At 35.3% G+C, this 72,089-nt stretch overlaps 3 protein-coding genes across 6 annotated transcripts; 2 read left to right on the top strand and 1 right to left on the bottom strand.

Annotated features, from left to right (window-relative positions):
• The first annotated feature begins 13,229 nt into the window (after positions 1-13,229).
• LOC140759984 (serine/threonine-protein kinase PBL35-like) lies at positions 13,230-19,821 on the top strand. Of its 2 annotated transcripts, none has more exons than XM_073096733.1 (8): positions 13,230-13,598; positions 15,248-15,431; positions 15,552-15,871; positions 15,941-16,076; positions 17,461-17,594; positions 17,678-17,801; positions 19,067-19,417; positions 19,496-19,821. In XM_073096733.1, exons 2-8 carry the CDS (start codon positions 15,293-15,295, stop codon positions 19,510-19,512), a joined length of 1,221 nt encoding a protein of 406 aa, XP_072952834.1. In that variant the 5' UTR covers positions 13,230-13,598; positions 15,248-15,292; the 3' UTR covers positions 19,513-19,821. The 2 variants fall into 2 exon arrangements, with proteins under 2 accessions (XP_072952834.1, XP_072952835.1); XM_073096734.1 differs by lacking the exon at positions 15,248-15,431 and having other exon boundaries at positions 13,234-13,385; positions 13,475-13,598.
• Positions 19,822-22,854: 3,033 nt separating this feature from the next.
• LOC140759985 (uncharacterized) lies at positions 22,855-23,877 on the top strand. The gene has a single exon (XM_073096736.1). It carries the CDS (start codon positions 22,885-22,887, stop codon positions 23,635-23,637), a length of 753 nt encoding a protein of 250 aa, XP_072952837.1. The 5' UTR covers positions 22,855-22,884; the 3' UTR covers positions 23,638-23,877.
• A 4,902-nt stretch (positions 23,878-28,779) lies between these two features.
• On the bottom strand, positions 28,780-54,112 carry LOC140759862 (uncharacterized). Of its 3 annotated transcripts, XM_073096531.1 has the most exons (19): positions 53,825-54,096; positions 53,588-53,738; positions 53,414-53,485; positions 53,215-53,286; positions 53,054-53,125; positions 52,886-52,957; positions 52,613-52,684; positions 52,473-52,544; positions 52,312-52,383; positions 48,588-48,659; positions 48,427-48,498; positions 46,331-46,402; positions 40,585-40,653; positions 37,359-37,424; positions 37,192-37,236; positions 36,759-36,823; positions 29,975-30,351; positions 29,703-29,898; positions 28,780-29,610 (listed from the first exon to the last, which is right to left on the bottom strand). In XM_073096531.1, exons 1-19 carry the CDS (start codon positions 53,901-53,903, stop codon positions 29,423-29,425), a joined length of 1,956 nt encoding a protein of 651 aa, XP_072952632.1. In that variant the 5' UTR covers positions 53,904-54,096; the 3' UTR covers positions 28,780-29,422. The 3 variants fall into 3 exon arrangements, with proteins under 3 accessions (XP_072952632.1, XP_072952633.1, XP_072952634.1); XM_073096532.1 differs by lacking the exon at positions 53,825-54,096 and having other exon boundaries at positions 53,414-53,496; positions 53,588-53,686; XM_073096533.1 differs by lacking the exons at positions 28,780-29,610; positions 29,703-29,898 and adding an exon at positions 31,623-31,832 and having other exon boundaries at positions 30,214-30,351; positions 53,825-54,112.
• Between the last annotated feature and the right edge of the window lie 17,977 nt (positions 54,113-72,089).

The raw sequence follows: 72,089 nt of genomic DNA, 5'->3' as shown, positions 1-72,089 counted from the left end.
CCAATTAATCTTTCATTTCAACCATGCCTAAGATATAAGCCTTAAAACCTTATTTATAGAGATTAAATCAAAAGGTCAAATAAATTTAATTAAACCAGTCTTCCTTATCTTCTTGGATTAACCTTTCGTTTTGCCGCAGATAGATTATGAATCTAGAGAAGTCGTGAATACTAAAATTATAGTTTGGAGGTTGGGGATCTTATCTAACTAGTTTGAATATCTTGCAAATATTTTCCTGAAACTAGTCAGAGCTGAATTTAGCTAATTAAATAAAATCTACTCAGAGTTTAATATTTTTCTAAACCGGAGATCATCGAGCTTCCTTTCTTTTATCTCTTTTGCTCTGTATCCTTCTCTACCTCTTCCATCCTAATAGAATACTAATTGGAGATATAGAAGACCTTGTTGGAGAAGGAAAACACCACCTATAAAAGTGATAAACATTAGCTTTCTTTTCTCTTTTTCTCTCTCGTGCCCTTCTTCTATTCTAGAATACTTTAGTTATTTCTTGAAGTCGAGGGTTAGTATTTTAATCAATCGTTCAACATGGTTGCGTGAATTTCTTCTTGCTTTGGATATTTCTTTTAGACAAAAGAGTGATGTTGCTAGCGAAGGCGATGGCATTGCAGAAGAGGAGAAGGAGAGGGCAAGGGAGTGCGTCGGAGGGGATGACGGGGAGATGGCCGGTGCTACTTGTTGAGATCTGTAGTGGGGGAGAAGGGTAGGTTGTGTAATTGTAGGGCTTGTTGAGGGTGATCAAACATAGGTTGTAATTTTTGATATCTTCTCTTTTCCTTTGCTTTCCCTTTTCCTTTTCTCTTTTATTTTTTCACTTGCAAAGTATAAAAAAGTGTGATAGTGTTTGTGTCACTGTTTTGCAGTTTATAATGGAATTTGTATTTCCTATCTACTTTATATATTCAGTTTAATGGGGAAATTATGCATAAGTTATATGTCTCGGAATAGCTTACTTTCCATATGGTTGCTTAGAATAATCATGCTAATCTAGATTTAAGGTCCTCTATTTTTTGCTTCATAGTGGAGGATAGCTAGTGAAGATATATGGATCTTAGTTATACAAAGCTATTGCGGTAAAAATGCCAGAATTGATTTACAATATCTTTTGCTCTATTACTGTTGTAAATAGTTGTATTATTCAATTTTGTAGTTTTTTTTGGTATTAGTGTTTTGTTACGAATCGGCTTGATCCGATTTATAGCGGTTGAGATTCAAGTTTGCACGGAACTTGGGATCCATGAGTGGAGGCATGGATTCTTAGGTATGGATGGAGGTGATGATAGAGTGAAGGCCAACTGGCCAAGTAGTTGATAGAGGTGGCTTAGGAATAGATGATGGTGGTGGTGGCTTGCGGATGCGAATGCGATAGATAGTTGAAGGCTATGATTAGCTTACAACTGTGGTAGCGATAAAGATGAAAACTGTATGGAAGGAAGAGACAGTTAAGATAAAGAGACAAATGGGGAGAAGTAGGCCTAGGGGATCGGTGGAAGAAAGAGATTAGAAGCTAGACGAGACATTGCCAACGGAAAAGGTGGCACTGGTTGGTGAAGAATAAAGGAGATGTAGAGGCCGATGAACTAGTTGAGAGAGATGCCAGGGCAAAAGCCAATTAATTTTTCATTCTAAGCCTGCCTAAGATACAAGCCATAAAACCTCATTTATAGAGATTAAATCAAAAGGTCTAAAATAAATTTAATTAAACCAATCTTTCTTATCTTCTTGGATTAACCATTCGTTTTGCCACAAATAGATTCTAAATCTGGAGAAGTCGTGAATACTAAAGTTATAGTTTAGAGGTTGGCAATCTTATCTAACTAGTTTGATATTATTGAGACGTCTATAGAATATCTTGTGAATATTTTTTCGAAACTGGGCAGAGGTGAATTTAGCTAATTAAATAAAATTCTACTAATGCTCTAACTAAACTAAATAAGAAATTAAGATAACTAGACTCAATCCATTGAGCCCAATATCTTTTCAGGTGATCCGATTTGGTCTGAGTTGCATCATGCTTATATGAGGCCAAATCAAACAATATCAATCTTTGCCGTGTACTAAAACTTGAAATATATTGGAAGTAGAGATGAAAATTTTCTTTGTGATGCTATGCAATTCACATTAAGTTCAATAATTAGTTTATCGATTGATGATATAGGTGAAGAATCAAAGAATAACAAAAGGAGAGCAAAGAGCAAAATGGAACGATATCCAAAAGACACAACTGGTAAAATTACTAACAGATTACATTATACCAAAATATCGAGTATAAAATAGATGAACTAGTGAAGCATGGGTAAAATGTTGAATGAGTTGAATGGTAAATTTCCTGATACAAATCTGGCTATGAGTCAAATCAAAGATTGTGAGCAACAACTGAAAACAAATTTTAGAATCCTTAAATAATTATTTGAACTTAGTGGATTTGGATGAAACTACACCAACCACATGATGACTAACCATGATGAAGTTTGGAGGCCGCTACCGGAGAAAAGTCAAGACGTAAGAAAATTGCATAAGAAAAGTTTTCATTTTTTGTAGCATGTCATGACGATATGTATTTTCTTAATACTGGACTTTATGCATATTATGTATATCTATTGACTAAAAACATGCTATACAATAAATATTTGTAAGGAGATACACTGAAAGTAAATGATCTTGAGAACCTGAGGACTATGAAGTTAGAACTAATATGCAATCCCAAGAAGAAATAACATATCATCTAATTACTTCTATGTGCCATTTATCACTTGACCCTACTATTGCTACTCCTAGAGTATCACCTCGTCACTTTGATTGGGAAGAGGAATGCGAAGAAGCTGATGCTACAACTATGGACCCGCCATCCACTTAAATACTTTATATTGAAATTCCTTCTAAAATACAACCACTAAATGATAGAAGAGATGCAAGGGCTAATGTCAATGGTTTTGGATCAGTAAAGAGATCTAAAACTATTAACACTTCTAAGTTTGATTTTATTTAAGATTATATAGCTATGAAAAAAAGAGACAACTCGTTATATTGAAGCTCAGGATTCACGGAGACCTACTAAAGAAAATTGAATTATACCGCCCCTATACGGTGAGCAGGTGCATGTTGACGAGCCCACATTATGACGCACATGATAGGACAGACAAGGTCGTCACACACAGATAAACTTGTGCTCACATAATTCAACTCTAAGATAAATTATACTATCATCTGAATAAAGATTATAACATATTAATATCAAATCCATAATAATCATACTAGACTACTACAAAATCTGGCATGATTTACATAGGCCACGATAAACTATCAAAATACAACAAAAATGACTAATACATGAGAAAAATATAATCCAATAGGTTTTATACAAATTATCATCTTATACAATAAAGTATAAATATATCAAATATTAGTACAACTCTACATAAGTTATTTTTTACATTATCTCATCTCATCTTTGTCCTAAAATGTCACTTAGTGATATCTCAAGTTGCTATCAGGAACCTCCTACTAAAAAAAATAAATAGAGTTATGATCTAAAAGCTTAGTGAATAAATCTTACCTCAAATTAGTAAAGCCAAAAGGAGAGTAAATCATGTACTGAATAATATGAACTAGAAAATAGCATCACGTTATGAATGAGCATATAAATATTTCCTCAATAATATATAAACATATAGTATATCATATTATGACTGATTAAGTATATAATTATCGGCAATGTATAAATAAATCTCCTATCATACCATCATTATAACTCTCTCAAATATATAACATATGATACATACCGACCACAATCATGCTATAATATCAAATGTAATCGCATATGATGCATCATAACTACTCAATAATCATATATAAAATAAAAATAAAATTATATGTATTTTTCAATATCTCAATCATCAATGTTATCTCGGTATAACATAATTATACTAGACCACCGTGTACGATTAACACTCGATACCCGATCTCATCATCATGCCCATAGACTCAAAGCATACCTTGTCATTCGCTAAAGGTATCTCAATCATAATCATATCCTACCATACACTAAAAATATATCAACATTCATTCAGATTGGGTATGCCACCAACTAATAGAAATCACATGAGGGTAACTCGCAATATTCATGCCCTAGTAAATGGTAAGTGCCTAATTATCTATGTACATTAGACTCAACTGATCTCAAATATGAGCCATGAGATATCTCATATCAGCCACCATAATCATCACATTAGGCACCCCTAACCCTAGCGCCTACTCAGATAACACTCATGCTTTTACTATCAACTTTTCTATTAATGAAATTTATGTATTTTTTTCTATATGATAGATCACATATATCTACCCAGTCTGATAATAGATTGTATATAGAGATTTAGGTGGCAAGAAAATTAAACAAAATATGATGCAATGTAATCTCTAATCATATATCTAATATATGCATATTCATGCTAGAGATCATTTCAACATAAATACAATAATATTCATCTCTAATCATCTCTATATATTACCAGCAATGCATAGTTTTCTAACTATATTTATTTATTAAAGATTCTAGTTTTCTAATTATATATTAGGCATATAATAATTAATTTATTTTGATATAAAAGATAAAAGTACCAAATAATTCAATTATTTTATGATACTACTCTTATTAACTAATCACGAATTATACATAAAATAATTATACAAAAAAGTATATAATAATAAAATGCTAATATATATATATAATAATATAAATATAAATATAAAATAATATACCAATATATATTTGTCTAATAATAATGTATAAGCTATAGATATATTTAAATACAGATATTGATAATTATGATTAATCAATTATTATACTAATTATATTTAGCTAATAATTATATTAACAAGTATAATTTTTATTTAATAATAATCAATTGTCTAATTAATCTAATTTCTATTAATAAAATAAATAATTTAGGAAAAAGAGAGAAAACTATCTGTTACAATGTTGGGTTGAGCCCAGCACTATAGTTAGCAAAGAGAGAAATAAATCGAGAAGAAAAGAAAAAGAACAAGAACAAGAAGAACGGAAGGAGAAAGAGAAGAGAAGAGGATGGAAGAGAGGGGAAGGGGATCTAAATGTAACACCCACCACCAAATGTATGTCTCTCACGTGGGTAGAACCCCTATGATTACCACGTGACCTACTGGTTAATATTTCAACACAATATACATATGAAAAAGTTCATATTTCTATAAATAAAATAGACAAAAAAGTCCCACAACACCATAGGTCATAACAAGCCCTAAAATACATATCCATAGACAGATAAAATTTCCCACGCAGAGCTACAAGCCATTTAGTTTAATTTACAAGAACAAATAAATAAGAGAAATTAATGCTATTTCTTTGCCAACTTGCCACGAACTCCGGTTTATCTACTAATCTGAAAATATTTTCACTAAAAAACAGTGAGCATATAGCTAGTAAGTTTCTACTTCTATAGTCTAAAAGTAATACAATGAATGATGCAACAATAAATAAATATGAATATGCACACTAGGATCAAATGGAATACACCAATATCACATATCCGTCATACTCATCCAATGTGCATATGCATTAGCAATCAATAATCTACCACACATCATCCGGGCTATCAAGTCTTCAAACTCGAGCTCACACTGAGCTCCGTCTAGAGGTCATATCAATGTTACACCATATAACATGCATCCTCTCAGACTACTAAGATTGTAACTTGGCTCTCGTAGAGCTATCCTTATAGGCCACATCATCATCTCACACTCTACTACACGCATACCTCTAAGGGAAGGTAGATCCTAGCGGTAGAATCGCTAGTCTATCACCTAGCGAACAGTATGATCAATTATTTACCACCATAGACTAATAATCTTAGTCAGACTGGGTCCGGCCTAGCCCATGTTCTAAGTGTGGTTGGGTTGCATTTGTGGTGGGTAGGGCTATAGGCAGCCCCCTATATTGGGGTATGGGTTGGGCTATATTCCAACCCATGTGTTTTTTTAGTTAAAGTGGTTTTTGGGCCAACTTTTGGTGGGTTTATTTTTGGCTTTGTGTACATTAATACTACCATCTGAGCCCTCGGCTCCACATCATCGCACCACTGTGCGAAAATCATAAGCTATCGTTTACAGACGCCCTCACCCTACATCATCGAGTACCGCTAAGTCTACGTCATCCTACCATTTTCTCTCTATCTTAAACACTTTAAAGGGTATGACTCTTGTCGATCGACGATTAATCGCTTATCGCCCAACGAAACGGCTATCTGATTGTCTGTGATCAACAGATTGAGATCTTAGGCATAGGCCCTAATATAGATAAGAATAATAGTATCCCACACTCCTAATCCTAGTCGGGGAGGTGTCGGATACTATCGAGATGTAGCAATCACCCTCTTTGTGGTCATGCACGTGTGCGAGTGATATGATATTATACAATAGAGCAAACATAATCTAACACTTACCATTATTATGTTTTGTGTGCTAAATACATGATCATGCCCAATAAATATGCGTAGACATCATGATATGTGAAATTTTACCGAACCGCAAAATATAATTACCATGTATGACGTGAAATAATAACGGTAAGAAAAATGTATGCTCATGCATAATATGAAAGTGATGATTTTATAAGGTACAATATTTCATTCTCTATAGTACTCCTAGATTATAGAAGTTTTACTTGCCTGAATCGTCTTCCTAATACTAGCTGTAACTATACCACGAGATCATCCTCATAAAGTGTAGAGTCCACCTCGATAAGAAAAGTAACTAAAAAGCATGAGCATAATATTCCTATCACTAATTAATTAAATAATCTTATTGATGTTCACTACAGGCTTGGGTAGATCCATCTCGTAATTTCTACCTTTATTAATTAGGAGTCGGCACAACTATACCAAGGTTTAATGCGTTATTAAACATTATAAAAATATTTTCCTCAAATTATCGCCCAAATCACTATTATCAAATTTATGGAGATCACATAGACAATATTTAATTAATAAGCTTCGTCAAAAAATGCAACTTGCTTAATATCATTCTTCTACATTTATCTATATTAATTCTCTGATATGAGCAATTAATTTAGATACACCCGTACCACCGACTCCTTTGGTAAAATTGAATTAGCCCAAAATTATAATCAGAAAAAGTTAATATTCAATTAGAGCTAGTTCCTAATATTTGTTATTTGTAACATCATTCTCAAGCCACAGTCTAATCCATGAAAATTTATTTATAAAATAATTAATGTAGCAAACACTACTATCTACTAATAGAATGAGTAATGTTTAGGGTTTAGGTTGACATGGATAACTAAGTGAAAAGATTAGAGTAACTTAAAATTAAATAAAATAAAAAGTTTTAAAACCATTTGGGCCAGCCTAAGGCCCAAGGCAATGGGCTAAGCTGCAACTATCCAAAAATCACTAGTTAACCCACCAAGCTTGGTCCCGAAGCCCTCCATTGAGCCGCAACCAACCCAAAGACCACCAACTTGACCTACTAAGATATGGACCCGAAGCTCACACTAACCACTAAAGCCACATGAGTCAAGCTACACCCACAATTTAGGGCTAGACTGTTGTAGCCCCAACCTCACAACTCACCTAGGCTGGGTTGCAGGCAACCCAACCAACCCCAAGCTCGGGTTGGGCTGCACCTAGCCCAGCGCGACCCGGCACTCGAGCTGGCCGCACTTAGCCCCCACTCTGACCACCCCCCTCCTCGACTTAGATTAGCTGAGGAAGAGAATGAAAAGGGCTGCCGATGAGCACCGCCGCCAGCAGCTAAGCTAGTACGCCGACTAACTCCTTGCTAGCTGAGGAAGAAACAACGGTGCCATCTGGCCGACGGAGGAGGCGATGGCTGCCAACAAGGCAATAAAACCCCAACAATGGGGAGGGAAAGCTATCGACAGTCTCGGCCACTAGCAGCCTCGCCCGACCCTACCAGCACCCTCCCCTCGGCTGCAAAAGCTAGCTGAGGGGGAGCCTAGCCGCTAGAGGCGATCGATGGTGAGAATCGCCCTCGCTAAGGCCGTCAGCCAAAGCAAGGTGTCGTTTGGCATTTCTGACTGCGAGGGCTCCAAAGGATGCCACCAGGAGCATCCTCGCGAAGAGGGGAAGCTCATCGGACTGGCGTGGCAAGGCACGAAGCCGTCGGCCAACCGGATCACGACGAGATCGAGAGGGGAAAGTTTCAAAAAAGAAAAACTCAAATGCTAATGCATTTTTAAATTAAATTTACCTAACGAGAGAGGCAGCTCTAGCACTTCAATCCACAGGGTCGACGGTTCCGCCGACACTTCGACGCGGCAGGGAGAAGAAAGAGTGAGAGTGAGTTGGCAGGGAGAAGAAGGAAGAAAGAAAAAGAAAAGAAGGAAGAAAGAAGAAGGAGAAGAAGAAAAGAGAGAGCCTTAAGTCAGTGAACATGCCGGGCACGTGCGCACCAAAATATTATATATATATATATATATTAATGGTTGTTACACCAAGTTAGTAGGGAGAGGCTTAGCTACTACTGACCAACTAGCAATTGGCCTTTCGTCAGCGGCTTGGTTCTGTCGAACCCGAGCTGAACAGGAATAAGAGAGTGAGAGAGAAAAAGATGGAGGAGGGAGGAGGCTCACCGGTGTTTGGGGAAAGGAAGAGAGAGATCGAGAGGGGATGGGGGGGGGGGGGAGAGAGAGAGAGAGAGAGAGAGAGAGAGAGAGAGAGAGAGAGAAAGGTGATGGGTGGCGTTTCTATGATGGTGGCTAGGGCCCCATGGTCGGGCCGATCGCTAGGGGTGCATGGTGCCCTCAACGCACACTTGCTGTTGCTTTTAATACTTGTTTGAAATTGTCAAAGATACTATTTCACCACTATGTTAAAACTTTTCTTATACATCACGTTTACTTGCATTTTGAAAGAACGTATACAAACGCATTACAACTTGCTCTTCAACTGCAACACCTCAAGTATTACAAAGAAGATTTTTTTCTTTTTTAAAAAAATTCGTAAGGGTAAGAAAGATGAGAGCATCTATTAGAAACTGACTTTTACGATGACTTTTATAATCTTGAGAAATTTTCGTAACATATGCTGCACCTGTTAGAATTGATTTATGCAATGCTATCTATTTGATCGATAATCAAACAAATCCAAAAAATAGCAAACATCATATCATCATCATCTTGATTTATTTGTCTCCAATAATTCAAATCTATGAATATGTAGAGTAGGAATTAAAAAAAAATATTAAGAAATAAGTGGATGCTCTTATTTTGAAAAAAAAAGAAAAGAAAGATTGGTCATATTTATAGAGTTTATTGTGATATATATAACAGGGTAAAATTAGAAAGTCTTTTGCATGTCTAGCTTGTAAGATTAGTTCTATCTTCTTTCTAATTTTTTTTTTAATTGTTGGACAAAATTTTATATAATTTTTATAGCTCATCCAAACACTATTAAAACTCCATTATATCTTGACTCCATAGTAATGAAATATATTCATTTTTTTTTACCATAGTACTAAAACTCTATAGAAAAAATTTACATCATATCCAAACGGGCCTAACTACCATTTTAGACTACGGTTTCAGAGTCCACAACTACAAGGTACAATAATATATTTCTTTCTTTCTATAGGGGCTGTTTTGGACAACCATTTTTCTTATAGTGAAAGTCTGGGGATTCTAAGCTTTGCTTCTCAATGAGATCCGAGGGAGGACTTGAAGCAACGAAACCATGGAAGAGAAATAATAAATTGGGAAATTGAGCATGATAAAACTCACCACAAATCTTCAAGGAGTCACTATAAGGAGGGAGTTGTAAGTAAATGTAATCATCGACTAGGCCGGTCCGAGTTTAAGCTGGGTCTTTTAGGTTGACTGGGCTTATGTATTTATTTACAGCCCGACCCACCAATTACTTAGGCCAAGCCGGGCAATATTACTATAACCCATTATCGTCCACTAGCCCATAAGATATGGGGCTTGAGTTGAATATAACAACCTAGTTATGTTTTATAAGAATATACTTATATATATATATAATATTAATATTTAGTTTATTAAATATTTGATATGAGAAAATTATAAGAATTAGCAAGTATAATAAGCCGAGTCATGAGCAAACATAGGGTTGGGCAGGTTGGGCCCAATGATTATCTCTAGTCCTAAGTAGGGGGTAGCAAAGGTGGTCCACTTAATTTTCTTAAAAGTAATCGGTAAATTTTTAGGTATAATTTTTCATATTTTCTCGAGCAAGGGAAGTCACGGACACAACAAATTCTCTATCTCATAGAATCCACTTTGAATTATAAATTTTATTTTATAAGTAAGATTACAGGTTTGATTATATTTGTCATCTCATAAATCTACAATCACCTCTAATCTCTTCTCATTCAATATAAGAATAATATTTATCTCCCAGAAACAAGAATAAAAATAAGAAGGTAGAAGAAGAAGAAAAAAAATTAGACTTTAATCCAGACAACAAGGAAAAGCCTCGACATGATTTCAACAAAACAGGAGTAGCAACGATGATCAAAATACATTACAAGGTACTTCATCTTTTTATATACTTTAAAGCTATTATTTAATTATTATAATTAGTCATAATATTTTATTTTATTCTTTTAATCTTGTGATTACTAAGACCGTAAATTTGAGCTAAGAAAATATGTAAACAATAGTTACGATCTTTAACTTCTATTATTATTATTATTATTATTAGAGTTTTGTTTTAATTATTGAATAGGGGCCCATATATATCGGTGATAAGCTAAATTTAATAATAAAAAATCATGAAGGAGTTGACATTCAAATTATTGGATCTAGGACTAAGAATTATAATATCTGTCACATATAAAATCAACTATAATTTTTTATGATTTTTAAAATGAATAAGTATTATTTAATTATCCTGAATGGATATGAAACTTTGTTGATATTTATTGAATTAATTCATTTAATTATTTTTTTGCATTTTGAATGCTTTAATCATATAAAAACTCATGGAATTTTTCATTGCATAAGATTATCTCCGTATGAAATTTGGTGATTGTACCTATTTTCGCTATTTTCCTCTGTTACTATTAGGGGTGAAAAATGGGTTGGATTAACTCTGATTCAACCTTCAGATTTTTGGAATTTTCAAATTCGAAAATGGATATCAGATATATGTCTACCCACATATTCTTTAAATAATTTATAGTTTTTAGTTTGGTTATTTAAATAGTGAATATTGATATAGTTACTAATGATGTGTTATATATTATTTGTAGAGATTAATTTTTCTAATTTTATATGTATTTGTGTTACGAATTAGCTTAATTCGATTTGTAGCGGTTGAAATTCAGGTCTACATAGGATTTAGGATCCGTGAGTGGAGGCATAGATTCTTAGGTATAGCCTAGTATAGGATGGAGGTGATGATGGAGTGGAGGTTAAGTAGTTGATGGAGGTGGCTTAGCAATAGATGATGGTGGTGGTGGTGGTTTGCGGATGCGATACCGATGCAATAGATGGTTGAATGCTATGATTGGTTTACAATTATGGTAAAAACTGAAAGAAGTGACGTTGGTTGGTAAAGGAGGAGGAGAAAGATGTAAAGGCTGCCGGCCTAGTTGAGAGAGATACCAAGGCAAAAGTCAATTAATCTTTCATTCAAAGCATGCTTAAGATATATACTATAAGGCACTATTTATAGAGATTAAATTAAAAAGTATTAAACAAATTTAAATAAACCAGTCTTCCTTCTCGATTAACCCTTCGTTTTTGTTGCAGATAGATTCTGAAAAGTCATGAATACCAAAGTTGTAGATCCGGAGGGTGATCTTATTCAACTAGTTTGATATTATTCGGATATTTATAGAATATTCTGAAAATATTTTTCCAAAACTGCACAGAGCTGATTTAGCTAATTAAATAAAATTCTAATCTACTAAGGCTCTAACCAAGCAAATAAGATGACTAGATTCAATCCATTGAGTCCAATATCCCCATGATGTAACCCGATCTGACCTAAATCGCATCAATTTGACATACAAAAAATTTATTTTTTATGAAACTCTTAATATTTTTGTATTAATCATATCTAAATAAAATCTCATAATTCATTTAAAATTCAATCAATATCTATATAAGATTCGATTCTCTATCCCAAAATTATCCGTATCTATTTAATTAGGATATAATTTTAAATTTTGCTATTTGTCCAATATCCATATTCGAATCAGTATTCAGACTAAAAATATAGATCCGAGTTGAGCAATATCTAATTCCTAGTTATCATACTTGCTTATACATATATATAATTTTTTTTCCCCTTCTCTAACAACCAAATAGGCTATCTTGTTCCTTGCTTATCTCTCATTATGCTTGCTTATGTCATTGCAACGGTGGATGTTAATAGTTGTGTGCTTCACATGTGATGTACCAAAGTTTTTGATAAAAATAATAATTCCTAATAGCGGTATTGGATTTTGCAGCATGTGCAGGTTGCCAAGTACCCGACGACAGAAGATTCCTACTACCTGAGTTGTAGAGGACCACTCCCCTCCCAAAGTGGTGCATACACAGAAAGAGAGTTTTTGACTATTTTAAGTCTCCATAATTCTTTCTATCACTTATTTAATTCATCTTGAAAAAAAAATCTGGGATATAACAATTATTTTATATAAAAATTTAAAATTATTTACCAAAATTTCAAAGTATAAAGAAATTTTTTTAATATAATTGCTAAAAATAATTTCTTTTAGAAGTTTTTAAAATTCCACGAACTTATATTTAAAAATTACTATTCTAAAATCTTAAAGTATAAAAAAAATATTTGGGAGGGTTAGTATTGAGTTTTTGTCCGAATTATGTATTAAATGAGGTCTAATTCTAGTTCTAATAAAAATACTAAACTAATAAGTGTTTTTAAAAATATTAATTAATTTAGTATTTTTATTAGGACTATAATAAATTAGACTATATTTAATAATAAATTTAGGTGCAGTCTATTTTGATAAAAATAAATTGAAAACTCTACCTACCTAAAGAGAGATGCCACAACGGCGTCAAATGGGAAGCAAAGAGAGATAAGAGCGTTTGGAGGGCCCCGACCGTAAGTGCCGACCCCCCCTCCCTAGACTTTCCCCAACCCCACCCGCCAATAGAAATCCAACAGTGGAAGATGGTTGGCCGAACACCATGACCACTCAAAAGACACGAAAAAAAGGAGGGGAAGTAAAGCATAACCTCTTTTTCGCATATACCTCGATGATGGTGGTGACGACTCACACCACCCCCACTCTCGCAGTCACACCTTTACCTTCCTTTCCTCTACTTCTCCTCCTCCTTTTGCTCGAGACATTGGAAGGCATGCAGTCGGATCTCTTCTTGTTCCTCAGTATCTACTCTTTTGCTCTCGAATAGATTCTTGGTTGATGGTGTTGGTGGTGGGTTCAGATGGAGGACAGATGTGGGTGCTGGTCGGCGGTGAGAAATGGCATTCGAGGAGCATGTAGGTCCTCGGACGCGTCGACGAATTCACCCAACACACTTCCCAAGGCCAGTCTGGTTTATGATGCTGGTATTCATGATTGCCATCTTTTCCCTTACTTTTGCTCTTTGAGCCACGTACTTTGCTTTTCTGATCAATTTTCAGTTGAGATGAAGTCTTGCTGCAATTGGGTTGTCCAATGTCTGTTTAAAAGTTTACCTTTTTATAGACACCAAACATCAGATCGGGTCGGGATTGCTCAAGAAAAGTAACGTATCAGCAGAAAATGATATCCAATTCGTACTTTGAACCAAGTTTATGATTATGCTTTTCTACAATTTGTTTGCTAGGAATTCAGTAAGGGGTCTTTGTATTGTATTTTGAGATGCACAAATAATAGGAGATGCATGCCCATATATATGCTGAATATAGAGGTCCATACTTAATGTTTGGTTGGTTGTATATTGTAATGGTTGAACAGAGAGGAGAGAGATACAGAGTTTGAGTTGACATTTCTCAGGTTTTCGGTCGAACTTTTCTTTTGACACAAATCTTTCATGGGTGAAAAGTGAGTTACCTGGGTCGTGGAGGATTGACCGGGCAAACTGCCAGATTTAGAATACGTGATATTCATCCTAGCTGCTATGGACATATTTGTCCAATTGATATGTCTAAATGAATGAATGATGGACTTATTGGATTCTTACCTATTCATGTGGGATTGGATGAGGTAAATAATTCCTTCCTTGAACTGTTGCAAGCTGACATATATGAAAGTTATATTAATAAGCTAGCCCTCATGCTGCTTTCACTTACCAATTAGTAAAATTACAACTTTTTAATCCTTACAGGAGCTCATCTAGAATTTTTCTTGCATAGTATTTATTTCTTTTTCATCTTTTGGATGGAAGTTGATGAAAAACTTTTCAAGAACTATACATTGCTAAAATGGTAAAATAAGTTTGTTAGTTCTTGCTTCGTATTGGAAGTGGTTGCTTGTCTTATGATTTAATGTGCACCTTCTGCTTAGTTTGTGAGCGTATGCAATAGATGGGTATAGATGCCCTTTTTCTAATATTAGTGACTTATAAGGAAGTAAACACCTTTTGCATCAGAACTTTGTTCATTGTGGTAGCATAGGGTCTTTACTTGGCATTAATGAGAACAGATAAATGTAGGCATTGTCTCAAGTTTTTTTCACTTTTAAGAAAATCTTGTAGCTTAGAGAAATTCAGTTACAGGAAAAAAGAAAGAAAGGAACCTTCTGCTATAATGGTATAAATCTAGGTGTTTTATCCCTGGATTAATCTGTCTCTTTACTCATTAAGGTCTTTGCTGTGGTGTAACTCTTTATATTGTCTGATAAAACTAGTTTTGCTACATCAATTAAGAAATTTGCTTCATTGTGCTTCATTGAAATTAAGTATTCTGCTAAATGGAGGAATGACCTGAGGAAAAAATAAAAAATGTAGCAATACACATCTTACTTCCTATTTTTATGTGCTGTAATTGAATTGTCTTCCGAAAACTGACCAGAAAACATTACTTAAAGAAAGAAGGCCAAGCTACTGAAAAACATTGCTTAGTGTCGCAAAATTGTTTCCTTTTCTTTATAATCTGTCCAGTCTAACTGATTTTGTCTTTGTACACACAACTTTAACTAAACATTTTTCTTCGCGTTGTTGCATGGGATTATGTATTGTACATTTTCTTACTAGTCAACTTGTTGGGTACTCTAGACAACTGCCTAAGTGGTTTAAAACAAGGATTTCCACACCCATGGCATGGCCCTTGCCGGTAAACAGATGGCAAGGTACTACTTCCACCACATCTGGGAGATGATCAACCACCTGATGGAACTTAAGAGAAGATGGCATTTTACTAGGCCTTCCTCATTCTATGTGGCCAGCCAACAAAATCATGGTTCAGAATACTGTTTGATTTCGCAGTTTTCTTCAACATTTTATGACGAGATGGATAATTTGTTGTAGTTCAGTGTCATTTATCTGAGTTGGATGTTAATGCAATTTTCTCGGAATGCAGCAACAGAGGCCAGATATCTAAATGCTAGTAATCGTGAGCTTGCCGCTCGTCATGAGACCGATTTCTCTGTTGAAAATGTTAATAATCCAACAAATGAAAAGAGAACACCTTGCCAGTTACTTCAATTTACTTTCCAGGAGCTTAAGTCTGCTACTGGTAACTTCAGACCTGATAGTATTCTTGGAGAAGGTGGATTTGGGTATGTGTTCAAGGGATGGATTGAGGAGAACAGCACTGCTCCTGCAAAACCAGGTACTGGTATCACTGTTGCAGTCAAGAGCCTGAAACCTGATGCTCTTCAAGGCCACAGGGAATGGGTTGTAAGTATTACGACTATTGGAATCTTAGACTTTATGGAATGGCCTAGTAACATGTCATTCATGGTGCAGGCAGAAGTTGACTTTCTTGGGCAAGTGCATCATCCTAATCTTGTGAAGCTTATTGGATACTGTATTGAAGATGACCAAAGACTGCTAGTTTATGAATTTATGGCGCGAGGAAGCCTTGAAAACCATATTTTCCGAAGTATGTAACTAATATGAAGCTTCTGAAAGTTTTTATGCAGCACTACTCATGATAATAAATTGTATCAAACATATTTGAGTGGATTCATTAACATTTCTCCACTTATTCCTATCAAGCACTTTGTTGTTCTTCAAATCTTGTTGCTTCAAAATCTTTTACGTCCTTATATCTATTTACATTCATCTTTTCTAGTTATTCCTGGTTTCTTATTCTGCATGGCCTTAGAAGTGTGACTTTCTAGTATCTTTGTCCTTGATGTGCTAACGCACATATCTTTTACTAATGTATTCATTTTTTCAATATATCCATTACTATATTAAAAGAGGGAGTTAGGCTGGTTTGCCACTTTTGATTGATATTTTGTCTCTCTTGTTCAAACTCTTTCGTCATAAAACAACTAAAAAGCCAATTCTCAAATATGGCAATCAACTCTCAGCTCGCACATCTCTCTCTCTCTTGTTGTGATGTTCAATCGAAGTTCCTTCTCTCTAAAGCTCAATTCCCTAAGAGATGGTGGTTGATTTGATATGATGATTCATGAGAGATTAGGGTTGATTTAATATGACATTCATATTTTCATTGTGACACTTATAATCCTTATGTTTGAGTTATCCACAGTATTTGGTTTATGTGCATTTCCATCCTTAAAGTTAGTTTAATTGAGCATCGAACTTAAAATTTTCATTCTTTCAACTTCCATCTGTAACTTTTATTTGGAAGCACTACATTAGAATGTTAAACATTGGCCTTATTACTGTTTAAAATTTCATCTTTTTTCCCTACCACTCTTTGGCTTATTATTGGTTTTGAGATTAAAATAGCTTCTCCATAACTCTCTTTTTGCACACCTTCTGAAACTTTCTTGCTTTACTTTCTAGTTGAGAGTTTTCTACGATTCAGAAGGTACCTGTCTAACCCATTAACCAGCTTCCTACATTCTAGTTGTGAGGTTTCTTCTGTAGTTCAAATTTCTTGCTGGGAAGAGAACTTTTTCATGAAGCCTTCTTGACTTATATGTATTCCTTACTGTCGATCCCTTTTGATTGGACAAAATCTTGGATTATGGGATGATTGAGGTGCTATGACCAAGTCTAAAAAACTATAAGACATGGCGTCACCTTAGGAGACTGGAAGAATCTCTTAGCATCAATATGACTACTATTCATTCTCTATAATAGTACCTACAATAATTTGATCATGGAATTGTTGTTGTGTATTTTGTTTTCATCAATACTTGCATTGCTCGACCACAAGATTGTAATCATAGTATATTGCTTCTATTCTGAAGGCAGCATTTACCTCCTATCTTATTCATCATTTTAAGCCTTCTTACACGCTACCATCTTGCGTCTTGTAATCTTACTGGTTTTCTTGACTCTTGAAGGGTCTCTTCCTCTGCCCTGGTCCAGCAGGATAAAGATTGCACTTGGTGCTGCTAAAGGCCTGGCATTCCTCCATGGAGGTTCTGAACCAGTTATTTATAGGGACTTTAAGACATCAAACATTCTTCTTGACTTGGTAGTTGGTACTTCTATGTCTAACTACTTATCTCAAGTATGCATATGCTTCCATTCATTGAGAATTAATCCGTTCTTTTGCAGGAGTACAATGCAAAACTTTCAGATTTTGGATTAGCAAAAGCTGGTCCACAAGGAGATGATACTCATGTTTCTACTCGAGTTGTTGGCACGTATGGCTATGCTGCACCAGAATATGTGATGACAGGTATGCAGCCATAGTATGGTTAACCAAATAAGAAGAAATTTTTTGTAGAATAAGAGAAGTACTGCTAGGAATCTTGTATTTAATTTGGAGTCTAAGCATCAATTTCTGAAATGTGGCTAGAGTTTCTAATTTTTATACGGTGGTTGTTAGACTCTTCTGTTAACTTCAAAGTAAACAGCGAACAATTATACTCATATCAAAGGGGAAAAAGATCAATTTAAAAGCTTCTCAAATTGTTTCTTGACATCGATTCTCTTTAATATGTTTGCTGCTACTGTTGTGGTTGATGGTCTTGTTAAAGAATAGTAATGTTTATCAGGAAAATGGTAGCAGTTAAGTGATTTGTACAGTGAGGAGACTGAAACATATATTATCTTTATATGTAACTAAATGATGGAAGGAGAAAACGAACATGATAATTAGATCTACTCTGGGATCATGATTCATTTGTTTATTGACTCAACTCTAACTTGGAAACAATGACAAATTCCTAAATCAGAAGTCATCATCTTTGTCCCTTATCTGTATTCTTCCCATATTGCCTAAGCTATAAACAGAGAAGTTAGATAACTGAACCTACAAGCTGGCCTCTTAGCTTTATGGCAAATTCATCATCATCTGATTTTGATTTGCTGGGAATTTGCCACTAACTGATGTCAGTTTGACAGCCCATGTTTAAAGTTTGTTAATTATAATGGAGCCTTCTCATATTTGAGTTGTGGTCTAACTCACATTTGTATTATTGCAAATAATGCTTAATGATGATGATATTATTCAAATTCATGTATCTCAGTTAGTGAAGGATGCATCTTGACGTTTATATACTAGGTAAGCTTCAATTGATGAATAGATTGGAGTGGTTATTTTGGGTTTTTATAACAGGTCGCAATAACTTCCCAGTTAGCTAAAACATATTGTTTTATATGGATAGGGATTTTCTTGGTGAATAAAATAGAAGCTTGTATTGCTGTATTATTTTAAATGTACATGCGTTGTTATATTTTTGAATACATATATATGAATGTAAGTAAATGCAGTGAAGTGGAGTTTAGTCTACTTTGTACAGGATACACATGTAGATAAATGCAGTGCAGTAATTGCGGCATAGTCTGCTTTGCACAGGACATACACATACATAAATGCAGTTTTTTTTTTTTGTTGAAACCCATTCTGTTACTTTATAAATTACTGATTGATTGTTATTTTCTAAAAATTATTTGGGACAATGTTTTAATCAAAAACCTTCATTTGTAAATGTTACTCAGGTCACTTGACATCTAAGAGTGATGTCTACAGTTTTGGTGTTGTGTTACTTGAGATTTTAACTGGCCGGAGATCTGTGGACAAAAAGCGACCTCGTGCGGAGCAAAATTTAGCTGCATGGGCTAGACCATATCTAAGTGATAGAAGAAGGCTCTACCAGCTTGTAGATCCTCGATTGGAGCTCAACTATTCAATTAAAGGAGTACAGAAGGTTGCGCAGATAGCCTATTACTGCCTTAGCCGAGATCCAAAATCTCGCCCTACAATGGATCAGATTGTTAAGTTTCTTACACCACTGCAAGACCTAAATGACCTGGCTGCATTATCCTTTCGCTCTCGTTCATCTCAGCGAGGTCAGTGAATATCATAATAGACTGTCGATATTCCTTTATGTAAATGTGTTGTTCTAACTATTAATTTTTCCCCTATAGGCAAGATGCGCCGGTGATGGTCCAAGTTTCCCTGAATAATGAAGAAATGAGATTCTTGTGATCACTGAACTTTCAACACAGTTTAGTACATAAATTATTAAGCATCAAGGTAATCATCAAAACTTGGATATGTAACCCAATATATCATACTTTTAGGAGATATTGTGAAGTTCCCATACTTCATTTTTTTTTTCCTGTTGAGTAGTATTGCATTCATGTAAGACAGTTCAGCATAAATTTGCTTTCCTGTTCCACTATTGAAGAACATTGTTTTTTAGCTAATAATTTTGTCTTTTATTTGCTTTCCTCAAAATGTTCTCTCTTTCAACTTGGTGCTGTTTTGGTGATTTCTATTATGGTTCTTGTTGCTAGATTCTTTTCTTGTCAAAAGTGGTAAAATCTGAATTCAAGTTTCATTAATAAAATTAAGGCTAATTTTACATTTTCATCCCCTTGAACTATGACCGAGTATCATATAACACCTTTGAAGAATTAAGCTTATAATCTGCCTCTTAAACTATCTGAATGTACCAACTTGCACCTCTTTGTTAGTCTTTGTTGTGAGAGATTTTGAGATAACCTGCTTCTAGGGAGCCCAACAATTTACACTATCACATTACAACATTGGTGCTAATAATTAAGCTTTGGGGATGTTGCATTTTACTCTCATGTGGTTTGCCTTATCCCCCATCAAAATCCAAGAGCTTAAATCTCATAACATTAGAGCATATCTATATGTGCTACCAAAGACAGAGCGCATCAATGTGCTAAGAGTTACCGAACATCGATATAAGTGGCATGCCACATGACTTCGCAAACACATAAAATAGAGTTCTTTTAAGTGCTTCTATAGATTAAACACACCTATTATACGAATCCACTAAGAGTTTAATTCAATCTTACTTATTTATTATAGGAATATAGCATTTACCAAATAATTTATGAATTGCTCTAGATATCATGCTACATCATTATCGTTCAAACGTGTTTTCTCGTTGGACCTAGAGCATGGAAAATGACGGTTTAGTTAGGATTGTCATCCTTTAGTGATATTAATTAATTGGTTTTAAACTCACTCTAAGGATTCGCTAAATTTATGAATAATAAATATGATCTATGGTGATTACTTCATCTTCTAATAGCTATCTCCCAGTATTGTGTTTAATATATATGTCTTAACTTTCTATTATATGACTTACTATATACCCATGATAAAATAATTTGACTATCACAATAAATCTAAATAGAAGGCATAAAAATTGGCCATATAGGCAAGTCAATCAAAAGTTTTCTTAACCATTTAGCTTGATGCTTTCAAAGCCACTAAGTCACTCCATAATAGAATAAATAAGACAACTTTGTTTTTTTGGATCCTTAAGAATTAACAACACCACTAAGAGTGAAGATCTATCCATTGTAGATTTAGAATCATCATCTAGATAGTTCTAATTTGTATCGCTATATCCTTTAATAATAGATAAATATTTTTCTAGTATAGTTCGTGCCAAATGTCTGAGCTAATATAACTTTTTAATATTCAAAATTAGGATAATTAATGCATCTACTCAATTTTCTTACGATAAAAGTAATATATAGACATATGCAATGTATTACATATACATCGGGCTTCCAGCAACAATTGAGTACTCAAATTCTGATACCGCTATGAGCCAATCACGAGGGTCAAGTCGAGTTGAGTCTAATTAGTTAATTTTACTTATTATTTTTAATTTTGAATTAAAATGGATGTAAGCCCAATATGAAGAATTAGATTCGACTAGATATGACTCTACTCTTGTAAGATAGGAGAGGTCATGAGTTATTTGGAGGTGTGGAATGAATATTGAGTTAAATTATTTTTATTATCTCGTATTTACCATTTATTTATAGCCGTTAGATAGTCTTACTTTTCTAAGAGAAGATCTTAACCCTAGAACACTTTGAAATCTCCAAATCCTAGCCACCACCTTCCTCTACGAGCCACCCTATCTTATGGTCGTCCTCTACTACACTTAGCATCTTGCCATTGTAACGCCTTTGCTCGGCAAGCACATACACATCCAAGCACCCACATGGCACGTCCAACACACGTGCTATGATGGATGGGGCTGTTACGCATCAGAGATAAAGTTGTACTCAGGATAATCCATTTGAGAGATAAATTATACTATCAATCAAATAAATTTATTAACCTATGAGTATCCAAGTCCACAATAATATACACTAAATCACTATGTAATCTAGTAGGTCCCACATAGGCCATTATAAACCATCAAGATACAACTAAAACAATTGCTACATAAGTATAATATACTTTGACCTGCATTATATAAATCATCATATAATATAATGGAGTATTAATCATAAGTATAATATACTAAAAATCCTCCCAATAGTCCAAGATTATATGGACATTCCTTTTTCCAACTATTTGGGTATTATAGTTTATGGACCGGTGCAACAACACTGCTTGCTGCTTATTACCTAGCTCGCCATGGCATCCGCTCTCATGTCTCAGCAGAATGATCTCTATGAACTTTCTTTCAAAAGAAAACAGAAAGAAGGAAAAAAAAGAAGGAACGAAAGAAAAGTATATACATGGGCAATTTTGATATTTTGGAAGTAAGGGTTTAAAAAAGTTGAAATTATATTTGATAAAAGAAATGTCATTCGTCTTGTTCTGCCATGTCAAAGTTAACTTAGAGGGGGGGTTTTTTTTTTAAGGTTAGACTTAATAGGCCAGGGTGAAATAAGACCTTTTTTTTTCCCAATTTTTTCATTCTCTCTACACTGTGAGAGGAATATACACTGGCTAACAGCCATAATAAGACAGCACCCAAGTGTTAATTAGGACTACACAATCGTTACACAAGTGTTCTAGCACTACAACGGAGAACGCTTTGCTTTATGACCAAGCTCATTCTATTTCTCCACAAAGAAACAATCTAGCTAACTCACCAGTGCTGCTGATAAGAAGATTACAGTGTACATAAAATTTTAACACAATAAACTCTCTCAATATATAATTTCCAAGAGCTGATCACTCTCCGTCAATTGCTAGAACCTTCAGCTCTACCTACCTTTTATTATGGCAACTGGCGATCGACCCCATCTCAATTACAATACCGTAATGCATGTAGACAGGAGGAGAAAGAGTTCCAAAACTTAACGTAGCGCCAAGGACTCCCTTCTTTTGTAGTAGCTAGCAGCACTCACGGGCTTAACAGGCCAAGACCCTCGAGATGACGTGTCTTTACAAGACACCGACGACGTCCTCTACGTGTCCGATCTCAATAATATCTTACCACTGTAAACCCTCCTCCTTCCTCTCTATATATACTGCCCTCCTTGTTTATTTGTAATTAACCTCAGAAGCTGCATCACTAGCCATGGCTAGTAGTCTCTTCTCTTTCTCCCTCCTCCTCCTCCTCCTCTTCCTTCCTCTCTCTTTTGCATGGCAGCACGACTGCTGCCCATGCCCAAGTCCTCCTGGTGGTGGACACCATAAGCATCCTCCTAAGCACCCTCCAAAACACCCTCCGAAGCACCACCCACCAACACCAAGACCATCACCACCATATATATCACCATCACCACCAACACCAAGACCATCACCTCCATATCCATCACCATCACCACCAACACCAAGACCATCACCTCCATATCCATCGCCATCACCACCACCGCCAACACCAAGACCACCATCTCCGCCATATCCATCACCACCAACACCAAGACCATCACCACCAACACCAAGACCATCACCGCCATATCCATCACCACCACCAACACCAAGGCCATCACCGCCACCACCACCATCACCGCCAATCTTACCGCCACCATCACCACCAACGCCAACTCCTTCCCCGCCGCAGGCCTACTGCCCGATCGACGCCCTGAAGCTCGGCGCCTGCGTCGACCTGCTCGGCGGGCTAATCCACATCGGCATCGGCCGCGAGGCGAAGGCGAAATGCTGCCCATTGCTCCAAGGAGTCGCCGACCTTGACGCGGCCTTGTGTCTCTGCACCACCATTAGGGCCAAGCTGCTCAATATCAACCTCGTGCTCCCCATAGCGCTAGAGCTCCTCATCGGATGCGGGAAGCACCCGCCTCCAGGATTCCGGTGCCCGCCGCTGTATTAATCCATAAAATGCATGGCATCGAGTAAAATTTCTCTGTTTGCAATTTCCTTTTTTGTGTGTCGTTGACATAAAGCTTGGAGGGAATAAAGCTACCTGTGTCGTAGTGCCTTGTGGGAACTGGGAAAGCTTGTAGAGAGTGAAGCTGTGCTGCTGTTGTCTTGCATTATTTATTTAGCTCCTGTTCACTTCCGTGACAAAAAATAGCCTTCCTCTCAAATAAACCTCCTCCTTCTGATGCCACCTTATTCTCAATGGCAGTAACTAATAAGCAACTTAGCTTCTTCAGATATATTAATTTATTATTTTCTCTTCTTTTATTCCATACAATTTTTAAAAATTAATATAATAATAATAATAATAATTTTTATTTTATTTTTAGATTGGACAACATTTAATTACTACTTATTATTTACTCCTTTACATCCAAATTAAGGATATTTTTATAATTTAGTTCAAAATGTCACAAATTTCTAATAGAAAAATTACTATTCTGTATCAGTGTAATATAATTTTATGTCACATCGAATGTAATAATTATTTTTATAATTAAATAATATAATAACTTACATGAGTATTAACTCTTTGTTTCTAATATTAAAAATTAAAATAAAAATTTAGCCTGCACAATGAAATGGAAGTACCGAACGTCTTATTCCAACTATCCTTTTCTCATAAACTTACTTACCCACCCTCCAAATTCATTATTTTTGACTGGGTTTAGACACCTCAGCTAGGTCCGATATGGATATATATTGAATTTATCCATGTTTTAAAGCAGGATATAAAATGCTAGTGTAATCCCGCTAATTTATCTTATATAATTAGTAAAGACGGAGAGAAAATTTAATCTATATTTATCTTCTCTTAATGTGATTATAATATATCTACTTAGTGAATATTATTAATAAGAATAAATCACCTATAAAGTTCGCCTCTCACAACTTACTTAAAATCACTTATTTTAAATTTTGATACTTAAAATCTTGATAAATTTAATATATTTTTATAAAGACCATGATGATGTGATTCAGTCGGATCAGAGAGATATTGTGTTCGCTGGGTCGAACCATATTATTATCGAGATTTTTTTTTTCAACAGTAGTAGTTTCAGGCTATGGCATTCGAAAGTCACAACCCAACGTTCAAATGTCACAGTCCTATCGAAGAATAAGTATTCTCGGTTTTTGGTATTCGAATAATGATATCCAATGTTTGAACGTTAAAACCAACCGACTGCTCTCAAGTTTTAGCGTCCAAATGGCTGTCGTCGTCGTTTGAACGCCAGAACCTAAGAATGTAGTCCGTCCAACAGTGTTTGAATGCCAATCCAACGAGTTTCGCCTGACGTTGAGATCATTGTGTTAGGGTTAATTTGAATTAATTTAAATTTTGCTTAGCTTATAGAAGTGTGAAAGATAGTTATTTTTTATGAAAGATTATTACCTTTTTTCAATCTTCTTCTTCCTCTAGCCTCCTTTTATTTCTCTAGTCACCGTCCTCTTCAAAGATGTCGTCCTCCCCTCCCTCCTTGTCTACTGCATCTCCCTAGACCAGTAGAGCTGGCCCTTCCTCCGTCGTCTTCGCTTCTCATTTTTTCAAATCCACCAATACCACCCTCTATCATCACCATCCATATATCCGTTGTCATTATCATCACTATCATTCATTCACAACTTAATCCATCTTAACCCGATTCACAACACATAAGTCTAGTAGCTCACGTGTTTAAAATCAATATAATATTTTGAACTAGCCAAAATATTATATCAATTTTTAGTTATGTCACATCAATTGATTACTAAATTAAAATAAGATCAGACAAAAATACGAAGAAATACATTAAATTCGACATAATAAGCTTACCAATATTTATTAATAAAAAAATATAAGACTTCTTTAATTTAATAAATTATAATGCAATAATAGAGTAAGTTATATATTAGATATATCAATTTGAAGCATAATGATATATTAACACTATTTATGAACAGTAAGTGACAAACTACTTTAAGATAGGCATTCAAGGATTAAAATGTGCACATTTCATCAGTTATTCTGGACAAACTTCCTTAAAAATAATTAGTTTTTTTTTACATGATCTCTAATTTTTCACACTAGGGGTGATCTTTAAAGGAAACCCAAATAGAATTCATAGAATGCTTCTTAGTGATAGCTATTTAGGAGATTTGTGGTGGTGTGCCTTTTTACCTTCGTAGTTTTTTGAGGACATCTCAACTATATATATATATATATATATATATAGGATTATTAGGACTGGGTTTCATTCACTTGGGAATAGGTGATAAAAAAGTGCATTTGAGATTGTGTGACAAAGAAAGGCGGGGAAAAAAAAAACTTATGTAAATATTTAGGTATGCTATGATACTAATTGAAAAATATAAAAATCGTCTTAAAAGATAGAATTTATCACATGCTATTAAAAAAAATATATGGAAAATAAAGCGTGAAAAAAGACATTTTCAAACACAGACATTTTACAAGGAAAAACTCTAGATCGAATAAAAACTACGGATCAAAACTCGGATTGAAACTAATTACTAAACATGTAGCAGTTAACAAGAAGCTTATAAATCTCATCTGTTGATCTCCATGACTCAATTTGTACCAACATTGTTCGTTAGACCTCGCGATGCATTGCTTCCTGCAATAGGTTTTTAAACCCTAGTGATCCTTGAGGTTGATTTTTTTCATCTTAGTGACCATCGAGACGTAGTTCTTTCAGATCTGATGTAGATGCATTGATATGAAATCAATTTTACACGTTCCATTTAAAGTAGAGAATTGATCTTCAATGGCCTCCAAAAGGTGATCTAAATATTATGAATAACAGACACTTCTAAGGTTAGATTAAACCTTTTATATACAACTAGATATAATATATTTTAAATAAATCAAATATCTTTTCTAATCAATGGCTTGATAAGACTAAATCCAAGTCAAATGAGGTCTCATCAAACCCTAGAATTTGCAAAGTTCCACGACTTCTATATATGTGAACGTTTTCCAAGGTGCATTCAAAAGAGAGAGTGGACAATTGGATGTAGAGAGATCGTTCATGTGCCCTGGGTATGTTCTCATACTACTTCAGTCGTAGTAACATTATTTGAGTACTTCAATGACAATTTTAAAATTGTTTGTAGATGATTTGATTTTAAAATTAATCTTCCACTTTAATATTCTTCATCAAATATTTCATAACTTATCATAACTTGTGTATATGCTCATATATAAAATCTAGACATATTACATGAATACAAATTATATTTTGAAATACAATTTGCCAATTACATAAGTATAAATAAAACATAACAAAAGGCTAAGAGAAAAAATATAGTTTCATTTTCGTGGCATCGATACTTATAATTACGATATTACAAAAAGTAGGCAGATATTTTAGAATCTCAACCTTAGAAGTGTTAGAGGCCATGCAAATATAGTATCTTTATTAGAATTGGGAATCCAAAACCTTTAAAATAATATAATTAATCCAACAACTTTCGTAACACATTAAAAAAAAAGTAAAAAAATTGAAGAAGGAAAAATATAAGTCAAAATAAGAATAAAGGAAATTATTGAGAGATCAACCTAACCTAGGTTAGTATGAACTTGGACAAGTTAGCCAAGGTGAAAAGGGGTTGCTACCTCCTCCCGCAAAACTGGGATTTCCATGAATATGATATCTATCTAATGTGATATAAGAAATATATGACAAAGGTGGAGACTTAATTGCCTAACTTTTTAATCGCTAATAAACTTCTCTCTCTCTCTCTTGTGCAAGACCATCCTCCTTATCTTGCCTAGAGAGCTTTCTTTGCTATTGCCCACTCAAATTAAGATGCTGAAATCTTGCTCCATTCCTGCGTTCTCCCCCACAACCTTGTCTACTTGTCTAGCAAGAAGTTAAACCGATGGAGCAAGTGGATCTTTGGGACCAAAAGTCAAGCTAGGTAGGTTTGTCACAAGGACCGAGTAGGATATATATAAAGTTCTTGACTATGCTTCACGAGTAGCATACAGGCTTATACTATGCATTTTATCTTTGTATCATATGATTTACATAAATACATATTAACAAGGACACATTTATATGTTCATCATGATATGAGACTTCTCATTCTAATTTATATGAGTTATTTTTTATTTGACATCATTGATTCTAATTTATAAAGTTCTTGACTATGCTTCACGAGTAGCATACAGGCTTATACTATGCATTTTATCTTTGTATCATATGATTTACATAAATACATATTAACAAGGACACATTTATATGTTCATCATGATATGAGACTTCTCATTCTAATTTATATGAGTTATTTTTTATTTGACATCATTGATTTGTGATGTGTCTATTCACTAAATCAAGTCATGAATAGATCCCTTGAGTTATAATAACTTTTATTTTGTAGTCAGTCATGAGTTTATGTGGTACAAATGTTAGTTTTTATATAGGCTCGGAATAGCAGTATGACATTGTACATAACTAATTTGCTTATATATTTGTGTCAGTTATAACTTAATTGTTAGTACGTGGCAGATCTTGTAGTTATATAGTATTTTCTCCTGTGCCTTCAGATATATATATCTATACACTAATAAGAGTGTTTATTTGAAGTATAGTATGAGTATGTTTGGAATTAATTACACGAAGAGTACAAATTGATCTAGTGGTAGAGCCTCATGTGACCAACTGGCAATTGTTACAATTTTATAACATAAAATAGAGAGTAGTGTCTACGTAGGGAGTAACCTAACTCTTTTTTAGGAGGGTGGCATCACATGATTACCTAAGTATATTAAATAAAAACTTCAAATTGTAGGAAGAGACCCCATTTTGGCTCTTATTGGTTCTGCCTTTGATTGCTGCTTCCTCACATATAAACTTGTGTAAATGCCATTCATACTATTTGTTCTTCTTCCAAGGAGATAGTGTGATATGTGTTAATTTTCTGCATTAATCGCGGAAAGGTATCACTTTGACACATTGTATATCGATATTCTATTTCCAGGTATGATTTCAAATTTTCATATCTTCTAGAATATAGAAGAGAAGAGAGATTTGCAAAACTAATATTAATACCAAATAGAATTCACAATATAGAGAATTTTAAATACCCAAACTAAGCACAAATAAGAACATTAAGTATATACAAACCATAAACAAGAGAAATCTAGAGATTGACTTATGAAGGGCAGGACTAGCCAGACTTGATGGGTGGCCGCTGGACAGGAGGAATGCCAAAATGTGAAGATTTCTACAAAAGAAAAGGATTATAATGAAAAACCTTTTCATCTTGGACCAGTCTTTCTCTCATATATAGGAAAAAAACACAAAATAAACCCTTCACTTTTTCAGATATAACTACAAGAAATAATGAGGCGCAAATGAGGAGCCAATATCTGTTACACATAATTTATCATTGAACGACATTCTAACAATGGCAAGACATGATGTGATGACTGTTGTCTGTTATGCATTCAATCACTCAACTACATTCTTATCTCTAAAATATTGCTCCCTGAAGGAGCCATCAACAAAGCGAAGATGCAACACCGGTATAAACAAGCAGTTCTAGTACATAACCAACTTCCTTTGTTTTTCTCTTGTTCGCTCCCGGTATCTTTACAATATATCAGGTGTCCAGACAAGCTCATTCATTTGGCAAAGGAAATTTATATGCTGGACCAAACGGAGGAGGTTTAGAGGGACGGTCATATGGTAACATTAAATCACTCACACAGGGCATGGAAAATAGGAGAAGAATCAACTTCTTTTTGGCATATCATTATGAATTTGGATGCCAGCAATTGCAAGCCATTTCCACCAAAGGTAAGCGATGGATGAGAATATCGCTACACCGGCTATACAAAGAGCTGCAATGCCCACAAGAACTCCTGTTCTTTCCTTCTTGCTGGATTGTGTAGGTGTAGGTGTAGGTATCACAATGGAATCTTCAAAAGCAAAAATTGAGAAAAGGAAGAGTACAATGTCAGTCTCCCAACCAGGAAGTTTTCCAATAACAAGATATTGAGGAAGATAGTACCTTGATAGACACGTAATGCAGAAACCAATGGCCCATAATTTCCATTTTCTGGGATGCAACAGGTCCCTCTTCCAGCCCAGAAGAAATGTATATCAATGACCCCATTAGTAACATTTGCTTCAAAAGTTTTTACTACTGCTCTATTAGATCCCATTGCTTCATCGATAATGTTAAAATCCTGCCTGACAATATCACCCTGCATTTGATCAAAAGGGTGAATTGCTGTAAAAATTTAATCTGTGATTATGGGACAACTTGCAGTTGGTCGATACCTGAATATAGATGTCAAAGAAACGTCTTCCTAGGCTTTTCCAGGACTTCGAGTCATCAATGACTATCTCGGCAAAGTAAAGGTCAACTTTATATGTTCCATTAGGTAGGCCGACTGCATAGTATCTTAAAGAGCTAGGTGATCGCCTTGCTGATTTATAAAGTTCTGTCTCAAATGTTCCATTTATTTCAGCACTCGTTGTCACAATCGAGCTAACAGGATCCAAAAGATAAGAGCCTACATTACTCACAACCCATTGATGTTCTCTGTTCACGTGAAACTCTGCAGCCCCAAGATTGTTGGAGTCATCATAAAAGTAAATGCCTGACGACATTTGTTCGTTGCCACCACATTTAACAGCAAATGAAGAATTTGCAACTGTATAAATGACACACTAGTGAGTCAGTTATAAGTATGCCGAGAGTAAGACCATTATGTTCACAAATAAAATATGCATAACACAGAAGATAAGAGTAGCATTGACAAAAAGAAAACATTTTATACAAGATCATGTTTCATTATGCAGAACTCATTTTTCTGTTCCATGTGAGAAACCTTCAATTTTTTTGCAGAATGAGTTTACTGCCCTTCACAGTGACAATGGAACGGTATTTTATTTACAGACTATTAGTGGACAACAGTTAAGATATTATAAGCTGGATCACTTTATTGTGTGCTTCCAATAGATTCCTAAAGACTTGCCTTTTGTAAATGGAAAATTGACTGCATATATTTTCACTTCCATTAATGTGATCTTTGACCAGTGAGCTTGACAAGAGTTATGCACTATGTGATCTTTGGCCAGTGAGCATAACAAAAATTTTGGTAAGAGGTTGCAGATTGACTATCTTTAAGGCGGTGTCTCTTTATGAACTGGGATTTTCAGCTATAAGTGTCAAACTTGTACTTATTTCAAAGAGAGTGGGTATGAAAGATTAGATCAACTCATTGTTGAACCACCTTTACTCTCTTAAATAGTTAAATCAACTTCTCCGAACCCATGTAGAATATCTTCCCTCAATTTTCCCTTTTATCACCATCTTCCTAAGTCTCTATTATCTTTCCCTACCTCATTTTTATAAAATCATACACAGAAATACCTGAAAGTAGGGGTAAAAAAAATTGACCTTACTCAATAACCCGACACGATGATCCGGCTCTTATTCAGGTTTGGGTTTAGTTTAATTGGGTTCGGGTCGTAAACGGGTCAACTCGCCTAACCCGATTAATCGGGTCGTGTTCGGGTCGTGTTCGGATTTATGCAACTAACCCATTTTGACCCGTTTGACTTGTTTAAATATACGGGTCAGATCGGGTTAACCCACCAATCCATCAACCCCACTATATAAATATTAAACTTTTAACCCTAACTCACACCCTAACCCTCACTGCCTCACACCTTCTCTCAAGTCTCACCAACCGCCTCCCACCAACCCCTCTCCACTCCTCGTTGCCGTCCTCCTTCACTCCTCGTCGTCCTCCTCACCTCCTCCACTCCTCGTCGTCCTCCTTCACCACCTAAATATACCCAACCCTATTCGGCTACTGAGAGGGTAGCGATGGTGGAGACGGAGAGGGTAGTGATGGCGGCGACGGCAGCGGAGACGGAGGCCTCATCGTAGGAAGCGAGGAGGGAAGGGGAGATTTACCCGAAATCTTTCTCTCTCAGCTGTCTCCGATCTTGCCACTGAAGGCCACACTCGAAATCCTTCTCTCTACTGGTGGTGGAGACGAAGACCACTGCAGCCGTCTCCGATCTCGCCGCCACCGTAGCCGTCTCCCATCTCGCCGCCACCAACTGGATCTCGCCGCTGCTGCAGCCATCTCCGATGTTGCTGCCACTGTAGGATTTGTTACTACTGCAATTAGAAGAATGTGTTAGGATTTGTGGGTTAATTGAGAGTTTATTGTATAATGGATTGTATTTGTGTTAGGATTGAATGCATGGTTAACGACTTAATACTTACATTATTATTTTTATGTATAAATTTTGAGTTGAAAAGAAATTATTGTATAATGTATTATTTATATAGGGTAAATTAGTAAATATTATTTTTATATGGGGTAAAACAGTAAATAAATAAATATGACTGTATTATTTGGGTCGTGTTAATACGACTCGTTTATTAAACGGGTTACACGGGTCGTACCGTATTAACCTGACCCATTTATTAAACGAGTTACACGGGTCGTATCATGTTATCCGTTTAATAAACGGATCGTGTTCGTATTAGGGTGATGTTGACCCGATCCGAATTTGATTCGACCCGAACCCGCTTAACCCGACCCGATTGCCACTCTTACCTGAAAGTCGCATGTTTGGTTGTCGAAAAATTGGTAAAATGAAGTGGTTTTGGGAAGTAGAAGTTCTCAAGGAAATTATTTCCCAACAAAAATTTTCCACTTCCTATTGTTTGGCGCTAAAAATGTAAGATTAGAATTAAGAGTCTCTTACTTTTACTTGTTTAATTAAGTGAAAAAAAAAACTGAAAGTACGATTTCCTCACTTTTTTATGTTTAGTTTGAAAACAAGAAAACTAAAAATAGGGATCTCAAAATTAAAGAAAAGATATCTTAAACTTAAAAGGAAAAATTTGTGTTATGCTTTTGAGAGTAATCAGATGAACATCTTTATTAGTAATGTTTTTTTTATTACTAGATAAATAATAAAATACAGGAGAAACTTATATTTTTCGAAAAAAAATTCTAATAAAAAAAGAGAAAAGTAGCAGTATGATAATTCTTTGTGGAAGTAATAATATGAGTGCAAAACTTGTATTAAAAGAAAAAAGGAAAGGTATATCTATTTTTAGTACATGTCAAGTAAGAAAAAGTACCTTGCGAAAAATGTTAGATGTACCATGATTCTATTATTTTAAATTACAATGATGACCAATTAAGGGTACCTTATCCAATTTTTCTAATGATGATGATGGCTAATTAAAAGTAGCAATACAGTTAAAATCATAATTTCTAGGATAAGTTTGGCACTTACATTGAGATATTTTAACGGTATTTTAGGATGAATTCGGTTGTACATTGATATTTGATGGGTGAAGTATTCAAAATTACAATATATATATATATATAATTAATTTCCTCTTGAGCATGTGAACAATATTTTTAAAATTTGCAGATGCTATTGTTCATTTCAAAAGTGCGTATTATATTTGTTAGTTGACGGATAAGATGGTAAAAGAAATAGATGAAAAAGAGCCGTCTAAATAGTTACTGATAAAGGGGTCAGTTATAAGGTTGCTAGAAAATTACTTAAATGATAAAGAGACCTCATTTATGTTGAACGCCATATGCTGTACATTATATTAATCTCATATTAGAGGATATTATCAAAGTGCTTAAAATTAATATGGTCATATATGAAGGTCAAAGGTTAACAAATTTTATATACAATCATAATTACGTTCTTATTTACTTATATAGATGACTAGTAATAAAGCAATCATCGGACTCGGTCTTATTAGATTTGTCACTTATTTTTTAGCATTGGAGAGCATCATGCACTACAAAGATAATATTATACAAATATTTACATCATAAAAGTCGTCTATAAAAATTAAAAATATAAAACCTAAAAATAAGACTTTTAGGTAAAATTTTGAAAAACATGGCTCTTGAAAATACATTTTGGAATAGTATTACAATTGTCACAGCGGTATTTAAGCCTTTTGTCAAAGTACTACAATTTATAGACAGTGATGACAAGTTTAGATATGATTATTATATGATACGATAAAAATAACAAAAGAATCAATAAAAAAATATAGGCAAAATTTATAGAAAATGGTGGAATATAATTGATTTTAGATGGACCATGCAACTACATAGAGCTATATACGTTGCTAATAGGCATGCTTTTAATTTACTAATTTACTTTTATTGATGAATATTTAAAAATTTGAATGCTTACAAATTTTAAATTTCTATAGAATATTTTCTTAATCCAAAATTTCAGTTCTCTACAAATATCAATAATGATGCTAAAATTTTATTGGAAGTTAGGAAGGTATCAGCAAGCTTAAGCCTAACATTCATAAATAAATCATTTGAGATAAATAAGTGAGTTATAATTCAATTATATTATTTTATTATTATTTGTTTTAAGTTTTAACTTTCAACATAATTATCTTATGAAAGTATGCAATAATATATTTCTAATTTCAAATGATAAGATATAGATTGGGAACTAGGCAATTCAATACTATTAAAATTACTGTAGCTATATTTTATAATACTCCAGCTGAGTAGTAGTCTATTATGGATGAAAGGAGGCACCGAATTTGACACCAATAGCGTAGAAAATTTTAAACCGAACTATATCTTCGTCATAGTATAAAAAAAAGTTAACTACTTTCTCCTTAATCCATACCAAAACACAAAATCGATTGACAATGAAAAGATTTGAGAAGTTAGTTTTCTGTTATTATAATATGAGATTGAGAGAGAAAATTAAGAAAAAGACAGAAAATAAACAGTTGATTGATTTAAATCATGTTTTTGATGAAGAAAACCACTTGAGTCGATGGATAAGAGTGGTAAAAGGACAAATTATAAATTGATAGGGAAAAATCATAGTTAGATAAAATATTGGGAGACACCACAACGAGAGCAGAGGCTGATTCAAGTTGTTCGACAATGAGAGAAAGTACACCTACCAGTATTTATGATAGTTCTTATGATCCTGATGATGCACTTAGTGGTAACATTGTCTATTTTACATGTGCTGAGAAAAGTCTAGATGGCATAGGAATTGAAGATATAGAAACTGAAAAATATATATACATATCAGCAACGTCGTCATGAGAATGCTGCTTCCTGTGATTATGGTGTATCTAGTATTTAATTTTTTGAGTCATCACAAAATTCATATGCTAGTTATTGTCTGCTTAGACACAAGATCTGTATGGTGATTATAAATTACACACCAAGATTTATATAATATAACTAGTATGATGTAATCACTTTTCGGAGCACCAAGTCCTAGGCATCATTATTTATAAACTTATAGAGATTATGATGATGAAGACCACAAGAATTTAGAAGAGAATTCAATATTCATCAAAATATTGAATTTTGAGTAAGTTAATATATTTTTTAAGTTTTTAAGCTTCATATAAAAGTATTTTTTATTTTCTTATTTTCTTGTCATTTTTTTAAAGTTTTTTAAAAACTTTCTGCATTTTAAAATAATATGTAGAATTTTACGTAATTAAAAAATAGTTCGATCTAATATGCGCAACCGAAACCGATCCAACCCTGATACTCGGAACCTTAGTTAGAATGATAATGGCTAAATAAAAAATTTAGTCAAAAGTATTGCAAACTTATCTATATATGCATATAACAGCCTATGTTATCTATATTTTGCAAATTGGTCCCTCAAATTTCTGCTCATGGCACTCTTGACAAAGAAGTTTAATATATTCCTCCTATGATTTAACAAAATATGCAAACTTCTAAATCTTGGTCTTCCCCTCTAGCCAGACAGACTCTCCTCCCTTGGCTGTCAGAAACTGGTGGATAAATTTAAGAATATACTTTTTGTTGGTTAGCCAAAACTCCCTGGTTTGGAGGCCGGATAACTCTAGTAGAAGTCATCCCCTCTGTTTTCTCAACTACTTTCTCTCATTCTCTAGGCTCTTGTGAAGATTATTTGATCGCCTAAACTCGATTAGAAGCACATTCCTGTAGAAAGGCAATGAACAGGTTAGTGGGTTCCCAAATCCTAAATTGGGTGAAAGTTGCACAGTAGATCTCAGGAATGTTTTGGAATTCTTGATCCAATTGGTGGTGAAGCTCATCGTCAAGGACCTCACTTTCTTGCAGAAAGCCTTCCTGATGGTTACCTGCTAGCACATAAAGGTCCCCCTAAAGGACTCTTCCCTAAAGGACTTCAGTAAATGGAGATTCAGTGCAAATAAACCTTCCTTGAAGTCTTCCTTTTCAGCTATGTATTATGGGAGAAGTTCTCCAGGAGAACTTCAACGGCTTGGTCTTCCCTATTATGGAAGTTAGCCTTCGGTCAATGGTCAAGATATTCCTCTAGTTGGCTTCCTTGACAAAAGTCACACCAAGGACATTCCTGCGAAAGTGATTCTTAGGTAGCTTGGCTTACACTTGGTGTGACAAATTTTTTACACCAGATACTCAGATGCATGCCTTCTTTTTCCAATTCTTCAAAAGAATCCTTCTCTTCAAATCATGAGAAGTATGAACCCTCCAGATCTCCACCAGTCCTTCCCGGGTTTGCTTGGTGTAAAATGCTCTGATGTTATTATTGCAATTTCTTGGTGACTTATCTGGAAGAAAAGAAAGTGCAGAATTTTCATAAAAGCAGTCTGAACCACCTTAGGCTTCCTCATTGCATTCTCTGATATTTGGAGGCAATGGAGAAGCCCAACACCCAGACCTTGCTTATCTTGTATCCTTCTATGTTTCTAAATGAAAGCTAATTGGCTATGCCCACTTGTTCTCAAAAGAAAGGATTTGATTTATCTGCTTTGGATTCTTGTTCACATAAATCATTGAAATTCAAACTTCTAACAATTTTATTAGTTTCAGATAATGGACATAAATTGAACATAAATAACTCAGAATACTTCATGTCCCTATATAAAACCATAAGTAACTGCTATCTAGCACCAATAGACTAGATGCAATTGTCAACATAAGAAGCTTAAGGTTGAACAATTTATGTTGAAGAGGAGAAAGAGATAGAAGCAGGGAAAAAGGGAAACAAAAAACTAAATCTCAAACATTATACTTACATGTTAAATCTTTGGGAGTGCATGATGAATTCTCATGGAGGCAGTGAAGTACATCTAAAGTTATGCTGCATCATGGAAGAGGCAAATCCACTAAGAACATTCTATCAGGGAAATACTCTGACAAATTCTATGAATACCCCTATGTTGTGCTCACCGTGTAAGATGAGATAATATTTAATGAAAGGAAAGATGCAAATTTCTCTGTATATTAAAAAATTCATTTTAGGTTGTTCATATTAAACAGTAATATCTTTATCTAATAACTCAGTTACCAATGTCTTGATTGGAAACGGTTGATAAGGTTTCTGAGTTGTTTCATTTTCTCAAAGTTAATGAAAAAGAGGAGGCACCGAAACCTCAATTGCTTCAGAAGAGAAAATTTGTAACATGAGAACAGTTCAATACACTTATTTTATTGCAAATTGGCACCCACCTGTCAGATATTGTGCTTGTATCAATCAAAGTTCCAATATAGTTCCTATAAAAATGTGATTGAGTTAATGAGAGTAACCAAACTATGTATTTCTTAGAAGAAAGTACTAATATAGTGCAATCATCTTGTTGTCTATGCATAGTCAGTAAAAGGAAAAGATTACATACATTGAGAACCCTTGTCTTAAAAAATTGTTAGGAAGACCTCCAGATATAGAATTAAAGGAGACATCTCTGCAATCGTTGAGTGAAAAATATATGAGTGAACAGGTTTGATCAGATTATAGTGAAATCAAATGAAACAGATTGATTCTTCCATATGACAACCAAACTGCAGATGGAAACAAATTTCAGGAAGTGCATACTAAGAAAGTGATAAATATTAGAGATATATCTGATAGAACAGTGTCTTACATACTAAGAAAGTGATAAATATTAGAGATATATCGGATAGAACAGTGTCTTACACAAGTATAACACTACAGGGCGAAGGCTTTGTTACAATCTATAAAACAGATAACTCAGTACAAAAGATTGTTCTCCAAGAAAAAGTAGAATATAATATCCACCAAGTGCAAACCTAGAGACAGAAAGTTAGTGGTGAGAAATGTGTGATATGAGTTTTGCTATTGACCTCAGGTCCTCAACCCAACAATTTAAACTTTAAAATTCTAACTAATTGGTTAAACCAATGTTTTATTTGCAATATGGCGTTGTGGGTGCTTCCTGCCACATCTCACACTAGTAAGTAGTAAGCTACCTACATGAGAAATCAAGTCATCTCGCAATTTACCTTCGCTGTCCAATATTGGCCCTTGAAAGCATAATCATTGTCTGTTTGCCTATGTCGTTCATCATTTACTACCCCTGTGGCACAAAGATGGAGGGATGATGATTGCAGTGGCCCTTAGATGCTACTCTCCTCATGAGTGGCTTTTGCAATAGGACAAGAGGACAACTTGACAACAATAGAGAACCCCGACAATATAGTCTCTCTTTGTCTGTGTGCATGTGTGTATGTTGTCTGGATGTTCAATGTGTTGCCGCATAATGGTAATGTATGCTTAAGTAGATACTAGTTGAGGTGATGTTGCACCAAAAATAAGGGAGAAACACTTGACTACTCTGCGCCTTGGCATGCTGAAATTAGTGTATCTTTGCCTTGGGTTTCACACACAAAAAGGAAAGGAAACCCCAATCCTGAGTTCAAGAGGGTGAGAAGTGAGAAGAACACTTCATCTTTCCTCTCCAATAGTGAGTGTAATGGGGATGTCAAAATCTTGTCGGCAATGACAATGGGGCCAATGAAGAACAACAGAGGTTGCTGAGGTCAATATTGCAACAGTACCTTTGTCAGCATGATATTTCTTAGTCAGCACACATATTTCTACCCAGGACCCGTCCTTGTTTGAACTTTTCTCAAACAATAGAACACTATTCCATTGCCCCCAACGTCCTCCTCCCGACCCCCTATCCCCACCCCAGCAACCAAAATATCAAAAACCAAAAAAAGAACACAACTCCATTGTATCAAAATTGTATGCAGCTATCTTTACAATGCTTGAGAGTTGAGATAAACTTGTAACTAACTTTTACATATCATAATCTTATCATCAGAAAGGAGATTGAAGGTTGGATAATTCTTGTTATCTAATGTACACTATATATACCAGCGTTAGAAAATAAAAAATAAAAACCATCATTCTTTAATTGCTTCCTTTTAAAGTAATTCTTGAGTTAACATAGAATAGAGTACTTGTCATAAGTTTGAATCCTGCTAGTCCCATCTATAGTTCAACAATATAAGAGACCCTCAATTCATTTAAGTCCATTTCTTCAGCTTATCAAAATATCTCAAGTCTAGAAGTGGAGAAAAATGTTAGAATATAAAATAGAAAAACCACTATTCCTTAACAACTTAATCTTATAGAATAGTTGGCGAATTAACAACAAGCACATCTATTGAGCCCCAAAGTTGATATATTTATACAGCTTTGTCTAGATAGTATTAAATTATCTTTGGGGATCCATTATTCTTGTTAAAGCTATGATATGCTTATTGGTCCATTACCTAACAACTTAAGTTAGTTAGGTCAATTGGTTATCTAACATAGTATTGGAGCTTGTTTTCTAGAGGTCTGAAGTTTAAGCAACATTAGCCCCGTTTAATCCCTTTTCCATTTGTCTTTCATTCGTCCAAGTGTATAGGGACCACATGTGAGGAGGTATGTTAGAAGTATAATGTGCAATGTTGATCAATTCCCTAGCAGCTTAAGATTTTAGTTAAGGTTCTAAGTATCGGAATTAGGATCAGGATTGGCCATCCAAAAAAACAATACGTATCAGTGGTATCGGCTGTTTGTATCGATTTGTATTTTAATATACAAAAAATTCTAAATTTTTATAAAAATAATAATAATAAGATATAGATATAAATTATTCATATATAAATCTAAGAATAAATATTATTTTCTTAATTTTTTATCTCTCTTCCTACCACTCACACTTTCTCTCCTTCTCATACAAATTAAAAAAATTCTTACTCTCCCTCACTAACTCTCTTATCAAACTCTCTCTCTCTCTCTCATTAATTTTCTCTCCCACTACCACTTCCTCTCTCTCACTAACTCCCCCCTCTCTCTCATTAACTCTCTCTTTCTCTTCCCCCCTACTAACTCTCCCTCTCCTCCTTTTCCCTCACCAACTCCCTTATATCTCGGTCTCTCCCTCTCCGATTCTTCTCCGGCGATGCTTCTCCAATGAGCTTCAATGAAGCATTTTATCTTTTTCTCTCACTCTCTCCGACGAGCTCTCTTTATCTCTCTCCTCTCTCTCTTTTTTTTTCTTACTCTCCCTCTCTTTCTCCCTTTTGCTCTCCCAATTTTGATCAGTTTGCGCCGATACGGCCGATCCTGACCCAAAATGGATTGGGTATTGGCTGATTCGACCGATACTAGGTCTAACCTTGGATAGCCAATCTTAATCCGTTTCGACTGAACTCACTCAAGACCGGCCGAAACTTAGAACCATGCTTTTAGTTCATCTGGTTTTATGGACATCTTACAACCTTGTTGTTCTCCAATGCTAAGGGTACATGAGGATCACATTACACACCAAAATGCATTTTATTTGTAATATACTTGTTTTGTAGAATTCCACCTCATGGGCAAGCATGCATAGAAACACAAGCAAAAGTAGAAGAGAACCTCGAGATTAAAGTAAAACATTTTGCAAATTTGAAGGAGGTTTTGGCAAAAGAACCATTCACCCAAATCATGTAATCTCATACTGCTTATTGTATATACTGAAGAAAATGAGAATAAGATTGCTAAACTAGGGATTGAGAAAGAGTAAGGTTCTGTGCAAGCAAAGAAAGTTAGTTCAATAGACTTACAGAGCAACAAGATGGGGAGTGATAATATCAGAAGGAAGAACTCCAGTCAAATTATTGGTACCCAAATATCTGTAAAAGATAATGCATTATCTCAAGGAACACAAATAGAATGTGCACTATGAGTACAACTATTTGTTATATATAAGAACACATGGGAAATTATATGAAAATGAAAATGAAAATGAAAATCCATTCTCTGGCTATAAGCACTAGTCCTATGGCCCAATCAATAATGGATAACAAGTTGAGGATCGTGAAAAAGTGGACACTAATGCTGAAAATATTATGCACTGGCAATTTACAACCAGTTCACCACCTTCCTTTGAGTGTCCATTTGCCCTCAGCTTTTGGGAAACCTTCTTCCCACAGTCAGGGTCTTTTGTCTTTGTTAAGTTTTATTTGTAATTATGTAATAAACAAATTATATTTCAAAATATAATTTATATTCATGTAATATGTCTAGATTTTATGTATGAGCATATGCATAAGTTATGAAATATTTGATAAAAAATATTAAAGTGAAAAATTGATTTTGAAGTCAAAGTGTCATTGAAGTGCTCAAACAGTGTTATGAAGGTTGAAATAATATGAAAAAATACCTAAGGGCGCAAGAACTGGCACTGTGCATTCAACTGTCTAGTATGTCGTCCGAACAGGGCGTTCGAACACATTTTGCAATCGTTCACACTGCATTCGCACATATAGAGAGTTTGTTTTAGCCATTCAAATACATTCTATTGGCATTCATACAGAGGTTCATACTAGAACTCATCGTGTTCGAATGCACTAAAAGCCCACGTAATTTGTGATTTCTAGAGTTAAATGAGATCTGACTTTGACTTGGATTTAACTTTATCTCTAAAAGGATAGAGAGCTGTTAAGCATTGATTTGAAAATCATCTTTTAGAAAGTCGTCTACAATCATATTGAGATCATCTTTGGAGGCTATTAGAAAGCACTTCTCTGCTTTAGACGGAACGTGTTAAATTGTTTTAAGAACTACGTCTCGAGAGTCACTGAGATAGAAGAATCAACCTCAAGAGTTACTGAAATTTAGAAACCTATCATAAAAAGCAGTATCGCAGGATTTAGCGAGCAAGGTTGAGATATGGGAATCAACGGTGATATGTAGGCTTCTTATTAACTACTATAAGTTTTAGTAATTGGTTCGAATCCGAGTTTGGATTTGAGATTTTTTATCCAATTTAGTGTTTTTCTACGTAAAAATTTTTGTGTCCGTGGTTATCTTTTTCACACTTTAGTTTTCACATATTATTATTGATAGCATGTAAGAGATCCTATTTTCTAGAGCGTCTATTATGTTTTTCAATTGGTGTCATAACATGCCTAAGGATTCATGTAAGTTTTTTTTTTTCAACCTTCCTACCTCAATTTAGGCATTTTAGTCGCAAGAGAGGTACATTAAAATATGGCCCCCTTGCACAAAGCCTTCAACCACTTCATTGGGATTTTTTTGGTGGCTCTTTAGGAAGGTCTGTAATAGGAGAATTTTCTTTCGTGAGGCTAGAATAGCCCTTGCCTCCAAATTTCCATCTCTGATATTTGGAGGCAATACCCTTTCCTCCCTCCTCTCTAGTCTCTTTCAAGGACTTTTTTGCCCTCCTCTCCTTATAACTCCTCGTACCTCCCATTTTCCTTCTAGTTACCTGTTTGCTAGCCCATTTTTCTCAACAAAAAAAACAAAAAACAAAAAAAAAAAACGCTGAAGATTTGCAGACATTACTGACACATCGTACAAGCACATGAATAAGTGCTGAGGTTGCCACTAGCTAATGATCCTTCCTGCAGGGATTCAGTTCTAAGTTATATTTTTTTGTATTTACTTATTTCTAGTGTTCAGGATTGTATTTGCTTTTTGCAGTTGTTTAGGGTGTGAGTGCTTTTTATTTATTGTCACTATAAGGTCTATATAAAGACCAACTATTTTCTGGTTAGGGTTAATGAAGAAATTTGAGATTTGTTTCCATCATGAGCTTTGGATGTGAAACTCTAATTTGAGGGTGGAGGTGTGAAACGTCATTTCTGTTTCTTTTCCTCTTTCTAGCCATCATCTTCCCTATAGGCTATAACCCTAACGATCCCTATTGTTTCACATCAAATTTATTATAATGTTGTTCCAGAAACAGGACATATGCATCACATTTGGAAATTAGAGCTCTGTGGACAATAGTATAACTTCATTATAAAAAGTGATGCATTATACAAACAATAAGAAGCTAAATCATATGCCATAACCATTTAATGAAACCAGACTTGTAGTAGCTGAGAGTGATATTTCACAGCTGTTTATTTTTCTGGTTCCTAAACCATACCAAAAATGAGTACTTTTCTCTCTTTCTGAAAGATATTTAGGACAGACACCCTACTACTAAGTTCTCTATAAAATGGCTCAGCAGCTTGTCCTTTGGAATACAAAAAATCATTATTTCCCCTTATGTCATATACCTATGATATGTGGCTTTTGGTTCCTCTTCTACTGAAAACTTCCAAAATATCATAAGTACCACTAAATTCTTCAAAATATCATTATTGTGACCAAAATAATTTAGCTCTTTCAAAATTGTCATTCCATCCATTACACTATTAAATCTAACAAATGATGGTTAAAACTGAACTTAGATTAATAAAAGACCATTTCTCCCTTGTATAAATTGCTTGAAATGATTCAAAAACAATCTGATATTACTCAATATCATAGTACAAGAAAATAAAATCATATTCTTTACAAGAAAGAAAATTGGTAATATATATTTACACTCTAAACATCAAGATAGAAGGGTTTTAATCACCTATATGCATTTTTTAACCTTAATAACCATATGTTAGGAATGTTGTGTGAATGTTCTATTAAAAAACTAACCATAATTGCAATTCTAGAAGAGTCAAGATTTCAAGAGCACTTATGATATTTCAAAAAGTGTGGTGGCAATTATAATATTTTAAAAGTTTTTGCTGCAATTATGCAAAAAAAACTAATTCCTTGTGAGGCTTGAAAGAGTAGCTAATAGGGTAATAGATTTGTTGTTACCATCAATGATGGCCGTGCCAACTAGCACTTATCGTGCCGATAGAATATCAGCACTCCTCGGCACACTAACACAGCCTCATGCCGGGGTGTGTGCCATTAGACCTAAGTTCTTTTTTTTTTTTTACACTTTCAAGAATAATTTGGGGTGTACAAATGATAAATATAGCTTAATTTTGCTAATACTATTATTTGTGCGGGTTTTTCTACATAAATGTACCATTTTGGTGTCAAATCTATGAAAAATACTCTTTAAAATGTAAGAATCAAAGGTTTAATCTCTCCTAAAATTTCCTTCAAATTTCAAAAATCCAAAATTAATATGTTAAATTCATTCAAATTGGATCAAAATTGGTATAGGAACATATATGAACTAAAATTTTATAATTTTTAGCTAAAATTTCTGCATGTTAGATTTCCACCCAATTTAAAAAATCCAAAATTAATGTCAAATTCATTCAAATTAGGTCAAAATTTGTATAGGAACATGTTAGATTAACTACGTTCAAATAGGTTTTGGTTTTAATTATTAAGCTATTATCAATTAATGAATGTATTCAATCATATTATGTGTTGAATTATGTCTTGATTATTTCTATATCTTTAATGAAATTTTACAAAATTATCTAAGGATAAAAGACTATAATATTGACTTTAATATAATATTTAAACTAAAAACATATATAAAGACCCTGAAAAATATATTAGAGGGATGTCAAAGGTATGCCACTAGGACGTCAGAGCATGCTAGGGCATGAGATTTCGGCACGCCCTATGTCAATTGGGTATCGGCATGACCATCCTTACTCACCACTTTGACTATGTTATATTGTAGATTTTAAATTTCACATACTTGTAAACTTGACCTTGTTTGGAAACTTGTTCATATACTTTGATTTATATTGTAAATTTACTTAGTTGGAGAAGAATTTAAGATACTAGAAAGCAGTTATGATGATGCATGTTTGAATCATAGTTCCCAGTTTTGGCCGATCTTGATCCGAGCTAGCCCGACAGCAGCAGCTGTAGGCTGCAGTAGGTAGCTGTCAACTGTTGACAGCAGTAGCCAACAGCTACAAAGAGAGGGAGAGAGAGGGAAAGAGGAAGAGAGAGTGAGGGGGAGAGTGGGATACCTCAAACTAATAATTAGAGGAATAGGAAAGAAAGGAAGGAAGAGAGATTATTACTTTTTAAGCTTTATATGTCAGTAATTATTATTTCTTATTTTCTTATAATTTTTTCTAAATTTTTAAAAATTTCTTAATATTTTTAAATAATATTTAGAATTTTATTTAATTAAAAAATCCGATCCGATACAGGCGGCCCATATGGCCAATATGGCCGATACGGCCGATAAGTATTGTTTTTCCGGACGGTCGATCCCGATTCTAATACTGATTTTCAGAACCTTGGATTGAATGTGTTAGATACTATGTACTTAAAGAAAATGCAGAGTGTTCAGATCTGGTAAGAGGAAAACATAGTTTTAGAAATGCAAAGTTCTGTCTACTCTGATGATGCTAAAAGTTTCAGCATTTATAAAGATGCAAAAACTTTCAGCTTCTCTGATATGTTTTATTACGAGATAAGAAACCGAAACTTTCAGCTTTTCTCCACAGGGATCTCTCCAGAAGTAAAAGGCTAAAACTTTCAGCGACTTTAGAAACATTGAAACATTCATCTTTTGTAACGACCTTCCAGCTCACCACTGGGCTGGCCATCCTACTTCGGGAGAAGCATAAATGTGTAAATAGTTTAAACCCACTATTAAAAATATTTTTTACGACAATAATGTTAAATAAAAAATTCATAAAGGTGAGTCATAGACCTAGTAAATTTTCCCAAAAGAAAGAAAATGTTGTTTCCCATAAGAAAGACCAGATCTTCTAATACAAAATTCTCTATAAGAATATTTTGTGTGGATCATCGCACAAATCCATCATCAAGCTTTGTGTTTGACCTCAGCTTTTTATGCATGCTGCCAGATTGATGTTTAAAGTTTAGTTCTGAAGTTTCTGCTACTTGGAATATTGCTCATTATATTTTCCAACTATCAGGTGATATAAGCCTATGCTGAAACAACACAGCACAATGATAAGGAGAAATGTCATTCAAGTTGGATGTGAGGAAGACCAAAAATGACATTGTTTTGACAAAAACCCTTGCATATGCAAAATTTGGATAAGAACCCATTGGCAGCCCCAAAAGATGGGGACTAAAGGTTTTGGTGGTGTTGTATTACTACAACATACTAGAGTAATTACTTAAAGATGGGGACCAAAATGACAGTCTCCTCTTTCTAGGGCTGCATTGGCAAGATCCTCCATGTAATGGAATGCATTCCTTTATATAGGAAGTTAGATTATGGAAACAAGATACCAACCAGTATAACTTTTAGCATTTATTTCCTATACAAGAACTAAGTTTCATAGACACAACTAATCCTTCTTTTCTTATTTTAATTACCTAACTTACTACAACAAGAGAGTGGCCGTAAGGCAATTCTTTACATCCAAGAGGTCATGGATTCATTGGTTTGAATCATGGAAACAACCTCTTCAAAAAGGAAACCTACATCTTTTAACTCCTACACCCTACTAGGCAGGAGCCTTATGCGCTGAAATGCCCTGTTAAGTTTTAACTACCTACAATAAAAATAATACTCAGTGATGGAGAAAATATAAGAGTAGTTGAACTTACAGATGCCTTAAGGAGGTAAAATTGTTAAATGATGTTGGTATCTTGCCACTCAGCATGTTAAAACTTAAGTCCCTGTCAAAGTCAAAACAGCAATTGCTTGAAGACCTTAGACATCATTTCTTACTAGAACAAAAAGACAAACATAATGTTAATTATAAATATTGCATAACATGCATATATAATATATTTAAAGAGATATGCTGATATTGTTTAAGAAAAGCACTGAAATGGACTTTCCTAATCTAGGGGGCTTTTTGCATAAGCCCCCTCTTTATCTTGGAAAACTTTCATTTCACACCCTACTGTTCAGCAATAGTACAATTTGCTATTTCACCCCATGTTTTGCATATCGATAGTTAATCCATCATAAAAAATTTAAATTTGAAGCAAGTGGTAACATTGCTAAAGCATACTTCATAAAAGCCTAATCCAAAACAGTAATTTGGTAATTATGTCAATTAAATTTAAAGAGGATACCAGTATTGATGCACTCCCATCATACACTATTTGATAAATCCAACCCAGGTTTGCCTTCTGAACCATAATATCATCAAAATATAGGGTATGAAGTATTACAGGGTTTCCACTTATTATCTTAAGCAAACTGGTGATTAGAAAAACATTAATATATAAATAGCGGTGACTACTAAATCAGAATAAATTATGATATTTGGTGCAACTTTTAATTAGATTTGATTGTAAGTAACTAAGTATAGCTTTTGGTTTAGCATCATCCCTCTCCTCCTAACCTGTCTAGGTGCCCCTCCCCTTTCCCTGACCTCTTTCTTCCTATCTTCTGGAAGTTAATCAGTGGGATGATTGCTGTCTTGATTTCTTTAATAAATGACTTCGTCTGCATCTCCCACTTGATTTGGATGTTGGTTTGCGTATTGACAATTCTCTTCCCATGGCTGAATCCATTGGATGGCTCCTTCGCTCAGTTGAGGTTCAATTAAGCAATATTGCCCCATGTTAAATTGCTTCCAATTGCCTCTAGCAAAAGAGTTTGTTTGGTAGCTCTTGGCATTGTAGGAGCCCTCTAATCTTAGTGGAGATTGCTATAGGAGGGAAAATTGGAAAGGAGAGAGCAAGAGTATCTGTGGTAAAATTTCGGGGAGGAAAATGAGAGTAATTTTGGCACAAAAGACAGCAAATATTACTGTCATAATATTTTGGATTCTGCAAACGATGTAGCCATAATGCGGGTCTCTCTCTTAAGTAGAGTTGTTGCCCAATTGCATGGACTATAGAACAGAGGAAGATCATGATCGCTGAGGATTTGCAGCTAACCATGATATTAGCGATTTTCAAGCAAGTGGACTTTTCTCATTGCATTTACAGATAATTAGAATTACATTACTTTTCCTAAATTAAAGTGGATTTACTTCTTTATGCTTGATGCATTGAAGTATATACTTTATAGTTTTATTATACAAAAACTTGTCTAATGTCTTGTACATAGTTTCTCCACAAAATACTAAATAATTTCATTCTTAAATCAGCTATTAGCATACTTAAAGTCCTTTTTAACATCTCATAAACATCTCAAATGTCTACTATCATTTCATTTCTCAAACTTGTATTCCTGGACCACCATGACTTCCTACTTATTTAGCAGACCAGCAGTGAAATGCAACAACAAGTTTCTAACAGAGTTAACGTTGCCTATCACACAATATTGGACTTGCCTGTCCTTCACTAACTTTTCCTCATCATATATTTTTGTATTGTTTTGTATAATGTATAGTACCCCATCTGCTGAGCATTTAAAGAGGATACTAAAACTTATATAGTTATATATATAAAGATGTTGTTCTAAACTTTTAATTGCTAACTAGTGGTGGAATACATACTCTATTTGTTTGCATAGATAAAGGCTTTCCCCAAAACTCCAACTTAAAATTTGAACTATATGATCTTCTAGAAAACAAGATTAGTATTCCCTATATACTTATATTTTCTAATTATGAAGCTTCTCGGAAAGAATAAAAGACAAACCAATAAGCAATCACATGATGCAACACTTGCATGTTGCATGGAACCAAGATATTCCCGTAACATAGCAAGTAAAAATATCAGATAATAAGGAAACTCACAGGTATGTTAGGTTGGAGAACTCTCCAAGAAAATCAGGAAGCTCACCAGTGATATTACTATTTCTCAACGACCTATTTCACAATAGATAAAACATGTCAATTCTTCTATGTATAAGGAGAGGCTTATATTCTGTTTGGACTTGAAAAGTATACAGGCATACAAGATCGATATATTCTTCAAGTTCTTCAAGAAAGAAAGAGAAGATCCTGACAATTTAAGATCACCAAGTCTCCTGTAAAAATGCCAACAAACAATTAAAACTTAGTCATGTATAAGATCACCAGATAAACTTTTAAATTAAACAATAAAATGAATAAAGATCAGTGAAAGAACCACAGAACTTCTCAAGGTAAGAATAGCTTCTAAATAGATGGAAAGGAGTTCAATTAAAAGACTTGGAGCATATAAAAGAGAGGGCATCCCAGAACATCTGCCTACACAGGGTCTGAAGAGATGTATGCAGGAGTACAGTCACACCAAGCGATGTAACAATTAGTTAATGTAGAAGGGATTGTCAGATATTCTTATTACGGACGGAGAGGAGGAAGCCAATTCCATTAAGTATTAAACAAGAAACAAATTTACAAATTGGAAAATTTTAAAAATGCATGAGGTAGACCATGAAATGTAGATATATTGTCTCTCTTAGCCATACTGAATTCCTCCTGGATGTGGAGCTATAGTCAATAAATGGAAAAAATAAAGAAATTGACATGGCATTTTGACTGCCTAAACAACCTCAAAAGAGTTAGGTCTCTTTGACATGTCTATGACCGTCACTTTAGAGCTGCCCAATTCTGATTCCTGGAATGCTGAAATTGGACATCGATACAAATCTTATTAGTGTGGCAAAATAGATTACAGCCATTTCCTTTTGATCCTCATGAATCATGGTTCAGTCACTAGTTCCAAATATTCATAAAGCAAACTCAAATAATTAAAATGATTATATATCCGTTCAAGGCAAACTCAAAACAACATGGACTAGATCTTGTCTTTGTTCCCTTCCGTGTATCTTTTGTGATTCTTGTTATAAACATGAAAAGCTTGGTGTGAAGATTGGAGGACTTGGCATCTTTAAGAAGACTATCAGGTATAAAAGGTAATACAATGAGAAAAACAGACCGTAGGAAAGGCTCTCCAAGTGCATTATCGATGTGGGCGTCATCTTCAATTTGACCCTATTGAAGTTCCTCGAGTCCAATTGGTTCCAATTAGCTTAATTGGACTCCATAGGGTCCGATTGACTTTCAATTTTTATTGAATTGATGAGATTGATCAATTGGGTTAGCCAATTGATGATTATAATTAGCCTATGGTGCGGGCGTTATTGTCATAATTTCTAATTGGCAATTTGTGAACAAAATATAATTTTGTGTTTTATCAAAGTCTAGAGAAAAACTGTATGATCTGCCGCAAGTACTCACGGAAAGTTTCAGAGCCATTTTCTACATTTGTGTAAAAAAATTTTGTTCGTGTTAGCGTGATTGTTTTGGTTTTCCTATTTGGGTTTATATTGTCTTTTGCCAAAAGGCAACAAGCTCAGGGGCAAGGTCATAGAGAAAAACAAAGCTTTAGTAAATCTTCTACTATCATGATTTTTCGTGGCTAATCTCTAAGAGAAAAAAATCAAGGGGGAGTTATTAAATATTATAAATACCGTAGTTATTGTCACATTTCTCAAAATTACCCAAGTTGTAAGGAAAATGGTAAGACTATGCAAGCTACTTGAGATGATACAAATAAATTTGAGGATGATTATGAGATGTCAAGTGCAGGTGAACAAAATAAAAGTGATTCCAATGATGATGGAGGTAGATGTCTAAACTACAAATGATGGCATTATATTCATAAAATCCTAGAAAGGTGAAACTTCAACTTCCTCTTTTATCGGAAAGCACTGTAAAGTATTGTCACCTCCTTGTTTTGTAAAATCTGTTGTGATGCATGTGCTTCTTATATTTATGATGTGATGATTTCTAAGCATGTTTATGTTGGAAAAAATGATGTAAAACATAATATACCTAAGAATGATTTTCAAGGAAAATTACATATTCTTACTTATCACAATTGTGGTATTAAGAGCCGTATCAAATTTTAATGCAATATGCGCTATAACAAGCCCTTTAAGGTTTGAACCACACGAACCTATGCACCAAGGTACAATAACTTGCATACTGACAATTGATTTGATGATTGAATGCTATATGAGTATATGTGATTGTCTAGACTGTTTGCATGCTTCTACATAGCATTTCGCTTATATCTCGTAAAAATGAAGTGAAGGTAAAGATGAGGCAACATGGATTAGGAAGAGTGATCATTTAGCACCCATTTGGAATGGTGTTTTTGAATGATCTCACAGTGGAATATTCTATCTAGCGAGAACAATTTGGTTTTATTTTATGACCTAGTCATTTTTTTGTGTACATTTTTTGTGGGACTTGCTTGTTTTGCTTGTTTTGCTTTTCTTGAGTCTTTAGTCTTGGTTTTTGTGTTTTCCATCTCGTCCTTGAGTTAAAAATAAAAACAGAACTCTTTCAAAAATAAACATTCTATTGGTTGAGGCTAATTGTAGTTTCTTAGGTCACCACATTTGAGATATTCTTGATTGTAGTTCACCTTCGCAAGTATATTTATATTTCTTTTAGGACAAGGTGTTTAAATATATTTGTTTGTGAAGTGTTCATTAGTTGAGTAGCCATATACTAATCCTAGTTCTAAGAACTGATCTATTCATAATGCTAGTAGAATGTTTTGATAGTTTATTAGATTAAAATAGTTTAACCTACAACCCAACGATGGCCGTGTCAGTGGCATACCGGCACATGGCATGAGGAGTGTCGTACAACATCTTTCTTAGCAGCAATCCACTTGTCGTTGCTTGTCTTCGCTCTTTGCCGCTCACCATCAACCTCGATCTCATCATCGCCACTCTTTCGGCGACGACGAGGTTGACGGCGAGTGGCGAAAGAGTAGTCTCCCTCATCTTTTTCCCATAATTGTCTAAGTATACTAAAATGCCACAAGACATACAGGGCATGGATCCAAAAACCAATACATCCCTAAGTCGGATCCTTTATGGATCTGATCGGTATTTGACCCAGGGACATCATATCATGTTCATGGAGCCTAGAACAAGAGGGTTCTCTCACGTTCCCTCCACCCATCCCAAGCGACTTGACGCTAATATAGTCTTGTCAACGTCCAACAAAGAATCTCTGAGAAGATCATGCTTTACAACCTCCGGCAACTTCAAGTATGTTTTTTATCTTTTTTTGCTTTCTCTCTCTATCGGACTCCGGCAACCTTGCTCTGTCTCTCTCAGCCTCCTCTCTCAATTAACTCTTGCCTCTCTTATTTTTCTCTCTTTCTTTTTCCTTTCTCTTCCTCCATATGTCCCTCTATCTCTGTTATTTTCAATTTTGTAATTCTGAAATGCTTATGTAAGTTTAAAGAATGATTTAGTTTATCTTATAATTTATATATATTGATAATTATATAGTGACATTTACTTAATTATATCTGGATAAATTAGTCTCTAATCTCTATTTAGTAATTTGATGCCCTGCTTCGTTGTCGCCTCTGGGTACACCGATGACCTCGGACTAATGATCACGAAAAATGTTTAGCTCTGCACACAAATACAGGAAGATCCCAATTGATAGTAAACTTCAATCCAGAACCAACTTTGAAAATGCCAATTTTCTTGGTATCTCTCTATGGCTCAGTAAGTTAGCTCTGGAGAGGACAAAAATAGTTTTCATCATAATATGCAGACCACTTATAGTATAACATCCAAAAATATAAGCAAAAAATGTGATTGACATTTCTAATAGGAGACATTATGATGGAAGAAAAGTCAGACAACAGTATCAACTTACAAGGTTTCCAGTTTTGTTAGTGCTGAGAAACTTCCTGGAATAGGTCCACTAAGTAATGTCCCATAGATTTCTCTAGCAAATAAACAATAATTGGCTTTAGAAGATTCTGACAAAGAAATGAAACTATTACGAAGCAAGTACTCTAAGGTACATGGGCATACAGATCTCTGAGCTCAGTAAAGTTCCCAATAAATGGAGGCAATTCCTCATTGATGTCATTATCAAATGCCCATCTGCAACAGGATTCAGCATCCTTAAGAAGAGAACATGTACATTAATAAAGAGAATAAAGGTAACTTACAAGGTTGTAAGGTTCTTTAAATGTTCTAACTCATTGGGAATACGTCCACTTATTTCGTTACTATCAAAGTACCTAACCAAGTGCATATGCTTAGTCAGTTAGTCATAAGAAAAAGGGAAGTGTCCTTGAGATAGAATAAATAATGGCTACTGTCTTATAAACATGGAAACAAATTAATGCATATGCCACACCATTCATAACAATTATAATCTAGAAAATGCAGCTGGACGCTGCCAAATCATAGACCTCAAGAAGAGAAAAAGAGATACTTACAAGTGCTGCAGCGATGTCAGGTTTCCAAGTTGTTTGGGGAGGGAACCAGAGAATCTATTTGAACTCAAACTACTGTAAATGCATTAATGACCGAAGACCAAATCACCAACAATTGTTTCCTTCATTAAGTTAACTCATGCATAAAAAAACAAAGTTTTGTTGGCGTACAGAAAAGACAATCGGGTAAGGTTCCCAAGCTCTGGCGGCAAAGGGCCCGACAGATTGTTCGTGCTCAATTTCCTAAATGAGAAATTAACAGGACATTCAGGTTGTAGGATATAACAATTAAGTATTTTGATGGACCAAAAGATAAAGGAAGAGAGAATCACAAGTATGTCAGATTGGAGAGTCTGCCAATTTCTGGAGGTAATCGACCACTCAACATGTTTTTACTCAAATCCCTGCATCCATCAACCAATAAACTCAAATATAAACGTCGGCAGTTCCCTAATACATGATTAATACAGGCATCAAGTGATCAATGTAACTAAAAGAAATCAAGATCAACGACGCGAGAGTTCATCTCACAGGTAGACAAGCTCAGACAAATTGAAGAGCTCCATCGGAATTTTGCCGACAATGTTTTGACCGCTGGCATCCCTGAAAAGAACCTCAACAAACAACCACATTCCAAAATTTGTCCAAATTCAGAAGTCAAGAATCCGAAGACCGGGAAAAGAAGACGATCGGAAGAGTACACACATGCTAATGACATGGCAGATGCCGTCTTGCGATGAAGGGCAAGAGCAATTGATCCTAGGACTCGCGTCAGGCCATTTGACAGTGCAGGGGTCACTATTGAGGTCCCAGTATTGGATTCCCCATTGATCCAAGATGAGTCGCAGCGCTTCTACTGAGATAAAACAAGGAGAACACAAAACAACTAAATGTTAAAAATCATCAATGCGGAGGTGGATCGAGAGAAATCCGAAAGCCCACCTTCGGAGGGATCAGTTATCGATGCGGCGAGAGGAGGAAGAAGAAGAAGAGCGAGGAAGAGAAGGCCGAGAGATGCCATTTTTCGGTGGTAGAAGAAGAGGAGGGCGACATTAGAAGTAATTGAAGGAGTTGACTTGGGTTGGAAAGGTGGAGATGAAAGGTTCGGAATTGTTCAAACAATTGAGACGGCAGCAGATGGAATGGTGGTTTGTTTACTCGCCGTAAGCGCAGCATTTCCCATCTAGGAACGAAATCAGAAAGAGAGGAGACGGCGTTACGAGAGGTGGGTTTCGCGGGTTTTGACATAATTCTTTTCGGGAAATTTATAAAAGAGGCCCTACCGTTTTTCTTTTTCGTTTTATTATTAGGGAAATTTTCAAATAAAACCCTATATTTTTAATCACTTTTCAATTAACACCTCGTAGTAGAAGATTTTATAACCAGACCCCTCTTTTTTTCCTATAAATTTTACGTAACACCACCGTTTCGTTTCTTTGGTTAACTACTGTTAACCTAGTCTATGGTTTTTTACAATAAATAGGCTTAGCCCAGTTAAACTTATTAAATAATAAGACTTACGAAGAGGAGGAGTCAAAGCTTATAGAGGAGGTCCGAGGGAAGTGCGAGCTGCTTGCTTCGGACTTGAAAACTTTATAGTTTCTCCCTTTTATAATAACCATCCAAAATTGCCTATAAGATAGTCTAAGGGCTAACCTAACATCGGTTGCTCTCTTAATATAAAAATAGTATTAATATATAATTGTTATATATAAAATCTAATTGAAATAATCATTGAATATTCAATCATGTATAATAAATAGGTAATCTTATTATTTCATTTATACATAATAATTTATGTTAGATGTTAAAATTATATAATTATGAGCATGGATATAAATATACATGGATTTGATTATAATTAATATAAGTATAAGTATTAATCTAATAATAAGTAATATATATATATATATATATATATATGTAAATGCTTGTAGGTATAATTAATTACTAATTGTACTAATTATATTTAGCTAATAATTATATTAGTGAGTGTATAATCTTAAAATAATTAGTTGCTCAAACACATTAATTTCAATTAACTAATTAACATAAATAAATAGTTAATAGAAAATAAACAAATAAAATAAAATAAATTAGAAACTCTGTTACAATGTTAGGCTCGGTCCAGCACTGAGTAAAGTTGCAGTAGGGAGGGAAAGAAGACCGAAAAGGAAGAAGAAGAAAAGGATGTTACGAGCCAACTTGATCCAATTCATAACAGTTCTGAATAGAGTTTTGCATAGAACTTTTGAAGGTTATTATAGTTTATCTAATAATTGGATCCTATTGAAATTTGGATATGTTGTCGCTTTTGAAGAAAGCTTTCCAATGGATCTAAGATCTCAGGGTTTAGATATTGGCCAAACAATAGCCGAAGGTTGGGATGAATCTTGGCTTATTGGCCCTTCAATAGCTAAATATGTGCTAAAAGAACTTCTCTTTTAGAGTGAAGGGGAAGAAGTTACTACAGAAGAAAGGGTTTAGGAGTTAGAGGAGGCCGACCAATGATTTGGACGGTGGAAGGAAGGAGGTGGGAGAGGGCACCGATGGCTAGAGTAAGGAAAAGGGAGATAAGGGCAACAATACCAATGCAATTATCAAATTAAGATCAAATAAGGGTTTCCTTCACATAATTGTAGAAGCTCACCTAGACCGACTTTGATTAGGACTTGATCAACCAACTCAACTCGACTAGCCCGAGTCAAACTTAGATTCACCATACATCTCATGACTTGACTAAAATAATTTATTGACTAGTCTAGACTCAATTAACCAATTAACAAGTTGAGTCCATATTTAGTAGGTACCTGTGTTTATGGCTCAACTAATGGGGTAGTTGCTAAAAAGAAGTGCAAGAAATTAAACTAGATAAATAGGCTCATTCCAATGAACCTAATATACCATGAATGGATCCAATCCAACCCAGTCATATCAAAGGAGGAGAAGAAGAAGAAGAAGAAGAAGAAGAAGAAAGAGAAGAGGGAAAAGAAGGGAAAGGGAGTCGGGCTGGCAGGGAAACCGAGCCAAGGGAGAGTGAGAGGAGAGAAGAAAGAAGTGAGAGGATGAGAGGAGGCTTCTGGCGCTGGTAACATGGCAATGGAAGTGACGACGATAGGATTCCAATGGGGTGCAATCATAAATCCGAGTAAGAAAGAGAGTATGAGGGAAAAAAGAGAAAGATCGAGAGTGTCCAAGAGAGAGATTAGAGGGAGAAAGAGAGGCGAGGCAAGGAGAGGTTGGCTACAGGGATGTTCCACCCAGCTAGCCTAGCTCGGTTGGCCAAGTTGACAATTGGGAACGTGTGGTGCCCCTAGCGCGCACCATACTAGCAAGGCACGAGGCTAGCCACTATTACATCATGCTATGCAATTTTATTTATATATGTTTTTATTATTACTAATTTGTTACACCTTGAGACATCAAGTTCCACCACTATTTGTCCAATAGAGCTAAGTTAAAAAACCACAAGTTGAGGATGCCCAGCCAGCCATACAGTTTGGGCTTGGTCACCTTCTCTTAGTTGACGAGACAGTAGAAATCATAGACCTTTTTATCCTCTTCCAAAGGAAGGCTAGCTTGAGAAAATCAATTCTATTTAAAACCTAGTTTGGAGCCCATAACATGAAGATGAAGTGAGGATAGATGAGAAAACACATTAAGGGTCAAACGATCTATAATTGACAATATCCTAGGCTTCAACACTGACAACCTCTTCTCGTACTTGTTAATGACTGGGAACCAGTTTGAGGCAGCAATGGACATAGGTTTAACCAAGGAGATTGAGATATTTAAATGAAAAGGCCACCTAATGCATAACCAAAGATAGAAGCCCAAAAGGAGGCACTTGTTGAGAGGTTAAGCGGTATGGCATAGGATTTGTTATGGTTGATCGAAAAGCCAGTAATGAGGACAAAGATAGGAGTGATGAATTTGAGGTTGAAGATCAAAGACACTCCCCAAGGAAAAGAGGAGGGTGTGATCGACAAACTAGAGGATGGGTGTGGAGAGAGCAAGGGAGGTATCCAAACTAGCAATCAGGCTTAGATTTTGTGCCCAAAAAATGAAGGCTGGCAAATAGGTCGTGATTAGGATAAAGAACAAATAATAGATGGGGTTTCCTTGTCTAAGGTCCCACCTTAAAGAAAAGAAGTTAGAAGAGGGCTACTAACGATGACGGTGGCCTTAGAGGATCAGAGATAAAGCTTCACCCATCTAATCCATTTGAATGGGAAGTGATGCGCCGGAGAATTTGTATGAGGGTATCATAGTTGACACAATCAAAGTCAACTTTGATTAAGACATCTTCGATTGTAAGACTTATTTAAAACGAAATAAGCTCATAGGCAATTGCAAGGTTGTCAAAAATGCATCTACCTTTAATGAATGCTGATGATGAACTCAAGACTAGTTAGGCTCCCAATATGAATGCTGAGACAAGATGCGATAACCTTTGAAAAAATTTTAAATTGTAATTCATTAAGTTAATTGGGCAATATTTTAAGATGGAGGAGGCTTCTAGAGGCTTAGGGCTTCTATGAGGGGCACATACTTGTTTACTCACTCAACCCAGAGTTAGGGGGCAGAGCGTATATTCATTACCTATATTTATATTGGCCAATGCCCGAGGTCATGAGGTCAAGAGGGGATTATCAGGCATTACGTGTGTCGATTTGAGCAGGCGTAATATTGTCAACTACGAAGATTAGACACTACGTGATATGAAATTATGATTGACAAGTAGTGTTAGGGGGTCTATAAGCAGTGTCTTATTTTCACTGTGACCGATGATTCTGCTATATGCAATAATTTTATTATATACGATGTTATGGGCTTACAATTGGTCATATGTAGCATCACCAAGCATGGAAACAAATAATTTTTTTTTGTATGGAAACCTTTTAATACACTTATTTTTTTATAAAACTGTTAAATTTTAATCTATTAAATACTTCAGATTTTAACATATAATTATAAAATAGTAACTCCATCCACGCAAAAACAATAGATTTTGAAGACTATTCATGCAAATTAGAAATGTAGAAGGCTAGAAGAGCAAATAAGGAGCTTTTGAAGGGTATACATTGAAAAAAAAATTTCGTATGAAGCCTGTTGAAGATTGTTGGTTTAAATCTAAGAATGTGAACAAATAATTCATTGAGAAGTACAAGTATTAGTACAAATAATTTCTTCTTAGGATACAAAAGGTTGGTTTAAATCTGAGAATGAAAATAAATAATTCATTAAGAAGTACAAGGATTAGTACAAATAATTTCTTCTTAGGATACAAAATCTTCCCAGCTTTTTATCAGTGATAGATATAACTCTGAACTATTTCTAGATGATTTTATTATCTATGGATGGTTCCCGGTAGGGGTGTCAAAGTAAACGAGCGGCTTGAGTTTGGCTTAATTTGGCTTGAGCCAAACCAAGCCTGAGCCTTATTTTAAGGCTCGATTTGTATTTTGCGCTGATCTTGAGCTAGAACCAACTCACTCAAGCTTGGCTTATTTAAATTTAATATTTATTAATATTATATATATTAATCTATATTAAATATAAATATATTTATAACTATCAGATCTTTGATCCAATGGGTATTATTATTCTATCCCTTATCTAATCCTAACCTTAAATCTAATAAAAGAATTCCCAACAAACCACACTCTTCCTCCTCATTTCCTCTTCAACCGACTCATTCGGTGGCCTCCTCCTCCATTGGCTTGGCCTTGACCACGGCGTCGGCTTCCTCTATTGTCCTCGGCCCTAGCGTCGGCCTCCTTCGCCGCTTCCTCATCTTCCTCCTCCGCCACCTCCTAATCCTCCTCCTCCTTTACCTCCTCCTCCAGCCTCCTCATTGTCCATCGCCGCCTCGCCGCCCTGCCGTCTCCTCCTTTTCCTCCTCATTCGGCCTCATTGTCCTCCATTGACAAGCCACCGCCGCCTTCTCCTCTCCATCGATCCCCTCCTTCTCCTCCGACCTCCTCATCCTCCTCTTTGGCCTTGGCAAGCCGCCGCTCCGTCGTCTCCTCCTTCTCTAACCAACCTTTGGCTCGACTTGAGTTGAGCTGAGTGGAGTCTAAATATCTTTAGAGGGCTCAAAATTAATTTTGAGCCGAGCCTAAACTAGAGCCAACTGGCTCAAGCTCGACTCCTTTACACCCTTAGTTCCCAGCTTGGAGAATTAGATATTTGGCACTACAACCACAAATAATTTGCAACAAGAATGGCATATCAAGTAAGGTGAGGATGACCAAAATGCATAGGGACCTACCTTACAATTCTCTCATAAAACAAACAAAAGCCAACTGAGTGTGGAATCAAACTAATGATTTGATAGAGTACTCATTGAGTTTTCAACACAAAATCTATATTATTTTAATATTATATATATATATATATATTTATATTTATAGGCATGTATGTATAAGTATATAGCTAGCTAATTAGATCACTCATGTCTATCAATTAGTGAAGATAACTCAATATAATCAAAGACGTGAGAATAATTTTTGTTATCTTGAAGATAATACACCCACATAATATATATCATCCTTCATAAGATCATAGATACGTGGCACTAGGGGGGCATGGATGGATTGGGGGAGCTAGGAAAGGTGTCAGCTCAGTTGTCTGTGACTGTGGGCTCACCCCTCGTGGTGGGACCATTTGGTTGAGAAAAAATTGGATTGATTCCCGACCCAAATGGACATTCAAGCTAACCAGACTCGCTTAAAGGAGTCTCATGCGACGCATATGCCTAGGCTTGATGCAAGTCAAGAGAAAGGTAAAGGCATGATCCTAACAACTCTAGTAGAGTTGGTAGGTACCTTGCTGATGACCAAGGAGGTCATGAATTCAACTTCAACCCCAAACAATATTATGAAGAAATTGTTTAGTGGTTGATAGTTTGGTACCATAGCTTGATTAATTAATGGCTCAGTAGTGTGATAGCTTGGAGGATAGCTTGGCAACGCAATGGCTTGGAGTAGGTCTCGACGACGTTTGGTTCGGAGTAATTGTTCGATAACATATATGGCATGAAGCCTAAACTAAGCAGCTAAAAACTTGGTGGGCCTTAGTGCCTCTCTATCTAAGGAGCGTTGGCTCTTTGTTCAGCCTATATTTAGCCTTCGGGCTCATGAATGATAGAAAAAAACCTTTAATGCTAGTTCGCACAGATTAACAAGGTAACCTTTCCCAAGTTATTTCTACTACCCAATGTTTCTTGCTTGGATTGTTCATGAATTTGCTGACAACTTTCATTACATATACAATATCTAAACTTGTGCACACCATGATATACATATGACTACCTGTCGTTGATGCATATGATTCTTTCTTCATGTAAGCCCTAACATCTAAAGTTTCTACTCACTGGTTCTTGCTAAGTTAGCTTTTGACTTCTCTATCTTAAGAGGCACTGGACCCAAATACTTCATTACAAACTCCTTTGATAGCTCTTTCTTGAGGTTCTATATCTCCTTTATATTTGATCTTGCAGGAAACATATCATCAACACACAAGAGTAAGATAATGTAGAAATTGCCAAACCTTTTATGTAGCAAAAGTGATTTGTGTTACATCTCTTGTAGCGATACATAGACATAAACATATCAAACATGAGATACCACTACTCGGAGCTTGCTTCAAATCGTATGTGTTGTTCTTGAGCCTACACACTAGATTTTCTTTGCCTTCGGCTACAAAATCTTTTGCTTGTTGCATATAGATTTCCTCCTTTAGGTCACAGTGGAGGAATGTTGTTTTTAACATCTAGCTGCTCAAGATTTAAATCCTCCAAAGCCACTAAACTCAAAGCAAATCAAAAGGCACCTGAACTTGCTTGGATCACAACTAGACAAATAGAAGCAGGGCGAAGGGCAATGACATGATATGTGCATCACAGTGGAAAAATTATTATCGTCAGTTTAACAATTGGTAAAACAGTGTAGTCATATTGTTGAGTATCACATATGAGGGTTTGGTTCTACATGGAAAAAGAAGAAAAAGTGAAAGAATTTATGTAGACTCTTGGGCCTTTACATATCACCTTAGGATTTTGGGTTGAGTTGGATTCTACGATTGGTATAAAATCTCATTTTAGTTAGACTAGAACTCCCTTTTCTCCTAACAACCAATATCAGAACAAGGTTATAAATCAAATGTGAGAGCCATGGAGGACATAAAGTTGAGAATCGAGAAGTTCAACGAGATAAACTTTGGATTCTAGAAGATGAAGCTAAACTATATGAACGAAGACTGGAAAGTTAAACCAGAAATCACATGGAACCATATGCCTCTCCCTAGTGACATCGGTGACTTTCAATATTTCTGAAGAGATGACGACTTCAAGTCTAATGCCTGCATTGGCCAAGATGTACAAGAAGCCATCAGCGTCAAACAAAGTCTTCTTAATGAAAAAATTGCTCAACATGAAGATGGTAAAAAGTGGAAGTTCAATGTTACCACAAATCAATTGAACCTAGTTGACACTAAATTCGACGATGAGATCTGTGCACTATTGATCTTGTTGTCCTTACCAGAGAGTTAGAACTACCTAATTTGCCTTTGAGAAACATCTTAGGATCATCCACTGAAGTTTGATTATGTAGTAAGTTCTCTATTCTGTGAGGAGATATATAAGAAGACATCAGGTGATGTAGTATGGACGACTCTCGATATGGAGAGTAGAGGCTAATCACAAGGTACATCGATGAAGTATGGAAGATACAAATTGAGGAGAAGTAATATTGTGAGTCCTTTAGATGGATGATACTTCACATAATATTGTGAGTCCTTTAGTAAATATCTTCAAGAACCCTAATTTTGACACTTTGATTTGTCTTTGGATGGACATGTTGAATCATAGATGATAAATTTCAGAGCCATTTTCCATGAGATCGCTCAAAAGGACATTTTCAATAACTATATCCAAGGTGAATTTAGATGTGTATATTTTGGAAATGGAGAACCTTGCGATATCGTTGGCAAAAGAGATGCGTAAATCAATACGGTGAAAAGTTTGGTCCTAAAATTGACTTATGTGAGGTATGTCGTCAACTTCAAAAGAAACCTCATATCCATTGGACAATTGACCACTACATGCCTTATTGTTAGGTTTTTTATTTATTGGCAATTTTGTACAAAATATTCTAAGTGTATTCTTTCATGTATTTGAGCTTTACACAAGTCTAGAATATCACTGGTGTGAAGAATTGCAAGATCATTGGAGAAAAGCCTCGCGTTCTCACCGCGTTCACAAACGCGTTCGAACGCGAAATCTGCGTTCACACAGACAGAGAGCCGCGTTCACAAGCGCGTTCGAACACGGGCACTGCGTTCACACAGACAGAGAGCTGCGTTCACAAGCACGTTCGAACGCGGGCACTGCGTTCACACAGACCGAGAGCAGCGTTCACAAACGCGTTCGAACGCGGGTACTGCGTTCACACAGACCGAGAGCAGCATTCACAAACGCGTTCGAACGCAACCTGAAGAATTCAACTGTCGCGTTTGAACGCACTTGGGCCCGTTCGAACGCACTTGGGCCCGTTCGAACGCACCTGAGATTAAGTTAGGCCGTTCGAACGCACTCGGGCCGCGTTCGAACGCACCTATGAAGTTTGCAATCTATTGGATTTTCGTGAGTACGAATATGACTTGGATTTGGCTCTATCTTGGAGATCATATATAAGGATAGTGTTGCCCTAACCTAGGGCAGTTGAAGAAGATTATTCAAGGAGACTTTTTGGAGGCTACATCGGTTCTTCAACAAACAAGGCCCTTCGCATCTATAAATCTTAATCTTTCGTCTTAAGGGCTATCTAGACGAAAGATCAATCTCGAGGGCTACTGAGATTGGACTTGAATCACAAGAAGCAGTGAATCGTGGGTTCTAGCGATCAAGACTGAGAGGAACAAAGTCATTTGGATCGACGGGTTGTTTTGTGAGTCAGTCTTGTAACTGCTACTATCATAGTGATTGGTTTTGATCCGAGTTTGGATCCGTGGTTTTTTTCCCGTTTGGGTTTTCCACGTTAAAATCTTGGCGTTCATCTCTACTTTCGTTTTTTAATATTTCTTCCGACTTTTACTTAAGCGAACGAGAAATATCATTGCCTAGAGGTTAGATACATACGTGTGTCTAGGGATTTATTTTTTCACATATGACCTTCTTCGCTAATGTTTCAGGGAAAACCATAATAGGGTTTATGTTAGCAGCCCATGGAAAGAAAGATGGTACACTTTATACTACATAAGGTGTCATGAGTTCGATTTCAATTGCATAGGCCATTATAGATACAATGTTATGGCTTTACAAATCTGAACACAAGAGTGAGAAGGGAATGAAGATCATGTATTCAATGAAAAACTCTCATATATATGTGATCATCGGATGGATTGTGCCTGGTTTGGGCAGGGCTAGAATAGTCTAGCCCATTACCGCCCGTTGGCCCGTGAAAGATCAGGATGGTTGAGTCGGGCCAGGCTTCGCCTCAGCATAGGGAGGGGATTTGGGGGCTCTAGCCTCAGCCATCCTACAGAGTTACGTAGACAATATTACAGTCTACAATTCCACCATATAAGTTGCCGTCTTCTTTATTTGTCTATATTCGATATCAGAACTAGTGTATGAGGGAAAGTTGCAGCAAGTGTTTCTAAAAAAAGATCTCAGAACCTTTCTCTTAATATTCAATAAAAACAATTTAAAGTTCTAAACCACACTTGCACTGTTGACAATAAATATGAACTAAGAAAATAACAAGTTGTATCTCTCTCAAGTAATTCTTTTAGAGAACTTAGAACCTCATGGAATAATACCATAACTATCATTCTCCTTTTAACACTATCATTAAAGGTAACTTTGAGAAAGGTGTTTTACACCAAAAGTCAGTTAGATTAGCTCTTCCTTGAGAAATGTCTATTGGATCACTAAGGAGGAAGAGAAAAATGAGGGTTTAGTCATAATATAAGAGGTGCAAAAGATTTGAACATAGAAGAAGGGTGAACCTACAGTGACCACAAAAAAGTAATGGAGAATCAGCACTTAAGTATGATGTTATGTGTACCATATAAGAGCAAACAAAATTTCATTGTGGGACAGTCTACGAGGAGGTTCTAAACCATCTAATTTCAAGATCAATAAGTATGATTCTTCTTTAAAGATAGTAAACGGACTTCCTAAGCTTACCTGAATCTTTGGAAGCATTTCTGTATTGTAAGCAAAAACAAGACTTGCAACAGCACCAATGATATTAAAGATCTTGCCAAAATGTGACCCAGAATTGCTATAATCACGAGGTGTAGTATTTAATCCTGTAGTAGAAAATAAACCATGAACACTATAAAAGGTGTCTTTCTTAATAGTCATTCTTACCAGATAAATGATGGTTCACTAGTAGAGTGTACCTATCGCACTCCAAAAAAGTATCCGGTACGTATCATATCCAACAAGGACATGTTGATTAATTAATAACTAGAACAGATCAATAGATCATGATTACACCAGTATACAGTAATTAATGTCTATCAGTTAAAAGATACCAATTCCTTTAAAATGCCAACTACTATAACATTAGACAAAAGATCATATTGTCAACGAAGTTGGCAACATATGATACATGCAACAAGAATGAAGAATTAACAAGCAACAGGGAATGCTTCTGAGCCAAACTCGTAAATCTTCATCCTATAAAGAAACATGTATGAAAAAATATGTGACAATTGGATGATGAGGCAGTAAGAGCCTTCAAAGCTACACGCCAACGTGCATGAACTACAGAAGACCAATAAGATAATCAGCAAAGAAAGGTGGACTAAGTATATGACACTCAAGCTAAGAGATCTGTACAAAATCAGCTAATGGAAATGTTTTATAAGAAGTTGCTTTCCTACTATTTACATCACAAAATTCACAATGGCATCGGTGGGTAGATAATCATAAAATTACATGTCCGATATAAAAAAAAGGTGAATATTATATTAAATAGTTGGTTACATAATTTGGCTACATTAGATGATTTCAAAAGCATTATCAACCAATTAATATCTAGTTTCCTAGATCTTGGGATACAAAAACATGTAAGTTTCCTTCCAAACAACAAAATAATTCAGGATTACCTAATGCATATTGGTCAATTAGTTAAATTGCATCTTGATCAATAATATTTCAAAGCTGTGTCGCCAAAATAAATCTCAAAACCTATAACCTAACAAAGATACAATTCTTTATTCTCAACAAATAAACACATTGAAACAACACCATGAAGAAATAACAGAAGAAGTGTAGAAAAATAATGAAGTGTAGTTAACAATACTCTCCCAAAAGTATAGTATCCTAAAAATCAATTGCAGCTGAATAGGCATTAAAAACACGCTAGAAAGTTATGCATAATTTCTTGAACATTAGCGAGTGTCAAAGATTTCATTGTGGTTTACTGTAGATAATCCTTTTACTTAGTTTAATCTTGATCAAGGATTATAAAAACAAAACAATTGAATCATTGTCTGTTATAATCAACAAGAAATAATACATAAGATGCTCATGGAAAATGAAAAGTCATATCTCAAAGAAAAGAGCAACAAACAATTAGATAAAGAACATTGCCAAGCAAATGAAAGAGCAAAAAGAAGTAAATATTGAACCTTCCTCTTTTGTCTATGAGGGTTTGTCTTGATCAAGTTAAGGGCCTTGGCGGTAGCGATGGTGTCGGTTTAGATCTGCATCAAGCTGACCCTCTTTGACTCCGATCCATCGCCACTGGCTTCCCGAGCATGGATGGGGTCCAGCTGAGGTATCTCTTCCTCTTCTAAAGGGCTTTACGTATCCCTTCTTCACCATAGGGTTTCAACCACTAAAATGACATTTTGTTGAGGAACCCAACGCTGTGCAGGCCTCTCGTGCAAGCTATGCAGCCCTGCTCTAGCCACTACAATGGCTAAATCAGTGATCACTATTCACTTCTACATACAAGCATGGAGATTTATTCTAACCGTTGGATCTGTGACTCTAAATTTTTAATCATTAAATAAGGGCTAACCAAATATCAATCCTGTTGATTTTATTTTTTTCAAAAGATTTATATAAAACACCCTATATTTCGCCATTATTATTATTCACCCAAATTTGCACGCTACAACTCTTAACAAAAAAAGAAATGAAGTAAATAGAAAATGGGAAATAAAATAAATAGAAATAAATGAGCAGTTATAAAAAAGAAATAGTTAAACAAATGAGTAAATATGAATATTTTTATAATTAAACAAATAGTTACACCAAAATTAAGAGGATGTTTTTTTTTGCAATACTATAGAATGAGTATATTCCAATTAGGTTGGTACCTACCCATATATCTATTATTTGTATAATCTATCCATTAATTGTAAAAAATAAAATAACATTATATTAGTCATTGAGATTTAAAAACTCAAATCCTATATTTTCTATTGTAAAATGATCGTCCGCTTGCGATCTAAATTCGGCTACATACCAATCTTGCAGGCACATCGTCGCTTCAATTATTTCTTTTATCCAACATGATCTATATTGATTAATGAACCGCCTACTTATACTGAAAGCAGATTCCCAAGGTACAGTAGACATAGTATATCACAGGCCATGGTAGCAATAATTGGAAATCTTGCTTCATTTGTCTTCCACCATATTAAAGTATCTATTTTATCCCCATTTATAAAATGATTGTAATATGCTTGAAGCTAAGTAATTCCCCCTAACATTAATGAAGAAGTTATCTTCATTTTAAGTCAGGCAAGCAATGACTTCTTAGTGCTACCACTTTTAGTAGAAATAATAGAAGGTGAAGGCAAAGAGAAAGAAAAACCATATATAATAGAATAATCATTAAAAGTCATTCAAAATAACTTTTAATATTTACAGCATGAAAAACATACTCATCTTGTTTATCTTCATATAAACCATTCAAAATTGTTAGGTTTTTTATTTGTTGGCAATTTTGTACAAAATATTCTAAGTGTATTTTTTCATGTATATGAGCTTTACACAAGTCTAGAATATCACTAGTGTGAAGAATTGCAAGATCATTGGAGAAAAGCCGTCGCGTTCTCATCGCGTTCACAAACGCGTTCGAACGCGAAATCTACGTTCACACAGACAGAGAGCCGCGTTCACAAGCGCGTTCAAACGCGGGTACTGCGTTCACACAGACAGAGAGCCGCGTTCACAAACGCGTTCGAACGCGGGTACTGCGTTCACATAGACCGAGAGCAGCGTTTACAAACGCGTTCGAATGCAACCTGAAGAATTCAAGCTGTCGCGCTCGAACGCACTTAAGCCCGTTCGAACGCACTTGAGATTAAGTTAGGCCGTTCGAACGCACTCGGGCCGCGTTCGAACGCACCTATGAAGTTTGCAATTTATTGGAATTTCGTGAGTACGATTATGACTTGGATTTGACTATATCTTGGAGATCATATATAAGGATAGTGTTGCCCTAACCTAGGGTGTTGAAGAAGATTATTCAAGGAGACTTTTTGGAGGCTACATCGGTTCTTCAACAAACAAGGCCCTTCGCATCTACAAATCTTAATCTTTCGTCTTAAGGGCTATCTAAACGAAAGATCAATCTCGAGGGCTACTGAGATTGGACTTGAATCACAAGAAGCAGTGAATCGTGGGTTCTAGCGATCAAGACTGAGAGGAACAAAGTCGTTTGGATCGACGGGTTGTTTTGTGAGTCAGTCTTGTAACTGCTACTATCATAGTGATTGGTTTTGATCCGAGTTTGGATCCGTGGTTTTTTTCCCGTTTGGGTTTTCCACGTTAAAATCTTGGCGTTCATCTCTACTTTCGTTTTTTACTATTTCTTCCGACTTTTACTTAAGCGAACGAGAAATATCATTGCCTAGAGGTTAGATACATACGTGTGTCTAGGGGTTTTTCAATTGGTATCAGAGCGGGTTCTCTCACCCTTTGAGAGAGATCAAATAGGCATGGATTTTCATAGAGATGGACCCTCATCTATTAGACCTCCTATTCTAGATGGATCAAATTATGGATATTGGAAAGCTAGGATGAGAGCTTATTTGAAGTTTATAGATGAGAGAGTTTGGATGGCCATTATGAACGGTTGGAGTCCACCAATGTACATGGTAAATGATGAGTTAGTTGAGAAACCGATTGAGTCATGGGATAAAACCGATTGAGTCATGGGATAAAACAGATTATGAAAAAGTTGGCTGGAATAGGAAAGCAATAAATGCAATTTTTAGTTGTATTTCCTCGGAAGAATTTAGAAGAATATCTACTTGTGAAATAGCAAAACAAGCCTGGAGGATCTTAGAAACAACTCATGAAGGTACTATGGCTGTAAAACTTTCGAAACTTCAGAGGTTGACTACTAATTTTGAAACCCTACATATGGAGGAGAATGAAACATTTGATGAGTTCTATGCAAAGTTAAGTGATATAGTCAACTCCAGTTTCAACCTAGGAGAGAAAATTCCTGAAAATAGAATTGTCCGTAAGATCCTTAGGTCTCTTCCAGAAAGGTTTCAGGCGAAAGTTACAGCTATTGAGGAAAGTAAGGACATTGACTCTATGAAAGTTGAACAATTGGTAGGAAATCTACAAATATTTGAGTCCAGTCTTTCAAAACCGAGGAAGTCCAAAGGGATAGCTCTATCCACTGTTGAACAAAATTTAGAGGAGTCTGAAGATGAAAGTGATTTAGATGTTGAGATGTTGGCTATGTTTGTCAAAAAGTTCAATAAATTCTTTTGAAAGCCAAACAAGTTTAATACCGAAAAGTTTGAAAAAAATAAAACTTTTGTGAAAAAGAAGAATACTGTGACTTCGAATACAGGTGGTAGCAACAACAATGTCAAACAGAAAAATAAGAATTCTGAAAATAAAGTTCAATGTTTTGAATGTTCTGGTTTTGGACACATCGCACAAGAATGCCCTAATCGTCTTAAGAGAAAGGGCAAAGCTATGAAAGTTACTTGGGATGATTTAGATGAATCTAATGATGATTCTGAAAAAGACGAAGAGAACTTTGTAGCCTTTGCCTCTTCTTTGCTTAATACTGACTCTGTTGATGATACTGATAGTACAGATGATCTTGATATGCTACCGGCTGAGGAAGATGAATCTGAAATTCAAAAGACATATAATGACTTATACCTGGAGTCGTTTAAACTCAAGAAAAGCAATCTTAGACTACTTCAACGACTCAAGAAAATTGAACCAGAAATAATTCAATTTGAGGAGAAGTACAAATTGGAGCTTGAACGTGTCAAAGACCTTTCTGAACAACTTGACAATGCGAAAAATAAAATGAAGGCTGATGAAATTGAACTAGAGCGATTGCATAAGGAAGTTACATTTCTAAAAGGGAAGAACAAACTGGACGAGATTCTAAAAGCTCAGATCTCTGGAAAAGACACGTATAGTGTTGGATATACTAGTAATTCAAATAATAATAAAACTGTTTTTGTTTCTGCAGGTATACAAAAGGAAGAATACCTGAAGCCATCAATCGTATTTTCAAAGCAATCCTGGATGAATCCTTCAAGATTGAAGTTGAATCTACAAACTGGTGAATCTTTGACGGCACCAAAGGTAAACTTTAGTTACACTCCTCGACAAAAGGTGAGTAGAAAAGGGTTTGTTCCGACATGCTATCATTGCGGCATTCTAGGGCATATTCGACCTCATTGTAAATTTTTGCAAAAACCTAGAACTGCTTTCATTTATGGGATGAAAACAAAAACCATATGGGTCAAGAAAAGCGATTTGAAATGTTATGTTGTGCATACAGCCTTGAAAGCTTTAAATTCTGATTTATGGTATTTAGACAGTGGCTGTTCAAGACATATGTCGGGTGACAAGTCGTTATTTTCTAATCTTGAAAAACATGAAGGGGGAGTTGTGACATTCGGAGATGGTAATTCATCAAAGGTAATAGGTAAAGGAAAGGTAAGTATTTTAGGGATTCCTAGTCTCGAAAATATTCTTTATGTTAAGGGCTTGAAAGCAAATCTACTAAGCATCAGCCAATTTTGTGATGAAGATTATGAGGTAAAATTCTCCAAAAATGATTGTACTGTTCTAGATCATGATGGTAATATTATATGTTATGGATCTAGAACATCTGATAATTGCTATGTCGTTGGAACTTCACATAAACTGAAATGTAACAGTGTGTCTTTCGACATTGCAGATCTTTGGCATCAACGTCTTGAACATGTGAATCACAAAGAATTATTTACTCTGTCCAAACATGAAGTGGTAAGAGGAATACCTAAGATAAAAAAATGTCAAAAAGAGTGTGCGGTTCGTGTCAAATTGGAAAACAAATTCGTATCTCACACAAGAAGGTAAATACAGCTACCACTGACCGTGTGCTACAATTAGTTCACATAGACTTGATGGGTCCAACAAAAACCGAAAGTCTTGGAGGTAAACGCTATATATTCTTAATGGTCGATGATTACTCCAGATATACCTGGGTTGCCTTTCTACGTGAGAAGTCTAAAACTTTTGAAGTTTTTATATCACTATGCTTAAAATTGCAGAATGAAAAATCTACAACCCTAGTTAGGATTCGTTCTGATCATGGTAGAGAATTTGAAAATGAAAATTTTTCTATATTTTGCGATTCTCTTGGTATTCAACTTGAGTTTTCAGCTCCTATAACTCCACAACAGAATGGGATTGTTGAAAGAAAAAATCGAGTTGTGCAGGAAATGGCTAGGGTTATGCTTCATGCTAAAAAGGTTACTCAAAGGTTTTGGGCAGAGGCGGTCAATACAGCGGTACATGTAATAAATCGTGTTTATCTAAGACCAGGTATAAATATGACTGCTTATGAAATCTGGAAAGGTAAGAAACCTAGTGTTAAATATTTTCGAGTTTTTGGTAGTAAATGTTATACCTTGCGTGATCGAGAATATTTGACTAAATTTGATACTAGAAGTAGCGAAGGCATCTTCTTGGGGTACTCGAATAATAGTAGAGCCTACAGAGTATTTAACCTTGAAACTTATACTGTTATGGAATCTGCTAATGTTATGATAGATGAATCCTCGACTGACTTAACTAAAGCTACTTCTATTTCTGTTTCTGCAGATACATATTACGAAGAAATAGGAAAGGAGCTTGATCTGGAAATTGAGAATCAGGACGAGGACAAAGTTGAAATGAACAAAAATGACTGCAACGTACCGGAACCATCTGCTAGAGTGAAATCAAATCATCTACTATCACAAGTGATCGGAGACGTGAATGGACCAATTAAGACAAGACGACAAATCCAAAGTGAGGTATCATTTACTTGTTATACATCTTGTTTTGAACCTAAAAATGTGAAGGAAGCATTGTTAGACGATTCTTGGGTAAATGCTATGCATGAGGAATTAGAGCAATTTTCTAGGAATGATGTTTGGTATTTAGTTCCTAGACCTAAGAATGTGAACGTTATTGGAACAAAATGGATTTACAAAAATAAAAGTGATGAACATGGCAATATAGTTCGAAATAAAGCCAGACTAGTAGCACAGGGATACACTCAGGTTGAGGGTATAGATTTTGATGAGACATTTGCTCCTGTTGCTAGATTAGAGTCTATTCGTATACTGCTTGCTATTGCTTGTCATTTAAAATTTAAATTGTTTCAAATGGATGTTAAAAGTGTTTTCTTGAATGGTATTCTGAATGAAGATGTTTATGTGGAACAACCTAAGGGTTTCGAAGATCAAAAATTTTCTTCTCATGTTTTTAAATTGAAAAAGGCTCTTTACGGGCTAAAACAAGCTCCAAGAGCTTGGTATGAGAAGTTGACCACCTTTTTAGTGGATGCGGGGTTCACTCGAGGGGGAGTGGACAAGACATTATTCATTAGACGTGAAAACAAGAGTTTAGTTGTGGCACAAATATATGTGGATGACATTGTCTTCAGGGCGACGAGTCAATTATTAGCTAAGGAGTTTGCAGATCTCATGCACAGTCATTTTGAGATGAGTATGATGGGTGAGTTGAAGTTTTTTTAGGGCTTCAAATTACTCAATTGGAGAGAGGGATTTTTATCGCTCAAACCAAGTATGCTAAGGATCTTGTGACTAAATTTGGTTTAGAAAATGCAAAACATGCTAGAACTCCTATGAGTACAACTACCAAACTAGGTAAGGACATGTCAGGAAAAAGTGTTGATCAGATAGTGTATAG

The sequence above is a fragment of the Typha angustifolia genome, chromosome 5, assembly GCF_048772165.1.
Source record: "Typha angustifolia cultivar Huaian chromosome 5, ASM4877216v1, whole genome shotgun sequence".
Lineage (NCBI taxonomy): Eukaryota > Viridiplantae > Streptophyta > Magnoliopsida > Poales > Typhaceae > Typha > Typha angustifolia.
The sequence above is the reverse complement of the archived record's forward strand: the minus strand, read 5'-3'. Positions and strand labels throughout refer to the sequence as shown.

Excerpts from the sequence above, each read along its gene's own strand:
- LOC140759984 (XM_073096733.1), top strand. The coding sequence starts at position 15,293 with ATGGCCCTTGCCGGTAAACAGATGGCAAGGTACTACTTCCACCACATC. Across the intron at positions 17,595-17,677 it reads CAAACATTCTTCTTGACTTG|GAGTACAATGCAAAACTTTC; the intron begins GTAGTTGGTACT and ends GTTCTTTTGCAG. Across the intron at positions 17,802-19,066 it reads ACCAGAATATGTGATGACAG|GTCACTTGACATCTAAGAGT; the intron begins GTATGCAGCCAT and ends AATGTTACTCAG.
- LOC140759862 (XM_073096531.1), bottom strand. The coding sequence starts at position 53,903 with ATGGCATCTCTCGGCCTTCTCTTCCTCGCTCTTCTTCTTCTTCCTCCT. Across the intron at positions 53,126-53,214 it reads CTCTCCAATCTGACATACTT|GAAATTGAGCACGAACAATC; the intron begins GTGATTCTCTCT and ends TTTCTCATTTAG. Across the intron at positions 52,545-52,612 it reads TTAAAGAACCTTACAACCTT|ATGGGCATTTGATAATGACA; the intron begins GTAAGTTACCTT and ends ATCCTGTTGCAG.
- LOC140759985 (XM_073096736.1), top strand. The coding sequence starts at position 22,885 with ATGGCTAGTAGTCTCTTCTCTTTCTCCCTCCTCCTCCTCCTCCTCTTC.